Here is a 72,089-nt window from a genome sequence, read left to right as displayed (position 1 = left end):
CTATTTTTGCGATTAGAGTGTGGCATCGAAAAGGAAAAAAAACAAAAAATGATAAAGAAAAAAAGGAAAAATGGAGAGTTGGTTGAATGAAAGTCGATCCATGGTTAGATTAAGCTAAAATTTTGTCTACAGGTTCATGATTCAGTGTTTTATATTATGAACTGTGTTCTGTACTCTGAACTATGAAAATTGAGTTTGAAGCTCTCTAGGAACAAATTCAATGTGTATTTATTGAGTCACCTATTTGGTGAGATTTTTTCAATTGTCTCTCTAGTTATTGATCAGTTCTAGTTTTAGCTAGATGAGAACTTTATAAAGCCCTACAAATAAAAGTGGAGGCTGCATTCTATTTTTGCAATTAGAGTGTGGCATCGAAAAGGAAAAAAAACCAAAAATGATAAAGAAAAAAAGGAAAAATGGAGAGTTGGTTGAATGAAAGTTGATCCATGGTTAGATTAAGCTAAAATTTTGTCTACAGGTTCATGATTCAGTGTTCTATATTATGAACTGTGTTCTATACTCTGAACTATGAAAATTGAGTTTGAAGCTCTCTAGGAACAAATTCAATGTGTATTTATTGAGTCACCTATTTGGTGAGATTTTTTCAATTGTCTCTCTAGTTATTGATCAGTTCTAGTTTTAGCTAGATGAGAACTTTGTATATCCATTATTTGATAGTAATAATTTTTTTGGTGGTCCGTGATTTTTCTCATCTACACTGAAGGATTTTTTACGTAAATCTTGGTGTGTTTTATTTTCCTATTTTGTTAATCGTTGTCTATTTGCTATAGGTTTTATTATGATATATTACTTTTGCGTTGTTGTGTTTGTTGCTTTTGGTCAAACATATTGGACACCCAACAATTGATATCAAAGCTAAAATGTTCGACTTGGATGTAACAAGTATATGATAAGATGCAGTGGTGGATCTTGACATCTAATCTTGGAGGGGCCAATTAAAATTATATATATTTTTATTTGTTATGTTATTTAAATTCGAGAATTAGTGTTAAATACAATATGTGTTCAATAAAAATATATTAATTTTTTTTAAGTTTTTTGTTATTTTTAGATTGCATGTCCAATCTATATTCACATTTATTATATATGTATGTCAAACACAAATAATTAAAAAATATATTCTGATAAATTAATATAATTTATTTGAAGTTTTATCAAATAAAAAATGAAAAATGTCATAAAAATATAAAAAGAGAAGTATTGGCTAATATATATACACACACACACACACACTAGCTTGCTATCCTTGCAATACATGGATTATTTTTATTTTATTTAAATTTAAATTTAAATATAAATAAAAATATAAATTAATATTATTGAATTATGTACATATTCAAAATATATGTAGCATATAAATAATATAATTAAAATATCAAATCATAATAAAATAAAATTTTCTTTTTAAATTCTGCTAAAAGCTATAAGGAATTCTTTGTTTCATAATTGCAGAGTTATTATAAGATTCATATATTATTTTTTAGAAATCTTAGTGAAATCTTCTATGGTTCTGAGGTTTTTTTAAGTTAAGATATAAACAAACTTGAAATTAATATTATTAATGAGACTATCCCTAAATTATTTCTTTTTAATTTTATTTTTTTATGAAAAATAATATCCTGATTTGAAATTATGTTACATGGTTCACAATGAAGATATGAGTTAAGAAATTATTCCTTATTTGAATGTACAATTGGCACATAAGTTTCTATCTAGGGCATATATTTCTATTATATCAATTAATTAGAGCATCATTTTTATTTTATACGAATGAAGAATATTGAATAAATAATTAGTTAAAACATAAAATATATTATTTGATTGAATGAAGAATTTGTAAAAAAACAAAAGGTCTGCAAATAATGTCGGTTAGAATATAAGAACATATGTGTTTTTATAGTTTTTGTAATTTTTTTTAAAAAATATTATAGTTAAAAAACATATTACAATTGATTTGAAAAAAAAATCCTACCTGTTAGAATGAATAGTATGTTTAGTGAAATAGTACTTCATACCTGATTGAGTGAATAGTATGTTTAATGAAATAGTACTTCATACCTGATCGAGTGAATAATATGTTTAATGAAATAATACATATCATAAAAAAATGTTACTTCTTATAGCAAGAATAGATTAATAAAAAGAAAAAGTAAATTAATAATAAGGAAAAATATATTTAGCTTAGTAGGACATTAAGAAAGCTATATAATTAAGAATTACCAACATTTAGGGCTTCCTGAAGTTGTTCTAGTATTTATATATATATATATATTTTCACATTTCCTTTGTGAAATATATGTAAAAAGCTGAAGATAATACAAGAATTATTTATAAAAAAATATTAAAGATATTAAATAATATTTTTAAAAGTTGTTATAAATTTAAATACTCATATTAACTGCAAATAAATTAGAAAAGATAAATTACTTTAAAATTGATTTTAAATTAAGATGAAGTAATATATAGGAGAAACTTTATGTATACGAAAAATTTTCCTGAAGTTGTTTTAGTGTATATATATATTTTTTCATATTTTCTTTGTGAAATATATTTAAAAGCTGAAGATAATATAAAGATTATTTACAAAAAAATATTAAAGACATTAAATAATATTTTTAAAAATTATGATAAATTTAAATACTTATGTTAACTGCAGATATATTGAAAAAGATAAATTACTTTAAAATTAATTTTAAATTAAGATGAGGTGATGTATAAAGAAACTTTCTTGACATTGTTTTGGTATTTATATATTTTTTTCACATTTTTTGTGAAATATATTTAAAAGCTAAAGATAATGCAAAAATTATTTATCAAAAATATTAAAGATATTAAATAATATTTTTAAAAGTTGTGATAAATTTAAATATTCTTGTTAACTCCAGATAAATTGAAAAAATTAAATTACTTTAAAATTAGTTTTAAATTGAATTAAGATGATGTGATGTATAGGAGGAAGAAATTTCATTAAAATTTATATTGGTTTTTTATTAAATTTTAAAATTTTAGATAATTTAATCATTTTTAAAATATACTTTTTATAAATAATTTAAAATTGATAAATATCTTATGTATCATTATAATGAAAAATTTTAAAAATGATCTTACATGTAAAAAAAAAAACTATAAACATAAACATCTACATCAACAATTGCTATTGATAATTATATATGTTATAATATAATTAATATATATATATATATATGTATGTATATGATTTGCTATTTGGTTGAAAAGTTATAATCTTGTCGAGAACAACAAAAACTAAAAAGTTAATTTTTTTCTTTTGAACTTTGCATGAATGTGATTTAATATTTATTATAAATCTATTATTTTTAAGAGTTTATGAATAATGATTATGGATATAATAAATAGACAAATAATAATGTAATTTTAATTTCTCATAAATTACAATTATTAAACTTAAATTAAAAATAAAACATAAAATTAACAAATAATGATTTTAATGTGAGAGTTAATTAAATTAAATTTAAATATATAAAATAATTATAATATATATAATATAATATATATTAAAGGATTGAAGAGCACTAGAAACAATTGTTTATGTAATTACCTTTCAACACGTACTGATATAAAGAAGCACATTATGCTCTCGTATGAAAAAGTGATAAATACTAGGATCAGTGTCCTTTTTTTTTATAATAATAAATTACGAACTTTTTAAAAGTTAAGAAAGTTAAAATTTTATTACCAACAATTGGTTTTATAAGCCGCCAGTTTTTTAAGCTATGATAATTAGGTTCGTTAATAGAAAAAATTGTCTAAATAGCTCCTTATTTGAGATTTGATTATCCCTTAACATTAAAGATTTTACAAAATTTGGGGATGCCAAGGCTCCTTCAGGCTCCAATGAGGCTCGCAAAAATGGAAGTGATGTATTGAGTTAATTAGAGTGTAAATTTGAGGGATAACAAGATAATTTAAATAGTAAAATTGAGTATTATAATCGAGTTTAAAATGTATTAAAAATATTTAAATTTATTTATATTCAAAAATGTGTTATTTGATTTAAAAAAAGATATTAATAAAATTTACTTATATTCAAAATCGAAACTTGATCCAAACTTGAACAACGAAAATTGTTGAAATAAATTCACATAAAAATAAAAAATTTTATATCACTAAAAAATTAAAATTGAGATGTTTATATATATATATATATATATATAAATATATAAAGAATCTAATAACTCAGTAACTTAAAATTTTCAACTGAAATGATGTTCAATGTGTTATAGCTCCGAATCTGACGCATCTCCCCGACGAAGAACCTCCAAACCCGTTAAAAATCAAAATCATCTGTCTACTGTTAAACCTAGAAACGACAAATAAAAATACCGAAAAGAGAGATTAAAATATCACCTATGTTTCATTCTCTGTGTTATTGAAAAGGATGGCAGACGCGGAGGTAGGATCTGGTAAAGGGGGGTCTGAAGAGATGTCATTGAAGGATAAAGGAGATGAATTTTTCAAGGCTGGGAACTACCTCAAAACTGCTGGTCTTTACACTCAGGCCATTAAGCGAGACCTTTCTAATCCTACTCTTTATAGGTAAATTTAATGACTTCAGGTTTGATTAGTTGAGGTTTTGAGACTTTTATCTAAGTTCAATCGGGGGTTGGTTGTAAACTGCTCCCTTACTGTTTGAGTCTTGTTAAATGCTATCCAGGATTAATGTTAAAACCTGCTAACTTATTAGTTAAAGTGGGTTTTCTTCTATTTGCTGGCTGCCCATTGTGTTCCACTTGAAGTTGTTTGATTTTTCTTTTTAGTCTTTCTGTGGTTCAAACGTCATGTCCTTAATATAATTGTTGAGAATCTTGACAATTAAGACATTTATTTTTGTTTTGAAACATATGGTGTTAATCTCGCTTTATTAACCATTTGTTGTGCTATGATAAACTGTGGAAGAAAGCATTTTTTTTTTCCGCGGGGGGTGGGGTGGGGTGGTGTTGGTGGCATGGCCTATGGAGATTGCATTTAGTTAGTCATCAAATTTTAATTATTTAATTTGTGTTTTTGGTATATGTTTAGGGATATTTTCGAAAAGGATGCATATTAGAGGCCATGGAACGATATGATGAAAGTTCCTAGCTCCTTCCTCCAAACCTTGATAAAGAGACAATGGTATTTGTTTTATGCTGCTCATATTTCTAATATTCATTTATTATAAGCTTTAGCTGCCTTCCAAATAGCTTTGCAATGCAACTGACAAAGTGCAGAAGTATCAAGAAAAATTAAGAGGCTTTCCCAGCTTGCAAAAGATAAAAAGTGAGCTCAAGAAGTGCAAAACTTGCTATCCAATGTAGATATGGCAAAAAGCTTGGAAACGCTGAAATCTGAAATGGTGAGTTCATTGAGCCAAGTGTTATGATTTCCACACAATATGCGTGTGTGTGTAATTTACTTGTTTACTTTTTCCTTTATTTTTATGATTATGTATTGCTTGTCCATGTTTGCAATATATTCTATCAAACTAATCTACTCTAACATTTGATCTTGGTTTGATTATGGGTTCAGTTTTCTTTTCTTGATTCTGAATGGTTGTCAGCTAAGATGATTCCAGTAAAATTCTCACCTACTGGTGTAGAGTTTTGATATCATAAGTAGGATTCTTTTCAGTATACCTCTTGACAAAAAAATTGGCCTCTCTTTTTGCAATCTGAAAAGTATGGAGCTGAAGAATGTCAGAACGACATGTTTTCTTTTCTTGTTGAGAAAATGGAAACAGCTGTAAAATCATGGCATGAGACTTCGAAAGTGGATACTAGAGTCTACTTCCTCCTTGATAAGGAGAGGACCCAGACTGAAAAATGTGCTCCAGTTTTCAACATTGGCAAGGTATAAGACTTTTGAAACTACTTAATAAATATTACAACCAAGTCCTAGAAATTGGAATTAAATAGCTATCTATTGTATATTATAACAAAATTAAAAGAAAAAAGGTTCCCAACCATATATAATGAAAATTTGTATCTTCCCTCTTTTGCCAGGCATTTGAATCACCCCACACACACAGCAGTTGTTTTTCATTTCTTAGGCAATATGCTGAAGATTCTTTTGCTGGAGCAGCTTGCTTAGTTGCACCCAAAAATATCATAGCTTATCCACAGGTAACTTTTTCATAATTTTTATAAATTGCTATAGAGACCTAGCTTGTGGACAACCATCGCATGCGGTTGGGTACTCTCAAATGCTACTTTAATTTGCAAAATCTGTCTTTGTTGTTCACCTTTTTCCATTTTCTCCAGCACAAGGAATGTAATGATGGTATAGTAATTTTTCTAAAGGTTGTATAATAATTTAGATAAACTAACAAATTTTAAGTCGGTACAGTTGGTTGAAGACTTGAAGTGCTGGAGATCTTGGCTATCTATCTATCTATAATGAAAAGAAAAAGAGTAATAGTTCTGATTATTATTCATTGCAGTTTATAATCTTTAAAAATTATGGCTAATTGTTCAAGCTAAGTATATGTCTTTTTTTTTACATTATGTTTCATCTTCTATTTGTTCTTCATGGAATAGATTAGTGCTTCTTGATTTTGTGAAGTTTTAGTCATTTCTTTTAACAGTAGTGAGGCAGCTTAGGGCTGATTCACAATTTATTGCTCAGTTAACAAATCCTAACCTTTGATCTACCAACTGATCTAAGTTATGCTTGAAGGATCTAATCACATAAGTTTATTTAATGGTTTATTCGGTGCATGGTACAAGATTCAGGGCTAGAAGCACCTTTGATTCAATGCCATCTTTGCTGGTTTACAAGGGTCTTGGGTCAAGGGTCGAGGGTCAAGGCTCAAGGAAGTGGAGACATGGGCAACATGATGGGTTTTTTTGTTCAATTTGAGTCACCACTCTTATGAAAACTATGGTTTATTTCAAGTTCCAATGAGGTGGGGAAGACGTTATGCAGGTTCTTTCTCTCTCTGTCTCTCTCTCTTTATGCATGCGTACAATCTCATTCATAATAAAGGTATGGCTGATCAATGCAACTTTAGAATTTTAAATTGCTAAAATTACCATTACAGTTGAAATATGTCTTGTTACTTGTGGTATGAGCATGTTCCCCTGAAATTGTGGTGGGAGAATTCGTTCTCTCCAATATCTGCCAATCTGTTAAAAGAAGAGACAGTACATTAGCTGGCTTGTCAATTTTCATGCATTTTGCTTCCCTGGCAGCATGTTATTTGAACAATTTGCTCCCTTATGGAACTTTTACATTGATTCTGCACTATATTTTGCATACCCCATGAGTTAGGGATGGGCAAAGAGATGTTCTATGGTGGTAGATAAATTTAAAAACTCATGTATTTGCATAAATAGGTTTATTTTTATCTGACGAAATGGTAGAGAGTGATTGTATTGGTTTCCTTTTACATCAGTCTTAATCTTTTAGTTTGGATTGCTACTTTTCAAAAGTCTCAAATGGAAAATCAGTGTGCTTGATCTGTTCTATTTGATCCTAATGCTTCAACAATATATTAGATATGATTTGGTAAAAATTTATTATATGAAAGTGATTACTCCTTTACTGAAATTTTACTTATTTGTAAACAATTTGAGCCTGAACGCCTTCGTATATTCCAGGGATCCAGAGGTTCTAGATATAGGTGCACATGAAGTGCTTCCATGCCTATTCAAAGAAAAGCTGTCCCATTCTTCAAGAGTTTGTCTTTGGCTGAAGGAATTAGCATAGCTAGTGGACTTGATTGGAAGGTTCACATATTCAGAAAAGAACTGACAGCATAGTGTGCTTCTTTGTTGCTTTGAGCTGGATATGAATTTCTTTTTAGGTGTGAAAATTTGCAACTAGGTGCTTTTCAAAGTCACATAGCATTCATATTCTTGATTTTGAAAATTTTTAAAGAAGTTTACAGGTCTCTTTGACTCAATGCATTTTATGGGTGAAATTGTGTTATAATATTTGGTTTTCAACAGTTACAGCGCTTGGGCAGTTTTATGCTTGATTCTGGTTCCATACTCCTGGTACATGTTGGAATAACAACAAAGCTAGTTGGTGTAGATCATATTATTTTGTGTAGTAATTATATCTAGGAGGTGATCAAGAAGGGCTACTGTAGTTTTGACTCGTTTCCTACTGATTTACGCATCAATTTCTTTAGCTCATTTATCTCCTGCTGCTTACCTTTTACATTGCATTATTATTGTAAACTATAATAATCCATTTACGCTTGTATGTTCTGTTGTCAACTTCTTTAGCTTTTAATCTTGTTTCTGAGGTCTGGCCTGGTCGTAAACCTGCTTGAACCATATATGAAGGTGATCTATGAATCTGTATGTTCATGATTGTTAGGACCATAGTAGTTTGTGCATAATGTCAGATGCGTAGGAGTTGAGTGAGAACAGGAACAATGATATGATATCTTGTTCTAGCACAAGATGAGAATTTACTCCTGTTTTCCAAATTTAACTGTTTAAGTGTTATTGCTTTGATTCCAGTAGTAAACATTAGTTAAGCAGAGAAGGATCGCACTAGGATCTTGGTTTTGGTGAGAATTACATATCATATTTCATGTATAATATTACAAAGCTTATGCTCAAGCACTTCTTCAAAAATTTCTTCTCTTTTCCTCTTCTTCATCAACCAAAAAAGGTGGATGATAGCAGCAAAGATCTGTTTAGTTAGCATTGAGAAGTTCATTCTTCTAATTGATTAAATATTAGACATTGTTATCTAGTGCATTATAGTCAACTGCAACAGGATTCGACTTGCATGTGTGTAGCATGAAATTACAAGCTGCAACAGCCTCTCCTACTGTCAGGTAGATCCATTCTTGACCGATCTTGTCGATGAGTTTGGACTTGTCTAGCTTCTTTATCACCTCACTTTGTGGATTGGCTAATGCAAGCTGAAATCAATGACAATACATGTCATTTAAGCTAACAAACTTATAAGTGAGAAGAACTCTAAAACTGAAATTTGTTGCAGAAAAAAGTTTACACCTTTAAGTCTCTTCTATCAACATTCTTCTTGACTTCTTCAAGCATGCTGATCCCACTCGTATCAATGCTTGCTACGGCTGTAAAATTTTTTGCTTGATTGTTAGAAGTAATAGTTATATGTAAGTTCTTGTTTTTCTTATGTTTTTGTGACTTCACTTACCACTCAAATCTAATATGACACAGTGTAAGCTTGTTTCTCCTGCAGATTTTAACCTGTCTTCCTCTTCATAAATCAATCTCGAGATCCTGAAAAAAGGATAGTGGCAAGATGAATTATATAGAAAATAATTACAGGTGTTAGGATTTAAATATTAAATTTATTGGATCTTTTTAAGAATAAGTGTATAAATCGAGTTAAGTTGTGTTCATAATCATCTTACCTTCCTAACCACGCTAGGTAGCTTATGAAAGTTTTTGCTTACCTTTCTCTTAGATAGCTTGCATTGGCAAAGTAAACAGGCGCATCTATCTGAAGTATGAGAATCCCTGGAACATTGTTCGCAATCGGGTATTGATCCATACTTCTAAAGATACCAGAGTTTGGAAGATTGCCTAGAACAATTGTTTTAGGCCTCGCCACAAATAGAAGAATCCGTAGCAAGGAAACGGTGATCTGCAGTGGTAATAGAAGTTGCATAAATGATTTTATGTAACTTATAATTGCTGATATATGCATGGTTTGGTTTTAAAATTGCAATATTTAACTATACTTACCGCAATGACTAAACCAGTCTCAACACTGCCAAGGACAACGCCAAGATATGCCCCCCAGCAGATGAAAAAGTCAAATTTGTCAATTTTCCAAAGGTGGAGAGCAGCTTCATAGTCAAGAAGGCCAAGCATGGCAGTTGTAATTATGGAGGAAAGCACCACAAGAGGAGTGTAACGGAACAATGGTGTTAGAAATAACAATGTGAACATCACTGCTGTTGCCATGACAATGTTGGAGACTGCACTTTTGCTTCCCGCATTGAAGTTCACTGCGGTTCTAGAAAATGGTCCTGAAACAACAGATCAAAATTTTATGCAAAAGTACTTATGGGTATTTGTAGTACTAGGAGCATTTTTTCATGGGTCAAAGGGGTTAAGGGGATCAGGCCTTGTTTTAGATTTTTAAATGGCTAAACCTCGTTTAGCCCAATTTAAAGTCAAACAGGGCATGATCAGTACCTGCATTCAAGAAACAAGAAGCGCAAGAGCCAGCAATGTTCATCATCCCAAAGGCTATCATCTCCTTATTTCCATCAATGTGGTAGTTCTTGAACATGGCAAAGGTTCTCCCCACTGCAATTCCTTCCTGTATAACATTTATCACAACCAACCTCAAAATTAACACTCGAATTTGAACATTTTTATCCAACTGTTATGAACAAAATTACTTGTTATTTTCGAAGTTATAGGATTAGGTGTATGACACAATAATATCTTCACAAAGCCAAACATTTGGACCCCGCTAAATAAAAATAATTGACATATCTTTAGATAAGTCAATCTAATATATATTATATAACAATATACATAAAGAAGTTTGCAACATATATATTTACGTAGACAACTCTCTTAAATGACACATAGGATAGCTTTTTTAAAAAAATGAGATAGTTTTTTATAATTACAAATTAGATAATTTTAAATTTATTCAAATTATAATTGAAAATCAAATCAATTTAGAGATTTATATTCTAAAATTAAAAATATGAAATATGGATTTTAATTTTTTAATAAATAATTTTAGTTGTTTACCAAATAACTTTATTTAATTATCAAAATCTTTCAAATATGTTTAAAAATTACAAAGATTAAGTTTAACCAAATCTTTCAACCATCTTTTTCATCTTGATTTAAAAATTTTGATTTAAAAAATTATCTTTTTAAAAAAATTATGTAAGACATTAAAAATTCAAGTAATTTTATGTAAGATTTCGAAAATTCAAAAAATTTTCATCTTAAATCTTTAAATAATAAGATAATCAAAATGATTATATCCAATTGAATTTCAATTATCAAATTTCTATTTCAAATAAATGCAAAAAATTTAATATTATCTTTATCACTTATTATATTCATTTTAAATTTTAAAAATGATCTATTTAATCTTTATTGCCACTAAAGAATTCTCTTATAAATTTAAGACTACAAATGTAATGTGTTATATAACAATTTTTTTTATTTTTTCAGTAACTTTTTTTAATGTATATTCTATTACAATTGCAATTTTTTTTTGTTTTTAAATTTTTTCTAAGATATATTTTATTGTTATTATAGATTCATTCTTATGAAAAATAATATTTTTCAATTTATTTTTTCTTTTTTCATATATTTTCTAACATTTTTCATATTTTTGTATAATAATTTAGTCAAGATTACTCAAGTGAAAAATGTGTTAATACTTCTTTTATTATTTAATTTAATTTATCATTCAATAATATATATTTTTATTTTTTTAAAAAAAGACATAATTTATTTTTATTTGATATAATTTTACAAGTGTATAAATATTATTATAAACAAAAATATACAAAGGAAAGACATAATTTTTTTTTGTTGTTTTCAAAAAATTTATTTTTTAATGATAAGTCAATATATATAAATTTTATATATGTTATGAGTTTTAAATATTTAAATATAATTTTGAAAAGAAACCAATATATATATATATATATTCATATTAAATAAATAAAATTATTTCGTGTATTATTGTAATCTACTTATTTCATAATTTGATATTTAAATTTTAATATTTATAATTATTTTTCCTTGATTTTTGAAGTGAAGTAAATGATGACGAGCCCTTGTCAAGTTGGAATGTAGGGAAGCATAATGTTAGTGACAAAACTGAGGTGTTAAAAAAGGTTGAGGATGAAGCTGACAGTGATGAGGTTTATTGGCAGGATATTTAATTTTTAATTTCAATAATTAATTTTTAATTTTTGATAAGTTTAAATACATAAAAAAGTAGGATGATGAGATTACTCACAGCAAGTCCAATGACACCAATGACGATTCCTGTTTTGGTTGCTGCCATCAAATGGGGTGACCCAAACGCTAGCTCTGACAGAGACGGTGGATTCAACCCTTTCTTCAGATGCCCAATCTAAAGAGAAAACCGACAAAAATTTCATAAATATGATTTATCATATCATAAAAACCCATCTCATCAGCCTGCAGAGATTTCCTGCAGCTACATAATTTTCTGTGGCAAGAGATTTTGATTTTTGCTTGACAATTTGTAGTCGAGTTCAAAACTCTTAGGTTTTTTCATGGAATTTAGTTGATAACTACTCTTTCCAGTGTTGCTGTGATGATGAAAAGAGTAGCACGCATTAAAAAATAGATGAAAATGGGCTTTTTAACTTTTATTAGATATTTGGGACCAATATACATAATTAAGCATTTAAAAATATTAATCTAGAGAGGGAAAAAGACAAAGAGAGTACTGACCACTTGAACGCCATGTTTTTCTGCATGCGTCAGATAAACAAGAAGGCTTCCCAGAATAACAGAAATGAGCGGTGCTATGGCGTTTATCCAAAAGAATGCTGGCTTTCTCTTGCTCTACATGGAATCCAACGTTTATGTATAAATTTTTTAATCCCAAAATGAAAACAACTAATAAAAATTGATAGAATTTTATATATACACTACAAGAAAGAAGGGACGAAATTTTTGGCTAATAAAACCTTTGATTTCGTCCATAATTTTTCGTTGCCGAAAACTTGTTTTCCTGTAATTATATATATTATATTTATCATTTTATAAATATGTAAATAAGTATATACTCTTGATATTATATGTCTATGATATAAATAAAAGAGGGTAATGATTAACTCACAAAGTATCTTGTCAAGAGAAGGAAGAAAAGGAAACAACAGCCTAGAACAGCACTCTCCCATCTCCACTGCAACCACCACAAATACAATTAACACCTTAACTATTTCAATATTTACAGTAACATATACACAACTAATATTAAAAAAAAGGTCATTAGGCAAAAATCAAGGAAATGGTTGTAAACCTGGTGAATTTGGCCGAAAACTGAGCGCATGACGGATACAAGATCAGTCTTATGAGTGAAATGGACTAAACCAAGCATCCCTTTCAATTGCTGTAAACACACAATCGTGGCTGCTCCACCCATAAATCCCACTATGGTTGCATGTGATAGAAAATCCACTATAAATCCAAGTCTACAATATTTTAACAAGCAAGAAATTTATCAGCTTGTTTTGGAAAACTATTTACCTATTTTTTTTCAGTTTTTTTTTTTCTTTTCTTTTTACATAGGAAGCCATAACCTAGAGACAGGAGAAAGAGTTGCAGGTACTTTGATTTGAACCCCTGGATGTCATTTTTAATGTTAGCTGCATGAAACTGAGCCAAACTTTGGATTCTTTTTTCTTCGGTCTTTGTCCTTAACTAACCGTTTAATTAAAATTTAGGCAAAAAGACAAATTGTAAACTCTTTTACCTTAAGATGCCAAGGGCAGCTTGGAACACTCCAGCAAAGAAAGTAGCCGTGAAGACTAGCTGAACATATTGCTTGGGGTTCTCAGTAGGGCTAACCTCCTTGCCAAGCATTGAAGATACTAGAAGTGATGCCACAGCTATAGTCCCCACTGCCAAATCTTTAGAGCTCCCCAACATGGCATAGATCAGCGGCGGAACAAAGCTTGAATCTGCTTTCCAGGTTCATGATTTCAGATTTTAAGCTAGATAAAGTAAATGATTATTCATTAACAAAGAAAAAAAAGGAAAAAAATGAACTTACAAAGTCCAATAATGGGTGGTATGCTAGCCAAACTTGCGTAGCTTATCCCTTGAGGAACTGCAAGACTGGCAATAGTGATACCAGCAATCAAATCAGCCTTAAAGAAATCGAAAGTGTAACGAGGAGCCCATTCCAGGATTGGTACAAAGTATTGAAATCCTAGCAAAAACTTCCTGGAAGTAGGCTGATTCTTGAACTGTCTAAAAGGGTCATCAGGGAAGAAAGTCTCCTTGAGACTTGTTTGTAAAGACTTGAGAAATGGTTTCGAAGGAGGAACCGGCACCCGACGTGGGCACTGGCCATAATCTCCGGTTGTTTCCATTTCAATAAAACTAAGTTGGTATTGCTGCAAATCAGAGCGGCTTTGGAGATATTAATGTCAGACTTACGAGTTGTTGCAACCTAGAATGCTAGTTCTGGTTTGTTGTAATGAAACTGACCAGGGACAGCATTTTATAAGGTGGTGGAGTGATATCTAAGTGCTTTAAGGGACCCACACGTCAATGACACATGGCATGGTGTAAAAATTCTTGACCGTCTTAAATCTTTTAAAGATTTGCTTAGGATACTGTATCGTAGTTTATTTATTTTATGATTAATACATATAAAATATAAAATTTATTATATCATAATTTGTATAACATATCAAATATAAAATATATATTTTAATTTTTATCAAATTTAAATAATTTTTATTAAAATTTTAAATTATCTAACTTTTATATTTCTTTAATATAAAATATAAAAATTATATATTATAATTTATATGACACATCAAATATAAAATATATTTTTTATTTTCATCAAAGTTATAAAATTTTATTAAAATTTTAAATTATTAAAATTTTTTTATTTATATCGTATTATCGAATCCAACAAGACCTAATTGCCAAATCTTGACAGCTTCAAGGCATGGTTCATTCTGATGCGATGCAGGTTTCGCCCACCACACGTGGTGGTTCAATGATGGAGTGGGACAATGCGACCGAAGAATTTCAGGAAGATGCGCGAAATTTTGCGTTATTAGCACTTTTTTAGTTAGAACTAAATAAAATATTGGTGTTCCACAATGATATTATTGAGGGTCATATGGCCCCCAATTTCTTCAATGGGATTAATAGCTGGTTGCTTCTGCAAAGCAGTAGCATTCTAAATTCCTTAGTTTTGTAACAAACAACACCTAATATGTTGTCTATTTCTTGTGATAATTGAGATCTTGGAAATACTAAAAATCCATTTCACATGGACACGTTTCAAAATTATCACCAACGAAAAGTCAAGCACATTTAAAATTTAATTAAATTAGTTTATACAATTAAAAGATTATATTTAATAAGCTTAATTTGAATTCAAATGAAAAAAAATTATATATTAATTATTGAATCAAATATTTAAATATTTTTCATTTAATTAATAACTTTACATTATATATTTTATCATAAGATTGTACTATTCATTATTTATAATAAATCATAATAATTATTTTATGATAACTTGTCATTTTTGTTTAAATTAATTCATATCACATATAATAAGATGTTAATCTTGTATTAAGATATTGTGAAAATTTATTATAACATATGTATATAAAAATTTAAATTTAAATTTATGAGATTTTTATAAAAAAAAATCATAAAGCGAATAATATTATAAAATTGGATGCCAATATTATCCGTACAGATAAAAGAAAATCTTTGTTGTTCTTAAGAGTGCCAACAGCATTTGACGATTTGATGAGTACTGCAGTTGACGTACAGTCTCAATCAAACGTTTTATTTTCCCTAAAGATGGAAACGTTGGCCGCATCGTTAAAGTTATCGCACGTGCCGGCAAAATAATAGGCTAAAACTGACAAAAAATAGAGAATATCTCTCCTTGGTGTCGTCTCATTTTCTTTACTACCTCGTCAAAATAATGCTCGAACCATTAAAATCACATGCTTCTAATTACTACTTCTAATGACTAAGCATCCACCACTATTTTACAAGGATATCAATATATCGAAAATTTAATTTTTTATTTGAATAAAAAAATGAGTATTAAAATTTGAAATTAAAGATATGAATAAGTATAATTTTAAAATTTTTATTAGAGATAAAACGAGTAATATAATATTTGTTTTGTACTTGAATTTATATCTTATATATTTATATATATTTAGTAAATATATTTTTTATTAAATAATACATATTTTTATTTTAAATTAATTAGAATTAATATTTTTATTTAAAATATATATTTATAAAAAACTATATAAATGTGTAAAATTAAAATAAAAACTAAAAAAATATTTTTATTTTTATTTTTTTAAAAAACTATATGTATAGAGATTATCTGTACTCATTAAATATTTTCAGGATAAAGATAAAAAATGAATTTAAAATACTTATTCAATATGAGTAAAGGGATGTGTATAATATAAAAATTCCAGAATGAAATAGAGAATATTTTACCCATCTCATACAATACCTACTAACATCTATGTTATTTTTCCTTTAATCACGAATTTAAAATTTTTTTAGAATGTTTATTTATAATACATATAAAAAATTATCGATAAATTTATCATTTTTATTGATAAAACATATATTCATAAAAAAAATTTGTGACTGTCCAAAGGTTTTTTTTTTAAAATTTTTTAAGATGTTCATGAATACCATATTAGGGATGCTAATGGGTAAGGTATGAGGTGAGTAAGTCATTCCATATCCCCATCCCTATTCCCAAATTTTTATATTATCCCTATTTTGTACCTATATCCAATGAGTATTTTAAATCTATCTCAATTGTTATGTTCGTGGATATTTAATGAGTATACGTAATCATTATATCCTTAGTTTTTATAAAAAATAAAAATAAAAATATATTTTTTAGTTTTTTTTTTATTTTTACCTTTCATAGTTATGAAATTTTATAAATAAATATATATTAATCTCCATTTTAAATAGAAATATATTAGTTCTAATTAATTTTAAATAATAATTTATATTATTTAATAAAAAATCTATTTACTAAATATATATAGTTATATATATAATATGAGTACATATATAGAACGGTTACCATATTATTCATCTTCATTTTTATATCTAATAAAAAATTTAAAATTATATGTATATCTATTTTCATAAATATAATACCCATCTTATTCTCATTTGAATAAAAAATTAGATTCTCCATTAAATATATAAAATTGACATTCTTAACCCTATCCAATAACATCACTTAATGGCAACAAGAAATTTCGGGAGGAGGATAATGTATTAACTACAAAACTCCATTTGGTAAGAAGTCTTGGGTCGAACATCCGTGGTTCCTCATTCAACCTACTCAAATTGTAAACCCTTTGGCAAGGGGAGACGAGAAACTGGATATCTACACCTCGACCTAGAGCTAGAGGCTCTTGAATATATATTTTTTTTATGTGCCAAAAAAATATACCAATACTTTTCAACTTATTTAGGGCTTATTTCGATAGGAGTTTGACAAAATTTTTAAAGTTTGGATCCGGTGCGAGATGAAATATTCTTTAATTAATAAAAATTATTTTTAATTTTATTTTAATATATATATTTAAAAACATTAAAATATTAATATAATATTTTAATATTTTAATTTTTTGAATAGTATCATATTTATTTGATTCTATCAAATGAGGTCGGGCCAAAAGTAAAAATTATGAGACATCGAGTCATGAATACCTTTAATTTAATCAACTACATATTTACTTTTGAATTTGGAAAAGTTACTATATCTCCATTAGGTTTAATTTTAATTTGACTCATGAATACTTTTAATTTAATCAACTACATATTAGGTTTAATCAAATGATTTATCAAGAATTATTTCCACAGGTCGTAAAAGTTGACAATTAGTTTTGGAGTCATTAAAGAAAGGACATTAAGTGTTTGGCTAGACTAAATTTATTAGTGCATTTGGCTTGTTGCTGTGCCTTATTTAGACTAATCAAAACTTTTATCTCCATCAATAATGGTTGCCTGTAAATCAGCAAAATAGATAGTAATTATAGTTATTAGAAATTAACTGTATATACCATCGATAATTTTATGTACATCTGATGAATTTCTGTTTGAAGACAATGGTAGGAATAAATCATTAAAACAAAAGGAGTCTTTATAACATAACAAGAATTGAAAATCAAAACTCTTTACTGGAGAATACTTTTTTTTGTTTCCTATTCAAAAACCCCCTTAAAACTACTCAAGCAGTACAAACTCTGGGCCATGTCAAGTTAGGTGATAAAAAAAATTGGAAACAGACAAAGAGACTCTTGAATTCGAATACAAGAGACTTGTGAATTCGAATACAAAGTTTCAAAAATATCTCATAATTTATTTTGGTATATAAACTATTGGAAAAGAGTAAAACTTTTAAAAAGTGACATACAATACATTTAAAATTTAAATTCCAACTTTTATAATCCTTTTTTTCTTTATTTTTTTATTCTCAGAATGTTATCCTCCCTTTTATAAAAAATTAAGACCAATTAAATGAAAAAACAAGTTTTCATCAATGGTTCCATATCAATTCCCACTTTCCTGACCAAGGAAAAAAATTTTATGTGGAGAATTGTTACTGCAGAGAGAGTAGCCTTTTTTGGAATATTTCTCTCTCTCTCTCTCTCTCTCTCTCCATGCGCAGTCAAAATGCTGTAAGTCAAAGGCTAGCAGCAAGCTCCGAGTGTGTTTCATGTGGGCAAAGATGATGGCAAAGCAGGAATTTTATGGTTGGCATTTGGCTAAAGTAACTCATGGCTTTTTAAAAGGAGGCAAAGGGTAAGTATAACTAGTCAGATACTTCCATCCCCTTTCTTTCCATTATCTTTTCTTCTAGACAATCATTAAAGGGTGTGATGATTTCAAATTCCAATGACCATTTCATTGCTCCTTGTCTTTTCCCACTTTAACCTAAGTTGCATTTATAGTGCTCGTTGTCCTTGGATCTGTTATTGAAATTAACACGTGAAAGTTACAAATTTAAAATAATCTATATACATAATATTTTTTCTAAACATGTAAGTATAAAGGTATGAGAATTTAAGAGTATATTAAAATTTTTTTTAAAAAATAAGTAAATAATGTAACATGGTAATGCCAATTATTGGTTTTTTGTCATGATTAAAATGTCATTTTCTCCCTTTTTTATTTTTCAAAACCAAATTTATTAAGTCCATAAAATCAAGTTTCTATGGGACCCCAATTCAACGCTATATATGCATTAGAGATACTCATAACGAAATCTTTTAGCCACTACTCATGGAATCATATGTAGTATAAATTGGATCCCAATATTTTATTATAGCCAAGGTATTCATCTAGTGAATTCCACTATTAAAGTGGTTCAATTGGTTTTAAGTTTTATATTTAATATGATATTGGAGTCATATTTTTTTTCTGTTACCCTTTTCAAATTTATATCGTGATAAGCTTCTTTCATCTCTGCTTATACATGATAATGGCTTGTTAAAAGAGATTATCTTATAACTAATAAATTTTTAATTTTTCAAAAATATATAATCAAGTTAGACCCATGTACTTACAGTTAATTGATTTTAAGTTAGATACTTAACACTTGTATCTTACTTTTTTTCATATTTTTTTTCTTATTTTAACATTTCAAGGGTCTATTTGGTGCCAACCTTAGTGTGATAAAGTGGGGAATTCTTTCGTCCTCACTGCTCTTCCTACTTTTCACTAGATTCATGCGTCACACCGTTGTGCCAAATAGTACCTAAGTCTATATTCTTGATAGATTATTTAACAAAAATACATTTTCGTATTCTTGATATATATTTTGTATTTAAGATTGTAAGAACTTGACTATTAATTAAGGAAATTCGTGTAAAAAATACAAAGAGTATTGTGTGAAGAAAGATATATAAATTTAATTTATTAATTTCAAACAAATTCACCAATGAACGAAAAATGAAGTCCTTTTCTGACTATACCAAAGCTCTCTCCCCAACTACACCTAAGCTATGTTGAAGTGGTACAATTGTAAAATCCAATTAATTAATTTGTAAGGACATATTGGTATTTGCTTGATATTCTATGAAAGGATTTTTGTCTAAATCTAATGATTATCCGGTGTTCGTTTTTCAACATACCTTGACAACGCTAATAAAATCTTGAATTAGTGGCAAGGAGGAGATCCTAAAATTCTTAAATTCTAGGTTTAAGCATATTGTGTGTGGTTTGATTTAATTTTATGTTGAATTTGTCTAATTAAGTTTTAATTTGTTGATTGGATTATTTATTTGATTATTGAATAATATTATACTTGGTTATGATTATAACTTCTTTGATACTTATAATTTTAAAAAAAAAAAACACACACACTCACTCACACACACACATTGCCAACAAATACTGGTGAAAATACCTTAACAAATTGATATTGTAATAGTTTGAATCCCCCTCCCCTAGTCCCCTTCCCCCAAAAAATAAAATAATTAAAACATTATTGTTGGACTGTGCCCTGTCCTATAATGCAAATAGATATAATTAATTGATTCTTCATTCTTTTTGGATGAAAGCTAATATAAAATTAAGACTATAATATAGCTAAATCTTGATTATGGAAACCAACAATGATACCCGCAAAGAAATTATTACCTCAATTATTTACATAAAATGGTTTCTTACAAACTTAATTAAGAGTTAGATAAGCCTGATAATTTGACTAATTTAAAGAAATAATGTATTGAACAAAACTCAAAAACCCTTTGTCGCTTAAAAAAAGTTTAATTAAGAGTTTAAAGATGTATATGATACAAAAAGATTCATGATCCTTAGAAATGCTTAAAAAGTAGGTTTATTTCTTAAATAGAAAGAAATCTGCATTTTCAGCTCATGTTTGAAAAAAAGATGCTCGTGACAATTTTGAAAAACAATTGAAAGCTAAGATAGTAAAGGGAGTTTAGCTCATTTTCATTAAATTTTTCAATAAATAATTAGGGTTGAAAATCATATCATGGTAATGATTAAATTCCCTATGGCAATACGGATTTGGGAATTGTGAGTCCCAAAAGATGGCATAAGGTAAAGCTGCCTCAGTTGAAACCTTCAACTCCATTCCTTTTCTTATTTTTCTTCTTCCACTACATTTCCACTACGATTCATATGGGAAAGTGTCTTATTTTTATAATAATTTATGATAATAGTAAACGATAGTGATAACCATATCTCAATCCAAATTCCAAATATATGGAAAAATTGATTATTTAGTACAATAAAGTAGTATTGGTATCATTTTTAAAATTATCATGGTAATTTAATCATCAAGATAATTTTATTATTACGGTGATTTTATCACTCATGATTTAAAATTATCTTATTTGATTAATAATTATTAATTTTTAAAAATTAAAGATTATTGCTTGTGATGTTACAAAAAACCAAACATATTTTGTTTGAAAATATTAAAATAATCATATAGTAATAGTTACGCAACTTAATAATTTAAACGTTGTTTAATATAACAATTTGCAAATTAAAAAAACAATTTGTAAAATATTAATAATATTTTAATAATTTCATAATAAGATACAATTAAATTATTAAATTAACAAATATATTTATTAATAAGTAAACTAACTTTTATAAAATAAATTATGTAAAAAAATCAAAAGTAGAAAATAAAACTAAATCTATTAAAATTAATAAAAGAAAAATAAAAATGATATTATATATAATATTTAAAAAGCAAAAAAATGCAGCAAATATTTGAAATTGGTACAATGAATATTATTTGAAAAAGGTAAAAAATTATAATATTAAATAATTACAACTTTGAGAAGAAACAAAATTTTTAAGTTACACATTAAATAAATAATATTGACTATAATTAATTTTACAATAAACTTCATTTCTTTAATAAAAGTTTCTTACCTTTTTAGATGAGAATTAAATTATCTTCCAACACAGTTATCTTAAATCACCGCCATATAAAATGACCAAATTCTTATCAAATATGATGATCTAATTATTAAGTGTAAATCACCATAATTTTTAAAGTGCTGATTTCATACCAAACATCACCTAAAACAAAGAATAGCACTAATTACTAAATACTAATTATGATTGGTATTGTTTTTTTAAAGGAATGAAAGGCTATATAAAATAATCTTCTTTTACAAAAAAAATTTATAATGTTATCTTCCAAACAATTTAATTCCTAATAATCACATTTCACTACAAGAAATGTGACATATAGTGATGCTAAAAAAAATTTCGGTAAAACCTAAAAATCCATCAATATAGCATTATAAACCCTATACCTATGGTTAAAAAGTGTATTCTGGTGAATTTTTAACCATCGGTATATCCCTTGTTGGTATAAACATATAATGACGGTTTTTAAGGTATCAAAATAGCTTACAAATATATACTAATGGTTCAAGACCTTCAGTAAATGTATATCTATTGGTATAGCATCTGTTTGTGTTCTACCGTTATATCTTTTAGCGACGGTTAATAATCATTAGTATAGACTTATGTTTTAATTTTTCTTACCAATACCAATGATTAATGTTCGTCAGCATAGACTTTCCTTATATTAACGCTTAATGCCTGTTAGTATAGATTTGTAGGTTTTAATTTTCTCACCTATATCGACGGCTGTGCCCATTAGTATAGACTTATATGTTTTGGTTTTTTTGACCTTTACCAACGGTTAACGCCTGTCAGTATAGACTTATAATTTTTCTTACCTATACTGATACTTAGCATCCGTCAGTATAGATTTGTATTTTTTAATTTTCTTACCTTTATTGATTGTTAGAGATTGTCAATATAGAATTGTATGCTTTAATTTTTTTACCTTTATCGATGGTTTGAGATTGTCAGTGTAGATTATATGTATTAATTTTTTTATTATATTTTGGTTACTGTTAATATCGCCTAAAATATTCCAACGATCAAGTGTGTCAGTATAAATGTTAAGACATTGGTAAAATTTTTTAAAAATTATATTTTCAATTTTTAACATTAATTTATTTATAATCATAATATGATATGTTTTCATATAAATGAAAAAAAAAGTAAAAGATATTTAATAACATTAAAGCTATAATTAAATTATTTATAATCCACAAACTTAGTATAGGTGAAAAACTAAAGTCATTGTACCAAGTTTGATAAAACAAACATAGATAAAACAAACATAGATCAAGAGTGACACCATTTTACCCTAAAAAATACAATCATAAGTTTACACCACCAGATACCTAAAGACCTTTTGATCACCTTAAAACTTCAATAGAACTCTAAGCAAGATAATATTAAAAAAATATGTAAACAAACAAACAATTGCAAAACCATCTCAATATGAAAAAACATACATGCACCTATAATAAGCTCTTTCCAAAACCAAAATATTTTAATTCATATAAAATATCACAAGTCCTGAAAAAGTCAACAAGTGTATCTACATCATATAACTAACAAGCTCAATAAACCCAGCTCACTAATAGTATTCATTATACCAATCAAGCATCACAAAACACAATATCCTTATTTCAACAAAGTGCATAACATCTAAAACAAAAACCAAATACCCCTACAAACAAATCGCTTCGAGTAAATAAGCAACTTCTTCAAATAAATGATCCCATCATAGATTTCTACAAAGAAGCATTTGTGTAATATAAAAAAAATCCAATTAAAATTATGGTAAATTATCTTATATATACAAAAGGTAAAAAAGTAATCATCCATTCATATACCAATAAAAATAATTTTATAAACATCTTATTCATTCATATATATAGAAGGTAATCATTCATTTATATACCAGCAAAAATAATTTTATGAACATTCTATTCATTAGTGTAATGCATGAGTGAACAAGAAATAACTTAATTTGCATGTGTAATCTCCTTATTATTTTAGTTTAATTCAAAATAATAACTTTATGAAATCAACCTAAGATTATTTTAGTCAATAGAACTATCATTAAACAAATATTTTCACTATAACATTGAAGTCTACAACTATAAAGCATGCTTACATCATAAGAAAGTCTTTTCAAAGGAAAAAAAAAAAGCAAGAAAGCTTTCTCAAGGGAAAAAGAGCAGGCTTTAAATCATAGTGTAATTTAATAATTATGGCAATAACGATGGGGAATGTTTCAATAACACAATTACATGATTCAAAACCTAGATTCAAAACTGATTTTTGCATTCTATCTAAGAAACAATTATTAGGCAAAGCATTTTCACATATATATCACTTGATGATGAGTTTACCATTTTCATTTTCATTAGGTTGATGACTTGAATTTGAAGAACAATAGTTTTCACGTGGGATTTCTGGAGCACTACTAGCATTAGGAACCTACAATTAATTCAAAAGAAATTTCAATAAGGTTCAAGATTTATAAGCAATATGACAATTTTAATATATATATATATATATAAACTCATATATATAAACTAAAATAGATGTTATATATACCTCTTTATTCACCATGTGAGTAACAATATTCAAGATATCCATACTTTCATTAGGAAATTATCTTTTAAGTATCGATAAGATAGTATTTAAAGTTTCTTTCAAATCTTTAATTTTAGCTTTCAACTTTTGTACTTTTTCCTTATGTTGAAGTAATTTAGAATATGAAGGACATATTATTTAGATGAAGTAGATACTGTACCCATGCAATAAACATGCCTTTTTCTCTCTGATCTTTTAACTTTTGAATAAACATTATCTTTCCATGAACTCCCTTTACAATTTTGAGCACTAGTTTCGCTCAAACCTTATTTTATAAGTTCCTAAAATTGTAAACAAACATTTTAGTATAAAGAAAGTAAACATAAGTAAAAACAAGTAATAACTAAATTAAATACCACAATTTCAGTAGCCTTGTCATTCACAACACTTTCATCTTTATGTGTACAAAAAAAAATATACACCTTAGCACACGATGGTGGAATTCCATTAGCTTCTTGTTTCTACAAAGGTATAATATTTATTATTGTAATGACAAAATCAAACATATAAAAAGTAAACTTCATATTCATTTTAACTGAGTGCGATAAAAAAAATTGATATATGTACTAAGGTTTGAATGATTTTTGAGAATGATTTTGTTTCCTGTGCGATGAGGCTTATCTAATTTTGAGCTGTTTGTTTTGTTTGTCTCACTTTATTCCTTTAAATAAATGATAAGAAAAATATATTATAATAACTTTGTAATTATTATTGTAGCATTCAAACAAAGTAAATAACATATTTTGTAAATATTTACCTTGGCTTTATTAGTCAACTAATGTGCAGCAAGAAACACAAATTGACTTTTGTCTACTCAAGAATCATCAATCTCTATAGTCATTTCCTTCAGTGTCTTGTTTCATCATAAAATTTAGACTTCAATTCATTTTTTCATAGCCTCCACTTAGTACCCATGTTTATTAATGCCCAAGACTTAATTTTTTAAAATATTTCTTCATCAACGAGCTCATCAGAATCAGATTTGTGAAATTCAAACTTTGACTATAATTTGAAAGAGGTAATTGGAAAGAAAATATCAATATATATTTTATGAATTGCTACTATTAACTAGAAACTAAAAGATTATTGTCATAGCTTTAGCTAGCAACTAAAACATTATCGTATTTATACCTCTAATGTTTTTCACATTTCTTTTTTCTTAGCATCGAACATTTCATGACAATTTATATAATTAATTGGTGCAAAGCTAGGCATTCTCACCATGCTACCAATGAATCAAGTTAAAGAGCAAGATTCATTATCGATAGATGTAATATCATTATTGACGTTAACTACAACATGTTCCCCTTCTTCAAAATCTCAAATATCAGCCATACATGTAAGACCTCGAGCTTTTTTATGTTGAACATTTCTTACATAGAAAAATTACATGTAAAGAAAGCAATTAAATTCATTAAAAATTTAAACAAGTACAATATTTATAACACATAAAGAATTGTACTAATAGAATATAGTGTTTTTATGCATGAATTATGTTCAACTTGTTCATCTTGATCTTCACTATTTGTCGATTGAGAAATTGATTCTTGAGATTCTTGCAAAAGATCATGTTGTGAAGCTTCTGGATCTATAGGCACATGTTGTTCTTTAGATTGTGTTTGCAGTTGAAAAGTAGAAGCATGATTTGCCATAGTGATATTCAATCATTTATGCTTTGCCATCTCAAGTCTAATAATACAAAAAATATAATAAGTACAAAATAATAGAGAATTTTATAGTGGCAAACCATATAAAGCATAAAGTACAATTTAATATATTACATGATCACACAAAATTAAGTAATTCAAGCTAGTTACACAAAAACAAAATATTAGTGAACTATGTCTTACATTGCAAAACCTTAGCAACAATTTCAACTATTACATAGAATTAAAAAATGTCCTCCCCATTATGTTCATCTATAGGATCTTTTTCTGCATACTCTTTTTTCATCTCTGATGTGATATTCATTCCTTCATCATCAACTTCACTTCTAACCCAACTTGAAGTACCTTATGTGTCATCAAATTCAAAATAGATTTCTTCATTTTTTGCTCTTATATAAGGATGATTCATCACTCATATCAAATACATCTCTAAGATTTACATTCTTGACAGTAACCCAACCATTATGTTTTTCATCCTTCATATAGAAAACTTTCTTAGCTTGTGATGCCAAGATAAAAAGATGATGAACCAAATTAGTTCCACTATGAGCTAAATATGAATAATTCACAAGAGTGAAACCAAATTTATCCTTCTTGCAACCTCTATTTATATCAATCCAATCACATTTATATAACATAACTTTCATTCTACGAATACAATTCAACTGAATGATGTCTTTTAAAATCCCATAATAGTTAACTTCCACCTGAATAGGTTGTGCATCTTTTATACTTGCATAACTTATTATTTTGGTTGTTACAACAATCCCATTATTTTGAGTTTTCAAGTATCTCTCACATACCTTGGTATGAAATCTAAAACTATTAACTATATAACCAGTGTATTTCTTAACATTATTAGTTGGATCACGAGCAAGCCATCTAAGTTAATCTGTGATATTTCCATCTTCTAATTGATCCATATTAGCAGCCTATCCAAGTTCATATTTAGTTAAAATATTAATCTAACTATAAAAACTTTAATTATATATTCCAAACCATGATGTGCGACTTACATGATCATGAAATCAATCATGAAAAGTTTCATTTTGTAACTTTTGTATCTCATATGGCATAAGTCGAAGAGACCGATTATACCTCTTAAGAAATTGCTTATGTTTTCTACATAAAAAAATTCTTAAAAGACTATACAATATACTACAAAAGAAAATTATCAAGTTTAATATGCATGTAGATAAGTGATTTTACTTTATAAAAAGAGCAAACTCAGCAGAATTAAATAGCACATATTGATGTGCTTGAACCAAAGTTATAGCATCAAGTACAATTTGTGAGATTCTTTTACACTAGTTAACATTAAAACCTTTATGTTTAAATGTTCCCAATGGTCTTTCTATATTAGAAAGAATGGATATTTCTTCATTTACAAATGGATTCTTGTCTTCATTTCAGATGGGTCGATTAAAAATAGTTTTCATCCAATTAAAGTATCGTGAACAAAAAGTTATGCATTCATTTGTTAAGTACCCTTCCACAATTGAATCTTTAAGACAAGCTCTATTGCGCATATATGATTTAAGAGTAGGAAGAAACCTATATAAATGGAAGTTCAATAGAAAAGATCATTAGCAAACATCCTAGTTGAATTTTATGTAAAAAAATCTATAACACTTTAATATATATCTCTCAATAGGTTACATTCATTGATAAATGACTGGACCGATAATTTTTACTTTATTTGCCAAATAGATAACTAAATGTACCATTATTATGAAAAAAGATGAAGAGAAAATCTTCTCCATTTCATATAAAATTGATATAGCCCGAGACTCAAATAATTTAAGCTTATGTTCTTCAAGAACTTTAGAACAAAGTTCTTTAAAAAAGGTACATAAATCAATAAGAACCAAGCACACCTTATTAGGTAAAGACCATCATATTGTTATATGAATGAACTTTTACATTAAAAGATAACAATTGTAACTTTTGAGCCCAATTACCTTCCATTGTTTAAGTTACACACAACGTGGGATATTTGAAGAGTACTCATCTGAAGTTTTCATTTCCTGAAGAATCTTTAAACAAATTTTTTTTTCAATTAAGCTTATTTGACATGAAGCTTGAGGCAAGTATTAGGTGTTAGTGCTAGGACAAGTCTTTGGATGAAAAACACTCTTTATACCTTTTTCTACAAGGTTAAGTCGCACTTTGTAGTTATCTTTTGACTTCTTTTCTTGCCTAATCAATGTACCAAGAATGTTATCACATTCTTTTCTAAATGCATCACATTAAGATTGAGACGTAATAGAAGATGTTCCCAATAAGATAATATGAATAAAATGCTCTTTTTTTTCCATGGCCCATATTTATTATCATTCCATTATTTTAACTATCTTGACACTTCACTCTCAGATGGTGGTGAAAGAGCACTTTTAAAATTTTGAATCCCATCAAATGAGTTTTTATCATTCTAAAACCTATGATTAGGTTGCAACTGCCTACAATGGCACATGTAATAATACTTTTTTCCATGTTGCAACCACTTAGATGTAGTATAAAATTTATAGCAAAGACATGTATACTCTCCCTTAGTACTCCATCCAGACAAATTGGCAGATACAAGGAAATCGTTAATAGTCCAAATTAATGCTACACGCAGTTGAAAGTTTTGATTTTTTGAGGCATTAAAAGTTTGAACACCAACTTTCTAAAGTTCTTGCAACTCTTCTACCAAAGTTGCAAGTACATATCTATATTGTTTCCAAGACTTTTTGGACTAGGAATAAGTAGAGAACGAATAAAGTTTGGTTATTTCATGCACATCCATAAAGGTAAGTTATAGGGTATCAATATAATAAGCCAAGTGCTATATGTCACACTCATAGTTTTGAAAGAGTTAAAGCCATCAGAAGCTAATCCTAAGAGAATATTACTAGAGTCAAAAGAAAACTTAGGATATCAAGAATCTAATTCTTTCCAAGCTAGAGAATTTGCAGGATGTCTTATACGTCCATCCTTAGTATGCTCATATTCATGCCAAGTCATCAAGGAAACAATTTTTGAAAATATGAATAACCTTTATAGTCTTGGAATTCACAAAATCTTAACAACTTTTTTTTTTTACACTATATCTTAGGAATCATTTTTTGCATCATTCAAGTTATTTTTCCACCTAGAAGTGCCATATTTTGAACATATTTCTTCATTTGCCATATTTTTCCAAAATAACATGCAATCATTAGAACAAGCATGGATTTGTTCATATCCCAAACTTAAGGTAAGAATCATGTTTTTCAATTCTTGATAAGACCCTAACAATGTATTACCTTTTGGCAAAGCAAGTTTTAAAACCTTTAACAATGTATTGAAAGATTTATTTGTCCAACCATTAAAACACTCAATGTGGAACAAATAGATTACAAAGGAAAACTTTGTGAAGTTTTTACAATTTGGATATAGTTTTTACAATTTGGATATAGTTTCTTCTCTGCATATTTAAATAAATCATAAAAGCTATCACTATCAATTCTATGATCATGGTGTTGCTCTCCACTAGTTTCTCCAGCTTGTATGTTGCCCACATTAACATTCGTAGCTCTTTTGGCCATCATATCATGTAATAAATTCTAAATGTTAGGACTTGCCCTTTTTTTTCATCATTAGTTATTCTAGTAGGTAAACATGTATCCAAGACCTCCCCGTAAAATACATATCGAACATATCCTTTAAGAAAACCATGACATATTATGTGATCAAATGCATCTCTTTTGTCATAACATATAGATCTGTAAATCTATAGCTAGACTTAATAGATTACATGTGAGGAAGGTTATAGCACCTTTATATGCCCATATAAAGGATGGTACCATTTTATTTTAAATTTATCCTTAGGTCTTGAGTCTAATGGTTTCAAATTTTTATGTTGAATATTGGAAATAATTTATAAGATTCTTCCATCAATCGAAAAGAATTCTTAAAAATATTTTATCACCTCAAGAGTATTCAAGGATCAATTTGTTTCCTTGAAAAGACTCCGTCATTAAAAAAAAGTTTATTTATTATTCTTTTTTGTTGAAAATATATCTAATTATTCTACTATTTGGGCCAAATTAGAAATATTTTATTTTTTTTAATTTTTAAATTTTCCACCATTTGAGCCTATTTAGAAATTCTCTCTTTTTTTATTGGATTTCTAAATTTTTCACCACTTGGGTCAATTTAAAAATATTTTCTTTTTTTGAAAATTTAAAAATTTCCACCATTTGGGCCTATTTAGAAATTCTCTCTTTTTTTGTTGGATTTCTAAGTTTTCCACTATTTGGGTTAATTTAAAAATATTTTCTTTTTATTTATTTTTTTTCTTTGAAAGAAAAATAATATGACAATTATTTTTTATTGAAATTTCATTTAAATTCTTCCACCATTTGGGACAAATTTAAAAAAATTTCTCACCTGGAGATTTCTTAAGAATTTACCATTTGAAATTTCTAACAATTTCATCATTGGATAATTATCAAATATTGTCAACCAAATTTGGAAAAGAATACAATTACTTTTATTGAAATTTCATCTAAATTATTTCACCATTTGGGACAAATTTAGAGAAAATTTCTCACTTAGAGATTTTTTAAAAATTTACCATTTGAAATTTTTAAGAATCTCATCTTTGGGTAATTTATACTTAATTTTAAAATTTTTTATCAATATTTTTTTTTATTTTTCTTTTTTTATTTTGAAAATACATATTAATTATTGTTATTAAAACTTTTATCTAAATTATTTCACCATTTGGGATAAATTTAGATAAATTTCTCACCTAAAAATTTGATAGAAATTTACCATTTAAAATTTCTATAAATTTTATCATTAGATAATTAATATTTATTCCCAAAATTTATTTTATTTTTTACCTTTTTTATTTTTATTTTTTTAAAAATTTAATCATGCAAAAATACTCAAAAAAATAAAAAAATAAAGTCAAAAAATACTTAAAACGTGAGGCGGCTTGACTCTAATGGCTATAGCAATACTCAGCTACAGGAAGAAAAGCTGGAATGGTTTAAAATGTGGCTTTGCTTGGCTTAGCTTGAGACAAAGACTGAAAAAAGTTATCGAAATCTAGAAATTTTCCATATTTTTTTTACAAAAAATTTTAAAACCCTAAAAAATCTTTGAAAAAATTTATTGACTGCTCTTTCAAATTTTTTCCTCTCTCCTTAATTTTTTTTCTGTGTTTGTGTGATCTGTGTGGGCATGTATTTATAAGGTTCTAAATTTAAAAACTCTAATCCAAAAAGAAATCCTAATTTCCTTTGAATTCCAACCTTAAACCCAACTCCAGCTTTACAAACCAGTTCTAACAATTTTACATAAACTCGACTACCTATTTTTTATTTTTTTATTTTTTATTAACAAAATTAACCCAAGTAGAACCTCAGACAGATTGGGATGTCTACAGCTACCGCTATTTGCATATTTTTTATGAAACAAAAATTATGCAAAGATGTAGACAACCCAACTAGGAATCAACACATTTTTTTTTCTTTTTGAAAAAAAAAAAATAAGGCTCCTCTAAGCAGAGGCTCAACGACTTTGGAAAAATAAATAATGTTCCTCGAAACAGAGACTCAATGACTTTGGAAAATAAATAATGCTCTTCTAAACAGAGGCTCAACAATTTTGAAAAATAAAGGCTCCTCTAAGCAGAGACTCAACAACTTTAAAAAATAAAAGGCTCCTCTAAACAGAGGTACAATAACTTTTGAAAAATAAAAGGCTCTTTGATAATCCTGTCCAGAGGATTCAGATTAGGTTTGATGGAAACTTAAAGATTCACAATTTGAGTTCGAAATTCAAAGGTTTATATTCACAAAAACCATTTAGCTTCACAAGAATTAACTGAAATTTGATTCTCAAAATTTCAATTTCACAAGAATTTAATTCACAAAATTACAAATATGCAAGAATTCAAATTTGCAAGATTTCAAGATTTGTATTTGCAAATTGCATGACTCACATCCAACATTTAAATATTCTCATTCGAGTTTTGTTGATTCTCATCCAAAAGTTTGAAGCTTTTCATTTGAGTTCAAAGGTTTACCTAAATTTGGGATTTACATCTAAAAAATTTAAAGCTTTTCGTTTGAATTTTGGAGATTCACATCTAAAAGTTCAAAACTTTTCATTCTAGTTTGAAGATTCACATTTGATGATTTTTAGGCTTTCACATCTAAAAAATTCTTATTTGAAACTTGAAGGTTATCATTTGAAGACTCAAAGATTCTTATTTGAAAACTTAAAGATTCTTATTTGAAACTAAAAAATTCTCATTTGAAAATTCAAAGATTCTCATTTGAAACTCAAAGATTCACATTTAAGGATTTCTTAAATATTCTAATTTAAGACTCAAAGATTTTCATTTGAAAACTTAAAGATTCTCATTTGAAACTCAATGATTCTCATTTAAAACTCAAATATTCTCATTTAAAAACTCAAAGATTCTTATTATGACTCAAAGATTCTCATTTGAAGATTTGTTAAAGATTCTCATTTAAGACTCAAAGATTCTCATTTAAAACTCAAAGATTTTCATTTATGACTCAAAGATTCTCATTTAAGACTCAAAACTTCATTAAAACTCAAAATCATTTTTTTAGATGAACTTCAAACTTTTACCAAAGTCAAAATTTTGTATGTATTGAATGTCATGATCAATAATGTAAATGCTTTCTTAATGATGCAAATGCAACAATCTAGATTCTCACAATGTCATATTCTCAACCATGATTCAAATATTTACTGCATAATGCAAATGCATAGCTAAACCAAAGTTTCAAATATTCTCCAAACAATAATGCAAATGCAATGCATGTAATGTGGATGTCCATGTCATGAAATTATAATTAATTGTGGTAATATGGTTCTCAAGACTCCATTATCTCTCTCATCTTTCTTTTCCAACATCTCAGCACTAACCATTTAGAACAAGTTCCATCAATTGATACTTGATCGCAATTTATAAGCTTTTCAATACTAGTAATTTCAAAACAAATTTTGTCTATTGATCAATGCCATTTAATCACAACTCACAGGCTTCTTAGCACTAGCCATTTCAGAATGAACTTTATCTTCTATCACTTGGTCACTATTCATAAGCTTCTTAGCACTAGCTATTTTAGAATAAATTTTGCCCATTGATCCATATTATTTTCATCGTTTGATCACTATTCACAGGCTTTTTAGCACTAGCCATTCCAAAACAAGTTCATCCATTGCCCCACATCATTTTCATCATTTGACCACTTCTCATAAATTATGTCAACCAATCCATCACCATTTCATTATTTGTCACACTTTGTGTCTTGTCAAATCATCTTTTTAAGTTTTTGCCATTTTTTCATCATTTTTTTTTTACCCCTTATCATCCTAGATTTTGTTTCAAAGGAATGCAAGACTCTTTTATGCACATTGTCATTCATTTATCATCATTTCAATTTTTGACAATTATAATGCAATCAGACATTTTCTCAATTTATTTTAGAGATGCAACAATAAGAGAGTACAAGGTAAATTAAGGGAAAGGTAATCATCAATGAGTGAGTCTAGTATAAAAATGATTAGGCAAAATAGCAAATTCAAAATATGTCCTTAGGAATGGTATTGAACAAATGGAGTAACAACATCCAAACAATGAATACTTAGATAATTTTGAACATTAATCCAAGATTTTTTTTAAAAAACTCATTCCATTACTATCAAAATTATTTTTGAACTCATTAAACTTTGTCCCAGCTTTGAGATCTTTAGATGTCTCTGATTTTTCATCTATATGAACTATTTATCCAACTTTTAACTTAGAGACTTACCCAAATCGGCTTTTTGAATTTTCAATTTGAGTCTTTTTTTTTTCTCTTTTTTTTTCATTTTTTTCATTTATTTTATCTTTTTCTATTTTTTCCTTCATCCACATCAATCTCTAAAGCAACGAACATAATTCTATTGTTTCGTTATGAGCATGCCTTAGCCCAACATATGATCATTCAATTTAAGCATTCACATTTGATCCAAATAAACTTTTAAAGGTTGTAATGCAGGCAATGGTGAGGGGTCATGAAAGAAATGGATAAAATAGGCTCAAAACATGTGTTTAAAGGGTTTAAAACTAAAGGATCATTTTTCATCATTTGATGCAACTTAGCATTTTGCCCCATTCCACTTCATTTCACTACTTTTTCCTTTTTCATCTCATTATTCACAAAAAGACTTTCATTATTTTGCCCCAAATCATGTGTAGCATTTATTTTTTTTCTTTCTATTTGAGACCACTTACGATCTTTTACCCCTTTTCTTTTTCAAAAATTACCCCCAGTGTGGAGGGTGATCATTAGTTGAGGTTCTTTTAAAAAAAAAATCATAATAAGCTCAAAAGGATAGCAATGAATGGTTTTTCAATGATAAAAGAAATATGACCATTTTTCATCTCAAATATGAAAGTTTTCCTTGAACATCATCTATTGAGCAAAACAAGCTCATGGATCTGTATAAAAGACTGCACATCTTCAAGACATATCTATTTCACCTTTACCAATAATTTTTTTTTTGCTCAAATGCTCTTCATAGATCAATATGAATGAGTTCTCAAAATTAAATCCCAGAATTATTGCTATCATCATCTAAACATTCATCATTTAAAATTTGAGAATGGGAACAAAAGGACATGGAAAAAAAAAACATGGAATAGTAATTGGGTGAAAGAGAAAATGTAATAAAATGCATCATCCTTGCCTTTTATTGAAATGATAACAAATGAAGTCTTATGGCATGAAAGAATTGCTAGCAATACTATAAAAAAAAAATCTAGAATGACAAGTAGCTTCCAACTAGCCTTAACATCATTTTCAAAATTATGCCTCTATACAATCAGGTGAAGGATTTTTATTGACATCTTGCCCTCTTGATTCGTCGAAGCTCACTGAGTCTTTCTGGATCAAACTTTGCACTTTATGTTTGAAAGCAAGATAGGTTTTAATAGAATGACCCACATTTCCATTATGATAAGTGTACGTCACATTATCGTCGTACCATTTTGGATAAGAAGGCTTTAACGGTTCTAGAATAATTAGAGATACTAAGTTATTTTGACCAATTCTGGGAATAACTCAATATAGGTCATAGGGATAGGGTCAATATGTTCCCTTTCTTGGTTATCTCGAGATCTCTTTAAACCCCTTGCTTGGTTATTAGGCTTTAAAGATGATGCAGGTACTCAAAAGGCTAATTGTGGGTAAGCTGGTTGTGGATATAGTTGGTAAAGGTAATGTGAGATATTATTCATAGTAGGATAGTATGGATAGTAACTTTGTGATGGATAGGGTTGATATCCCCTGAATTGTTTGTCAAAGTTCACGATTGAAGCTTCGATCTTTTTCTTCTTTAACGCCTTCTTAATATTCCCTCATTTCAACTTACCATTTTTAATGGCATTCTCAATGATTTCACCTGAGATCACCATATCAATAAAATTTTTTGTTGTATTCTCTATCATCTTTTCATAATAGAAAGATTTAAAAGTGCTGACAAACAACACAGTGGTCTCTTTTTTAGTCAAAGTGGGCTGCATCTGAAAAGTAATATCTCTCCACTTATGAGTATATTTCTTGAATGATTTAGTCACTTTCTTTTTCATATTCTGTAAAGAAAGACAATCAGGGGCCAAGTTTATAATATACTAGTACTGATTAATGAAGTCATAGATCATATCACTCCAAGAACGAATGCGGGTCCTGTCCAACTGGATATACTACCTAGTAGTAGAGCCTGTGAGGTTATCTTGGAACACATGCATTAATAGTTTCTTATTATTAGTATGGGCAGCCATTTTTTGACAGTACATAGTAATGTGAGTCTTTGGATATTTTGTACCATCATACTTTTCAAACTTTGAAACCTTAAATTTTGAAAGAATAACCATATATGGGACTAAACAAAGCCCAGCAGCATCTACTGAACCATAAAACCCAACTCTTTCCATTGCTCGTAGCTTTTTCTCTAATAAGTTCATCTTCTGTTAAGCTTTTGAGGGTTTTAAAGTCTCATTTTCCTTAGGCCTCAACTTTTTTTTCTCTTCTGGATTATCTAAATTAAGATTAGTATTGGTTATACTGTGTTCTTGGTAAAGATAGGATTTACATAACTCTGATATTGCCCTGAATTTGAAACTGATGGCATTTCAGGGTATATATATCCTATAGGATAGGTGAACTGTTGTAGTGGTGGATCTTGTGTAGGTTGGGCTTGATATGGCCCAAAGCTAGGTGGGTGCAGTGGGTCATCCACCTCTTGTGAGGGATGGTTTTGTTGGCTAGTACTTTCTTCTATACCTTTTCCTTTGTTTAATTTGTTCAAAGCTTCCAAAATCTTATTCAACTCTCCTTCTAGCTTCTCTTAATCTTTCTCTATCCTCTCAAGACGATTGGAATTTTTTTGTTCCATCTATTTGGCTTGAGCTCTTGTATTATATTGGTGAGTGGGGTTCTTGGTTGGTGAAGCTATCTTGAACCTTGAACACCATAATTATGATCAAAAATGCTATGCTTTATGCATGATATGTTGAAGCATGAATGAAATGTACATTTTTATGAATAAAATAAAATTAATGCTGATGTAAAATGTTACATATGATAATAAAAATGATGTATGATATGGTAATACAAATACATAAAGTCAAACAAACAAAATAGTTAGATCACAAACTGTTCCTTATTGTGTCATAACTTTACGTTACATCTATCATTAGGTAAGAAGGGCTCTATCTTAGGTTTGGACTCTTAGATGTTGATTATATACAGGGTTAAGTGACTTTGACCACTAAAGATTTTCAAATTGTTCCTTACATCATTGTTCATCATAGACTAGTAAGGCAATCCAATTTTCACCCATCATAAGCTACCAATGGAAAGGATTTAATTTGAGTGGGAGTATTTCGCTAGCCATTACGGAGATTATCATCTCATAAGGGTGTAGGTACTTTACTCCCTTCTAAAAGGGACAGAGCCTTGGTATAGAGCTTATATAATGCAAATGCAAGTGATAGTGTGTAAAGGAACATATAGTTATCATGCCAAAAAAAAAATCAAATAAAAGAAAAAAAATGAAAATATTAGTAAACACAAATCATTAAAACCATTAGACCAAAGGATAAGATAAATTAAAAAATTATGGCTTGACTCTCTATGGCTGTCCCCAATGGAGTCACCAAACTGTCATAACATATAAATCCGTAAATCTATCGCTAGACTTAACAAATTAATGGAGTCACCACCAATCTTTATTAACTAAGTGTGATTGGCCACCTAAGGAATCTATCCTTTTAAAGAGCTCCTAAGCTTGACTAAAGGTTTTTAAAATAATAAGTTCAGGTCTACAAACTAGAACATGGTTTGAGAGTATGGTTACATTTAGGGAAGATTATAGCACCCATACATGCCCATCCAAAGAATGGTACTATTTTATTTTAAATTTATTCTTAGCTCTTCAGTCTAATGGTTTCAAATTTTTATGTTGAAATATTAAAAATAATTTATAAGATTCTTCCATTAATTTGGTAGAATTTTTAAAAATATTTTCTTACCTTAAGAGTATTTAAGGATTTTATTTGTTTCCTTAAAGAGACTCCATCATTGAAAAAAAGTTTATTTATTATTCTTTTTTGTTGAAAATATATCTAATTATTCCACAATTTGGGCCAAATTAGAAATATATATATTTTTTAATTTTTGAATTTTTCACCATTTAGGCCTATTTAGAAATTCCCTTTTTTTTGTTGGATTTCTAAAATTTTCACCATTTGGGTCAATTTAGAAATATTTTCGCTTTATTTATTTTTTTGTCTTCGGAGGAAAAATAATATGACAATTATTTTTTATTGAAATTTCGTTTAAATTCTTCCATTATTTAGGACAAATTTTAAGAAATTTCTCACCTAAAGATTTCTTAAGAATTTTTCATTTGAAATTTCTAAGAATCTCATCATTAGATAATTATCAAATATTTTCAACCAAATTTGGAAAAGAATACAATTACTTTTATTGAAATTTTATCTAAATTATTCCACCATTTGGGACAAATTTAGAGAAAATTTCTCACCTAGAGATTTCTTAGAAATTTATCATTTGAAATTTTTAAGAATCACATCTTTAGGTAATTTGTACTTAATTCCAAAAATTTTTATCAATACTTTTTATTTTTTATTTTTATTTTTTTTGTTTTGAAAATAAATATTAATTATTGTTATTAAAAGTTTATCTAAATTATTCCACCATTTGGGATAAATTTAGACAAAAATTTTCACCTATGAATTTTATAAAAATTTACCATTTGAAATTCCTATAAATTCCATCATTGGATAATTAATATTTATTCCCAAAATTTATTTTATTTTTTACTTTTTCTATTTTTATTTTTTTCTAAAATTCAATCACGCAAAAAAAGTAAAAAAAATAATAAATAAAGTAAAAAACATACCCAAAACAGGAAGCAGCTCGACTCTAATGGTTACAGCATGCTAGATTACAGGAAGAAAAGTTGTAATGGCTTAAAAAATGGCTTTGCTTGGCTCGGCTTGAGATAGACTGGAAAAAGTTGTCGGAATCTATGAATTTTTCATATTTTTTGATAAAAATTTTAAAACCCCAAAATATCTTTGAAAAATGTTCTTGATTGCTTTCTCTGATTTTTGCTTCTCTCCCTAATTTTTTTTGTGTGTTTGTGTGATTTGTGTGGACATGTATTTATAGGGTTTTGAATTTGAAAACTCCAATACAAAAAGGAATCTTAATTTTCTTTGAATTTCAACCTTAAACCTAACTTTAACTTTACAAACCAGTTCTAACAATTTCACATAAACTCAACTATCTATTTTTCATTTTTTTACTTTTTTTATTTTTTATTTTTTATTTTTTATTTTTTTATTAACAAAATAAACCCAAGTAGAACTTCAGACAGATTGGGGTGTCTACATCTCCTACAAACTCTAAATTTGTTGACACATTTAACACAAAGATTCCAAAATTTTCCATTTTCAGATGATATTGCAAAGGCAAAGTCTAAAAAACTAGTGACTCCTTTTATTTATTCTTAACTGGCTCTCTACGTCAAATATATCTATGGCTTATCCATAGAATGTAAGATGATTTGCCCTAGTAATAAAATTATACTTAATTTAAAAACTTAAATTAAAACAATATAAAACAATAGCATTTAATTTAAACACTAAATAAAATTTGACTATGTAAGCATAATATAACATTTTTATTAAGAATAATATTTCAGATGTACCTTTATAATTAAACTTATGTATTTTCAGAAGAAGCACAACCAAAATCAATTTCAATTGAATAACCAAGAAAGAGGCAGAGGATAGAAGAAAAGTAACTCATAATTGTAAAAGGACAAAATCTGAGCAGTGTGTAAAAACTATATAGAAATGAGAGATTTGTGCAAGGAAAACAAAGTTTTAAAGCTTGAAAATTTAAACAAGGATTTTGGCTACAAAGTTAAAAAGATCAAAGGTGAGGGAGAGTGAGACAAGATAAGCTTCAGGCAAGGTAAAGACTAAAAGGCAAGGTAAGGATAGTGGGAACAAAATTTTCACTACTTTTGCTTTAATAAGTTTTTATTTTTTTTAAAAGGTTTTCAATCCTAAGATGAGGGAGTATAAAGTAAGAACAATGGATTATTAAAGATGTTTTTGGTTAGAAAATACCTTGAATAATCTCTAGATAGGGGATTATTTCCTCTAATTTTTTATGAAAGATTATTTGAGGTGTTTTCGAGAATAATCCCTTATATTTTTTAGGTGAGGATTAATTAAGGCGTTTAAGCTTGAAAAATGTCTTGAATAATCTTTTTATAAAAAATTGAATAGGGTTATTAAAGGCGTTTCTGGCCAGAAACACATTGAATAATCCCTTTAGATTTTTTATGAGTGGATTAGTGAAAGTATTTTTTTTGTCAAAAATGCCTTCAATATTTCCCTCAATTTTTTAAAATGACATTATTTAAGGCGTTTTTAGCCAGAAAGCGCCTTAAATAATCCTTGCAAAATATTGAATGGGGTTATGGAAGGTATTTTTAGGTAAAGACACCTTATATAACCTATGAATTATTCATTCATTGGAGATTATTGTAGGCATTTTTTTTTATCAAAAACACCTTCAATAATTTAAGCATTTTTTTGGCATATTCAAGGCTTTTTTGCGCAGAAAACACAGTGAATAATCCCTTTCAATTTTATGATGGGATTATTAAAGGTGTTTTTAGTCAGAAAATACCTTAAATAATCCCTTATAAAATATTAAATGGGGTTATTGAAGGTATTTCTGGCTAAAAATGCCTTGAAAAATTCATAAATTATTCAAGGTATATTTAGCTAAAAACGCCTTCTATAACCCACAAATTATTCATTTAGAGGGGATTATTAAAGGCATTTTTTGTCAAAAATGCCTTCAATAATCCCAACGTTTTTTTTTGAAATATTCAAGTCGTTTTTACTCAGAAAATGCCTTGAATAATCCTCTTTAATTTTTATGATGGGATTATTGAAGGCATTTTAGCTAAAAAACTCCTTGAATAATCCCTTACAAAATATTGAATGGGGTTATTGAATGTGTTTTTGGTCAAAAAAGCCTTGAATAAGTTATTATTGAAGGTGTTTTATCGTCAAAAATACCTTCAATAACCTATGAATTGTTCATTTAGAGGGGATTATTCAAGGTGTTTATAGCAAAAAATGCCTTCAATAATCTCCATCAATTTTTATTGAATAGGGTTATTAAAGGCATTTTTATTCAGAAAACACCTTGTATAATCCGTAAAAAAGAATTGAATAGGGTTATTGAAGATGTTTCTGACAAAAAATGCTTTTAATAATTTCCTCTAATTTTTTAGTACAGATTATTAAAGGCATTTTCTATTAAAAATGCCTTCAATAATTCAGAATTTTTATTTTGAGATTATTCAATGTGTTTTTGCCCAAAAAATACTTTGAATATTCCATTAAAAAATTGAAGGCATTTTTTTGGTAAAATGCTTTCACTGATCATTTTTTAAATTCATTCCCCTATCTTGAACTTTGTAATCCCAAATTGCTATTACAAAGAATGATTGAAAGCTATATTGCAACCAACCAAAACCCCTAAACCCATTTAGTTTGTCTTTTGGTTTCTTCATCTCTTTCGTCATCATCGACCTTCAACAACTCAACATCGTGCACCTTTCTTTTTACCAATATATCATTATTTTATTTGTTTTTTGTATTATTTATATTCTTTGATATAGGTATTTTTTTTGTTCTTTACTATATATATATATTTGATTTTATTCATTCCACCGTCACCTTAGTCGTCTAATCACCTTTCATTGCATATATGGTGTTCCTATGTAGTTTGGTTTAAATATTATGGTTTGCTGAATAGTATTGTGGAAATTGTATGTATTTTTTTACTGATTATTTGTTTTGCATGGAACTTTTATTTAAGGTGGGAATCACAGTATGGCTTGTACTCATAAAATATTATTGGTTTGAGGATGTTTTACGAATATTAGAGTAGTAACTATAGTATGATATTGGTTGTATTTTGTTACGTATTGTGTCAAATTTAGAGAGCCAAGTTGGTGTATTTCATATAATTATAATCAAAATTGCAGGTATTATAGAATATGAAAAACATACTTCTTATACTACTAAACATGAAGAAGAAACACCTGTTGTAAAAAAAAGAAAAGTAAGGGGACGAAATAAACAAATTAAAGTGACTAACATGAAAATTCACATCGAATTCAATCAAAGTAGGTAGCCTGTGTCTGATGGAGTTGCATAAGTTGGCTAGTCATATTGGAGCGGTCATCCATAGTACCATTTTTATTATGTACCATAATTGGCGACGAGCTCCTAATGATCTAAAGGATTATATATAGGAGTCAATTATGGTATGTTTATTCAACTATTTCATAAAATTTGTTAAATGTTCATTTAATTAAAATTCAATGTGTTCATACTAATTGTGTTAAATATTTTAGGAACGGTTTGATGTCCCAATTGAGTGTAAAAAGCTTGTGTTGTAATCGGCTAAGAAAGCATTCAGAGACTTTAAAAGTAGATTGACAACCAAATATATTATACCTTTCACTGACCATAGTGATGTGTTGGCTATTTCACCTTTATCATATAAAGATGTTATAAGTTATCATAAGTAGATGATTTTTGTTCGAGATCGACTATAAGAAGATTTCTCATACGTATACCTATTATAAAAAATTGTTTATAAGATTTTATGTAATATATTCAATATCTTAATATGTGATTTGCATAATTTCTTTCTTTTTTAGGAAATCAATGAACAACAAAAAAACATTTGGGCTAAACAAGTATATCACCATCGGACATTAATAAAAGGTTATACAAATGTCAAGTATGAGCTTATAAGTATTCATACACTTGTTTTATACTCATAAATGAATATTTATGCACATTCATTTAATAGATTATGATTCTTATATTATCATAATTTATTAGGAATCAGCTAGCTCTAGCACTCAAGTTTCTAGATAAGATGTGTGAAAACAAGGACATCTACAGAAGGAAGGATCATTTACAAATGATGCAACCGAAGAAATGGCTAAAAAATTATACATATAACTGCTTATTATATCACATATAATTGGTTTTGTGCTTGTATGCATACTATATACTTGTATAGATTTGTTATGACCCATCTTATTATTGTCTTTTAGAATGATTATGCTAGTAAATTTAAATCCGTTGAATTGGCAACCCACTATGGCGAGGATCCCTTTTCTTTAGCATTAGGAGTGAAAGAAAGATATGTTCGAGTTTGTGGGGTTGGTTGGAAAATTTGTGTTGCCATCAAAGTTCTTCAGTAATCAACCTAAAACCCCTCAAATGATGAATGCATAATATGAAGCAATCATTAAGCAACAATAGCAAATACTTGAAGATCAAGAGCAATGCCTAAATGAGCAATAGCAATGACTCACAGCTTTGAGTTGATGTTGGCAATAATGCAACCTAGCATGCTTGTAGGCTAGTCGGATAGCATCATCTAGCAAGACAAGCTTCCATTGTAAGTCAAGTATTTATTGGTTTGGTTTTAATACTTATATTTCATTATATATTGTAGCAGGATGTTAGGACTTAGAGTATGACTCTTGCTTAGGTTGCCATTGATGGGTTATCTAATTATTCACTTGATCATTTATCCAGAGGAAACTACATTACCATTGAGTCCAAAGATGGGTTATTTGATCATCCATTAGTTCTTACATTGGTGGGGATGAGATTATGGATTTTGTAAATTGGATGAAATATCAACTGCTGATATTGTTGATTATATGAGGTTAGCTTATAAATTTAAATATACAAAGTCAATATGTATTAATCTATATTATAGTGTATTACTAACTAGTACTGTTAATTATTATTGTGCAGTTTCCTATATAAAGAGATCAAGGCGAGACAAATGACTCATAGATTTAGATTCGTTGACCTGAATTTTATTAGTGAGTAGAGTGGCATATCATTTTTCATGATCGTATAATTTCATTAGTGAGCAGAGTGAGTAGATTCGTTGACCTGAATTTCCCTTGTCTTTACATTCATGTGACTCAATGCATGAAAAAACGAGTTTATTATTTTTTGCTCCCGTATAATGCTACGTAAGTAACATTCATACAAATAATTATTCCAACCTTACCCGAATCTAATATGATGCCTAATTTGAATATATCATTCTTATTATTTTTTAGTCATCATCGGTAGCTTATTGTGATTGATACCAATTCCTTTACACCATACTTATTTAATTTTGCTCAACCAATGGTGATGCCTAACCTCGATATTCAAAATTTTATAAAGAGGTATTACATGTTATTATATTATCTTTTATTTCTTCATAATTACTTTTATTTTTGTATTAACTAATTTGTTTCTTTTCAATTTAGGGGAATGTCTGCAGTTGATAAGAAAGCAAAGATAAAATGGGTGTCATTACCAGTAAATATGAAATTTATTCTTTTATGCTAAGTTTGTTTAAATAAATGTTTCCTAAACCCACTAAATTTATTTTTCATGTACCTCGTCAACCAGGATATACTGAATATGGATATTATATACTTTGTTTTATGAGAGAGATAATTTTATATGATTTTATGACCACACCATTTAAGGTTAGTATTAATTTCACAAAATAGTTATATTTAAAAAAAAAAAAAAGCTAAATTATGTTCTTATTTATTAACATTTATTTTTTTTTTTTAGTGGGAGAGTAAAGGAAGCTTCATGATAGACGAATTTGATGAAGTCCATAAAGAGTGGTGTGAGTATGTATTATTATTTGCTAAACCTTGAGGTTAGAGATTGTTGGTTGGGTGTAAATATATGTATTTTATTTTTTATAATGTTTTTAACATGCCATGTTGAATGGCTAATTTAAGTTTCTAGATTGGGATATTGGATTAATATTATTGGTATATATTTGTTTTATATCAATTGACAGCTTATATGAATACACTTATATTGAGTACGATTATTTGAAAAAAGTATATTTATATGACAATGTTATCAATTTTAAATTTGGATATGTGGTCAATTTATTGAAGTACTACAATGTTCGTAATGTAAATTTCAAAATGTAATTTGTAGCATCACATATATAAACCAAATATTTTATGGGCATAAACCTACAACTAACTTCCATAAATGCTTTCAATAATCACCTTCCATTTTTTTTGAGATTATTCAAGATGTTTTTGTTAGAAAATGCCTTGAATAATCCCTTAGGAAAAAAATGAATATTTATATGAATATTTTATGAATATATTTACATGAACATAGAAAAATATTTATATGAATATAAATACTACTATATATGTAGATTATTTATAATTTGACTTTCGATCTAAAATGATTTTAAAAATCTATTAAACCATATTAAAATTGAAATATTAATTGAAGGCGTTTATGGCCAAAATGCCTTGAGTAATCCCTTTCAATTTTTTTGATAGGAGTACTGAAGGCATTTTTAGCTAGAAAACACTTTGAATAATCCCTTACAAAATATTGAATGGGGTTATTGAATGTGTTTTTGGCTAAAAATGTCTTGAATAATTTGTGGTTAAGGTATTTTTGGCCAAAAATGCCTTCAATAATCTCTTCCAAAATTTTTTGTATGGATTATTGAAGGCATTTTTGATCGAAAATGCCTTCAATAATCCCCTCAATAAATTTTTATAAAAGATTATTGAATGTGTTTTTGGTCAAAAAGGCCTTTAATAATCCCTTCAAATTTTTTTTTATGGATTATTGTAAGTGTTTTTTGTCAAAAATGCCTTCAATAATCCCTCTCCAAAATTTTTTGAATAAATTATTAAAGGCGTTTTCAATCAAAAACACCTTCAATAAATACCATGCAATTTTTTGTTAGCCAATAGCTTTTTTGTTTTGAGCTTATACTGATGATTACATTAACAATCGTTAGTATATAACACATTTATACTGACAATTATGTAAATAACCATCAATATATAATATATTTATACTGACGGATAGTAATATACTGTCAAAAAAAGTTTATTATACCAATGATTAAATAAAGTGTTGGAATAAGTATGATATATCCTGATGGTATAAAAATCCATCAATAAAAGTCTCTTTTACTAACGAAATTTAATCGTTGGTAAATAATCCATACAAAAAATTTTATGTGTGGATTATTGAAGGCATTTTTGGTCAAAAATGTCTTCGGTAATCCCTCCCTAAAATTTTTTGAATGGATTATTGAACACATTTTGGTCAAAAACGTCTTCAATAATCGCATTCAATTTTTTGTAAGCCAATATTTTTTTTGTTTTGAATCTATACTAACGGTTAGATTATTAACCGTTAATATATAACATATTTATACTGATGGATAGTAATATACCATTAGAAAAAGTTTATTTATATCAATAGTTAAATAAAGTATCAGTATAAGTATGATATATTTTGATGGTATTAAAAATCCATCAGTAAAAGTCTCTTTTATTGACAGAATTTGATAATCAGTATAACCAAGCATCAGTAATGAAAAATTTTTTGTAGTGTTTCCTTAAAATCATGGCAGGGGAAAGCAACAAAAGCAAATTTTAACTTCTATAAGTAGATGTAGAATAGAAATGCAGATATTTCACATGGACACATGCCTGCTATATTGCATTTGGAATCAAATCAATCAAAATTTCCTCTATTTACTGTTTGATCAGAATGTTATGGTCTTAAACTTGATAATGAAATCCTTCTATTTGCAGCACCTTTCAACAAGACTATTTTGAAACCTAAATGATGTTGAAACTGGTTTCAATAACAGTAAGAGAGTCAACAAATAAAGCAAACATTGATGTCCACAACTGCGCTCGCAGACCATGATGGAATTACCCTTCAATCTTCATCTAATAATGGGGAGCACTGTTTTTCAGCATTCCCGCCCATAAGTTCATTTTGATAATAAAAAGATTATACTAATGGATTTTAAAATTATGACCATTTGAAAGTTGAAACTTAAAAATCCTCAAGTGCGATGAAAGCCCTTTGGGAATATATCTTGTTGATGTTTGTTCTTTTTTGATGGACAACTTCAAATGAAAGAGAACCAAGCGAATATTTGAGGTGGTTGATCGACCGCGTAATTGCAACAGATTAAGAATGGGGCACAAACAGCCAATTACTGTAGTCTGGGTGGAACAGAGATTTGTGGACTATCAGGTGGTTTAATTTAAATTAAACCATTGATGTTAATGTTTCGTATGCCTGCTGAAGAATCTGTGTTATTTCAACATTTAGTATTTCATGTATCTACATCCAATTATATCCGATTGACATGACTATGGAAATCCAATCTTTCAAATATATGTGAAAACATTTAAGAAGAATTGAACATACTCATGTCTTGCATATCTTGTATCTTGACACTCACTTTTGAAGTCCGAGTACGATAGGCAAGAATCAACCAGTATTCAATAGTTTTTCAAGTACTATCATCCATAAATTGCTGGTCTAATGGCCAGTGATACTCTTGCCTTTACAGTGATAATGGACTTGAGTCTCGAGTCTTGACACCCAAAAACAGAAGATTTTGTACTGGAAAATGATCCCAGTCAATTTCTCATATTCTGTGGTGTTGTCGTTTGGTTTTATTAAAGACCTCAAATTTAAAGTCCTCAAATGGAATATGGGATATGTATCTGTCCTAATTCCGTAGTGGATCAAGGTTATTAGAATAATTGAGCATTTGATAATGTGTTAACTCTATATGGTCCAAACAATCGTTGATTGTATATATAATTTGATACCCACTATTGACAGTGTCATGTTCTTAGCCGCTATGTATAGTATAGACAAAATGAATTCTTCTACCTATTCTTTTACTACCTCTCTATATTATGCATATTTGGTCTACCATTATTGATAAGTTTTTTTTTTTTTTTCCTATGCCAATTTATTCTTAGAGATTACCACAGTTCTAATATCATTTTTGAAAAATTAATACACACATACAACATCCACACACAAAATGATAAGTTCAAATAAAAAATAAAAACATATAAATATATTTATTTGGGTTCAACTTAAAATAATCTACTTTAAATCCAATCTACTGACAAATAAATTTTTATAATTGTGAGACTTTTAAAATTAAAAGAATCACAAAAAACTCTTTACTTAAAGCTTAACCAAAAATTTAATTACATCATTTTAATAACTTACTCATTTAGTTATTTTTTTGATGTCTAACTATCTAAAATTATTAAATTAAAACTAAAATATTTTATTTATAAATATAAAACTTTTTATATATTTACTAAACTCTCTGTACGAGATATAAAACAAATTCAAACTCTTATAATTTCAATTAATTTTTGATATGAAATTATGAGATTTAATATAAACCCTTATATTTTTTTAGGATTCTTTGTGGAAGAGTTGGTCATGGAATGACAAAAGAAAGCACTCTAGTAATTCATGGAGAATCTTCATAATTCTGCATATGCGATACCACTTTTAAAGAGAGGTTAATATTACAAATGATTTTGAAGTATATTAAAATATTTAATATAATATATAGTTGAATTTTAAAAATTTTTAATATAATATTTGAATTATAAATTTATTAATTAATATAATATGTGATATATAAATAAATAATAATAAATTCATAATTTATATATTATAGTAAAAATATTTAAAGTTTGCATATCAAATTGAATATGTTTTTCGGCTGATTAAAACTACTAAAAAGAGAGAACAATGTTTTGGGGGGAAAAAGGCCAAAAGAAAATATTGGTCCAAGAAGAACAGTGCGTGGATGAAATTAATCTCTGGCGAAAAAAGCAAAGCAAAAGAAAAGTGAAGGGCATTGCACCAATAAAAAAATGGGAGACTTTCACATTCTAATGAAATTTCTCTATCTCTATCATTGTCAACTGGCCGGCCATCCCATTAGCTCTTCGCTTGCGTAATATCTTATCTTCCTTCTCCTCCAAAAATCAAAATATTCCTTTATACTCTTTATTATGGCTTCTTTTTCATATTTTTAATAAATGAAATTTTTATTCAAAATCCAAAAATCAGATGTCAGTCTACCACATTAAAAAAAAAAAAAAAAAGAGAGATAAAACGACAACAAATCTAATTTTGTTGGCTGATATTCCGATTTTTACCAAAAAAAACTATTTATACATCACACCCTCTCCGGCTTTTTTTTTTTTTTTTTTAAGATTTTGTGCATTTCAAAATCTATCACAACCTGAATTAGTGTTTGTGGCTAATTAAAGTTGCAGCTGCCTGTTCTTCTTCCTTTAGAAATGTGTCTGCAGACATCATTATTTTGCTAACCACCCATGGCCATGGCCATGCCGCATTTTATATTACAAAATGGTATGTTAATTTGATAATAGGTAGCAGTGGTGTATGTATCACAGAGGAACAACTAAACCAGAGTAAGTGAGTAACGCATGTTCTGATACAATGTTAAATTTTAAAATAATAACAAATTGAAGAGGAAACATCATAAATTGTATAATCACTTTCATAGATATATCATAAAACAAATAATATTTTTTCAGTAATTAGCACATATGACTAAATTTAAAGTGAAAATCTGGCAATTTTATTAAAAAGTTAAAAAAATTAAAAATTTCAAAATGAGTAATTCTTATATGCACATGCAAAGCATCTTTTTAATTTGGGGAATGTTAATAAACATGGAGCATACAATATAATGTCCAAAAGGCAAGAGGAATCTCTTTTACTCTTTTTCTTTCATCCCCTCTCTAAGTCTATTTTGCACCATGCACATATATATATATATATATAAATATATAAACTAAAGTAATTAATAGTTATAATATAAAATATTTTTCATAATTCATTTTTAAAATATATAAACCATTTAGAGTGTCTTCAATATGCATTAAACAATTAGATGAATAAAACAAATTTCTTCTAATGTTTTTCATGATTTATTATATTTTTCTTCTCATATTCTTTTTTGAAAGGGAGCTACGACGGTTGAATGGATTCATATATTAATTTTTGTGGTTTAAATTAATTTAAACATCAAATATATCCTTCTTTATCATGATCTAATGCATCAAATTTCAGTCATAAAGTTTTCTTATAACTTATGATTATGGATATTTATTGATATTGTAACAAATTGAATTGATAAATTATTCCTGAAAAGATAACTGTGAAATTAGAGAAAGAGATAGAAAATGAGAGGGATGGACATGCAGGATTGCAAAGTGACCATGTGGTTGACTTCTCTTGCAATAATTGAAGAGGAAGTGGATTTTGCAATGGAATTAAATCTGACTTTCCTTCAAATAATTGAAGGGGAAGTGATATGGATTTGAATATGACTACATAATTCAAGTGCTTCCTTCCATTTTCTTCTTATTGGTTTAGACAAAAAAATGGGTTGGAATGGAAACCTCAGCTATCTAGGACTCATGAACAGCTCCTAAGATCGTATAATATAAAGTTTCAATTTCAATTTATTAACAAAATTTTCACGACCACACACTATAGGGGGAATAGGCCTTTAATGACATTTTTTTTTTATGTTTAGCGACGTTTATAAATGCTATTATACAAATTGCAACATTTGTAAAAAACGTAGCTAAAAGTGCTGTCTATACCTGCGTTAGGGAAAATAACGGTATTTTAGAAAAAAATACCACTAACTTAGAGGTGTTTGTAGACACAAACGCCACTAACTTTTACAAACACCGTTAAATTTAGCAACATTTTTATACGAAAAATGCCACTAAGTTTCCTAATTTGACAGCGTTTGTATCCAGAAACACTGCTAATTTAGTACCATTTTTTTGAAAAGGTCTCGAGTCTCGAATCTTGACACCCAAAAATAGAAGACTTTGTACTTGAAAATGAACCCAGTCAATTTGTCATATTCTATGGTGTTGTTGCTTGCATTATAAGAAATCTGACATATAGTGATGCTAAAAAAATATCAGTAAAACTTAAAAATCTATCAATATAACACCGTAAACCTTATACTGATGATCAAAATATGTATTCTGATGAATTTTTAACCGTCAATATATCTCTTGTCAATATAGACCTATATTGACAGTTTTTAAGGTGTTAGAATAGCTTACAAAAATATACTTACGGTTCAAGACCATCAGTAAATGTATATCTATTAGTATAGCATCTGTTATGTGTTCCCTCATTATATCTTTTACCGACGATTAACACCCGTCAGTATAGACTTGTATGTTTTAATTTTTCTTACCTATACCAACAGTTAATGCTTGTCAGTACAAACTCGTATGTTTTAATTTTTTTTGTCTATATCGATAGTCTGTAATGACTATTAGTATAGCCTGAAATATTTCAATGGTAAAATGCATCGGTATAAATTTTAAAGCATCAGTAAAAACTTTTTTTAATTATATTTTCAGTTATTAATATTAATTTATTTATAATAATAATATGATATAATTTCATATAAACTAAAAATACACAAAAAAGTAAAAATATTTAATAACATTTGAAATAAAACAACAATCAAATTATTTTATAATCCACAAATTTAAAATAAGTCAAAAACTAACATTATTGTACCAAATCCAGAAAAAAAAAAGAATATTAATATCTATGATTGAATATCTACAAACATGGTGCTCGAAGTTTGCATCAAAGAATCCTTCTGGTGCTATTACTAATGGCTGAACCTCAAATCCTCTATATATATTCTGAACAGTGTTTATAAGAATTTTACATCAGATGCATATTGATCTATTGCTACTCTTATTTCAATGTGGAGCCACACGATTCATTGTTTGATCAACCAAATTGTTATTTAAAAAAATCCTATAAAAGCGAAGTAGGCATTAAAATTTCATAAAAAAGATTTTTTTTGTGTGATGTTTTTATTCAAGAGGCAAGGATAAGCTACTTACTAGATTAAGAAGAGAAACTCCTCCTCAACTACATGTTCCATAGTTACATTATCAATAGGCCACTAATCCATAGTAGAACTATCACAATGTATAAATCCATGGACCTACCGCTAAACTTGGAATGAAAAGGAGTCACTACCAATCTTTTTTGGTTAGGTGTGATTGGTCACCTGATTAAAGCTGATCTGTAAAACAGAGGTTCGATTCGGAAGTCGATTACGCCTGGAGAAGGTTGTAGCACCCCCATAACGCCCATCCAAGAATGATACCAGTTTCGATTTCAAATTATCCAAGCCTTGTTCATTTTTATAATATACCAAATAGTAAATTTTATAATTTTTTTTTATTTTTTTTTATGGAAGAAGTCTCTTTTTTCTTAAGAAATGACAAAATAATTTTTTTTTTATTTTTTTGTTCTTTTTCTTTAAAAAGAAATAAAATATGGATAAAAATAAATTAATTAAAATAGAAATCAAAAAATAAAAAGAAAATAGAAAAAAAAAACCTACGACCGGGTTTGGTCGGGATGTAGGTCAATGTGTGGATCCTGGCTTAGTAAAATGGCGTCATTCTGTAGCGCTATGAAAGGACCTTTTTAGCATTTTTCTCACAAACCTTTGAACATTTCTCTCACTAACCTTTAAAATCCTTGACCTCTCTCTAAAAATCCATTAAAAAGTTCCACTGAAAACTGAAAATCCCATCGAGTTTTGGAAACTTCACCTAAAAATTCAATCAAAAATTGAAGAACCCATCAGTTTCTGGAAAGCCTGCCAGATTTTGGAAATCTCACCAGAATCTCGTCAAAAAATTCAACCGAAAAATTCATCCCAAACTAAAAAAAATTTAGAACAATTCCAAAAAAAATCCTGAAAAATTTTAAAAAATCCATAGGTTATCCTAAACCTCTTCAAAACCTTTTACTACTTTAAAATCACTTCCAAAAACCCAAAATCCCTCTAGAACTCCAAATCAAAACCAAAGTCCCAATTTTCAAATCCCAAAAGCCTCTTCTGCCAGAATTTCCTCAGAACTTCTCTAGTAATTTTTTTTTTGCTTTCTCTTTATTTTTGTATGTTTCTCTATGTTAGAATCAGTCCAATTTATAGGCAGCTTAGGATTAAATTCAAAAAATGGATAGAATCAATCTCAGGCTTGATTCTTGGGATTGCATTCTGTCTAGATGAGATTTTAGGTCCAAAATTTCAGTTGTATTAATTTGATTATGTGTTGACCCAAAAATATGGTGATTCTGATCCCCATTCACATGCAAATTAAGCAAAAAAAAAGAAATAGAAAAATAAAAATAAAAATATAATAATAATAATAATAATAATAATAATAATAATAATAATAATAATAATAATAATAATAATAATAATAATAATGGTAACAAAATCCAATTAGGCCAAAATGGGCCTAATCGAGTTTAACCGAAATGGGCCCAATTGGGCTCAGACCAAGATGGGCCCAATTAAGCCCAGACCAGAATGGATCCAACTGGGCTTGGACCAGAACGGGTCTAACTGAGCTTGAATAAGAATGGGCTTGATTAGGCCCGGACTAAAATGAGTGTCTACAATTGTCTCTCTTTGCTCATCTTTGTTAGACAAGGATGTGACAAAGACCTAGACACCCCACTTTAGGCGTGATTTCGAAAAAAAATGACCTGGATTGAGCAAAGATCAGGAGATCAGATTAAATCAAGAGTCAAATGAAGCGACCAAGACCAAGTCAAAGTAAAAAATGATGATTAGGACGAAACCATGAATCATGTGACTGGGATGAAACTACGAGTCGAAATAAAGCGACCAAGACTAAGTCGAGGTTAAAAATAAATGATCGGGGTAAAACCATGAATCATGTGATCAAGAGGAAACCACGAGTCAAAATAAAGCGATCAGGATCGAGTCAAGGTAAAAAATGAATGATCGGGATGAAACCATGAATCATGTGATCAGGACGAAACCACGAGTCGAAATAAAGCAAGTAAGACTGAGTCGAGGTCAAAATAAATGATCGAGATGAAACCATGAATCATATGACCAAGATGAAATCACAAGTCACAATAAAAAGACCAAGATTAAGTCGAGATAAAAAATGGATGATTGAGACAAAACCACAAAGCATAAAGAATGATCTGGACTGAGCTAAGATTAAGTGAGTGAGATAATGCAAATGTATGCCTTATCTAGGATGCAAACGAATCATTAATCGTGGTGCTAAGGTTTTTGTATTCTCGTTTCTGTGCTCATTTACTAGAGAAGCCATCAGACATCATCATGTATGTTCACCTTCATTATGTACTCTGACAGAGAAATTTCCCTTCGTATTTGGTAAATAAGCTATTTTTCATCAACCTGAAGGTACATTTTGGCAAAGAAACCATCTTTCATTAGCCTAAAATCATGTAGAGGAACCATCAACCTAAAGACATATTTTCTATTAAAGAAGTCTTTTTACCTGTCTGTTGAAGAAAGCTATGGAAGTTAAATATATATTTTTTTTTATGGTTCAAACCACCTTTTCAGGTTTTCAATTTGACTTTTTTTTCTTTTAAAATCAAGCAAAATACTTATTTACTATGTCAGAGTTGACAAGACTAGGGAGTTCATCTCCATCCATCTCTGACAAGATCAAGGCTTCTCCGAAAAAAGCTCTTTTTACCACATAAGGCCCTTTCTAATTTGGAGTCCATTTTTTTTTATGGTTATGATGATTTGGAAGGATCCTTTTCAACACCAATTATCCCTCTCAAAATTGCCAAGATTTGACTTTTTTATCATGAGCTCTTATCATTCTTTTTTGGTATAATTGGCTATGGCATAAGGCTGTTAATATCTTCTCCTCAATAAAGTTCAATTGCTCATAGCGTTCTCGAATCCATTCAGCTTCTTCTAGTTTTATTTTTCTTAGGACCCTCAGAGATGAGATTTTTACTTCTACTGGTAATACAACTTCTATCCTATAAATCAAGGAAAAAAGAGTTACTCCTATAGAGGTATGCATAGAAGTTTGATACGCATGTAAGGCAAAATGTAACTTTTCGTGCTAGTTTTTTTATGTTTCAGTCATCCTTTCTAGAATCTTTTTGATGTTTTTATTTGCGGCTTCCACTGCACCATTCATTTTTAGGTGATATGGGATCGAATTATGATGTTTGATTTTGAATTGAACACATACTTTCTGCATTATCTTGCCATTCAGATTCTTGGTATTATCTTATATAATTCTTTCTAAGAGCCTATATATGTAAATTATTTCTCTTTTAATGAATTTACAGACCACTGATCTAGTTACTATCGTGAAAGGGGTAACCTCGACCCATTTGGTGAAGTAGTCAATCATCACAAAAATAAATCTATTCCTATTTGAAGCCTTTGGTATGATCAGGCCAATATAAAAAATGGCCAAGATGGTGCTATAACATACAAAGCACTGGGTAGAACATAAATCTTATCAACATAAATCTGACATTTATGGCACCTTCGAGCATAATCGATGTAATTTTTTTCCATTGTCAACCAATAATATCTAGCTCGCATAACTTGTCTTACCATCATATGCCTATTTGCATGTGCCCCATATACACCATTGTGCACCTCTTCAAGAATTTTTTTGGCTTTAGATATATTTACACAATGGAGTAACACTTGGTCTTTGCCTCTTTTGTACAAAGTTTTCCCATTTAGAAAAAATCCCATGGCCAATCTTCGTAAGACTGTTTTATCATTTTTCGTTGCTTGATCCGAGTACTATTGATTTTTTAAATACTGTATGATATCATGATACCAGGGGCGGCCACGCTCCTCTTCTTCCAAATTGGCACAATGTACTGGCATATCTTTGATGTCCAATTTGATTGGTCGAATTTCAACGGTATCACCAATTTGTACCATGATGGCCAAGGTAGCCAAGGCATCCGTAATATGATTTTTTCCCAAAGCAATTGTTCAAACCAAATTGTTTTAAACTATTTGCATAGCTCTAAAATGTATTTATGATAAGGGATAAGTTTTGAATCCCTTGTCTCCCATTCACTTTTCAATTGATAAATGACTAGAGCTGAGTCTCTGAACACTTTTAATATTTCAATCTTTCTATCTAAAGCTACATGCAACCCCATGACACAAGCTTTATATTCAGCGATATTATTGGTGCAATTAAAATTTAATCTTGCTGTGATAGGATAGTAGTGCTCCATTGGAAATATCAAAATTGCTCTGATTTCATGCCCCATGGCATTAGCGGCTTCATCAAAATACATCTGCCATGCTTCTTCTTCATCATCATCTTCTTTTAATTCTAGAATGACCATCAATTCCTCATATAAAAAATTAAACTTTATGGGTTCATAATCTTCGATAGCCTTATCTATCAAAAATTTAGCAATGACATTTCCTTTGATTACTTTTTGACTTACATATGTTATGTCATATACAGAAAACAACACTTGTCATCTTGTAATCCTTCATGATAGTGAAGGCTTCTCGAAGATATATTTGATGGGATCTAATTTAGCTATGAGCAAAGTGGTACTGTACAATATTTACTACCTAAGCTTTTTAGCCATCCAAGCCAAAGCAGAACATATTTTCTCCAGTGATGAATACTTAGACCCATATTCTATGAATTTTTTACTTAAATAATAAATAGCTTTTTCTTTCTTGCTGGATTCATCTTGTTGGCCCAACACACATCCCATTGAGTCTTCTTGTACTACTAAGTATAAAATTAATGGTTTTTCCAGGATAGGGGGTGCTAATATTAGAGGGTTTGATAAGTACCGCTTGATCTTATCAAAAGCTTCTTGACATTGTTCATTATATTTCCCATGATTATTCTTTCGAAAGAGTTTGAAAATGGGGTCACATTTGGGAGTGAGTTGAGAAATGAATCAGGAAATATAATTCAATCTACCCAAGAACTCGTGAACCTCTTTTTATGTACTTGGTCGGGATAAATTTTGAATGGCCTGAATTTTGTTTGGATCTACTTCTATCCCTATTTCGCTCACCATAATCCTAGCAACTTTCTTGATTTGGCTCCGAATATACATTTAGTTGGATTCGTCTTGAGTTGGAACTTTTTTAGTCCTTCAAATAAACTTTTGAAGGTTGATTACATGATCTTTTCCTTTCTGGGACTTGGTAATCATGTCGTCCACATATACCTCAATCTCTTTATGCATTATATCATCGAAGAGTGTCACCATAGCCCTTTGATGAGTTGCCTCAACATTTTTAGCTCAAAAGGCATAACTTTGTAGCAAAAACTCCCTTACATAGTGATAAAAGTAGTCTTTTTCATGTCATCCAGTGCCATTTTTATCTTATTGTACCTAAAAAATCCATCCATGAAATAGAATACTGAATGTTGGGCATATTATCCATCAAAGTGTCGATGTGAGGTAAGAAAAAATTATCTTTAGGGCTAGCCTTGTTTAAATCTCTATACACATTTGCACCTTACCATCTTTTTTGGGAACAGGTACAATATTAGCTACTCGTTTGGGATACCTGGCCACTTGCAAGAAGCTTACGTCAAATTACTTTTTAACTTCCTCTTTGATTTTCAACAACATCTTTGGTTTCATTCTTTTTAGCTTTTGCTGTATCGATTTGCATCTTGGCTTTAATGGTAACTTATGTTTTACTATTTCAGTGCCAAGTCTAGGCATATCTTGGTAAGACCAAGCGAAGACATCCACAAATTTTGGAAGCAAATTCTCTAACCATTGTCGGTTAACAATTGAAAGTGAAGTGCCAATCTTAACTTCTTTCTTATTTTTGAGATCACCCAAATTGACCAATTTGACTACTTCTTGATGAGGCTCAATGGATTTATCTTCCTATTTAATCATCCTCATTAAATCTGGTGATAAATTATAATTTTCAGAATTTTCTTCAGTATTAAGGTCATCGGTATTAATTGAGTTCTCAAAGTTAAACCCCAGATTGTTGTCATGATTATCTTCGCATTTATTTGGCGACCTGAAAGTTAATAGAATAGGAAATATTCGCAAGAGATCTTGATGGTGGAATGAATGGAATGAAAGAAATGAACAAAATGCATGCTCCTACTTTTATTGAAGTAATGAAAAATAAAAGGCCTAAACATAAGATTTCATCCTAATGCTCTTGAGCATAAGCGATCAGGAGATATGATTACATTAAAGGAAAATCAGGGATAATAGGCATTTGGATGATCTTCAAATTTCATAATTCATATCCTGGTGGGCAAGGGTAAACCATGGTATCCTCATGTTGGCTTTCATCATCCACCATGTGAATAAATAGCTTGGCAAAATCTTTCTCCCACTCTAATTCCTTTTCTACATCCTCTTCAGTTTTTAGAAACATGTATCCTCCAGGAATAAAAATCTCATTTAAGTGAGAAACAATCATCAACTCATTCCTTGCCCTTTTGTGAAGGCCTGGTACTTCCTCTATCTCATAACCTAATCCTACTTTGCCAATTCCTTAAGCTTTGAGAATTCTCTCATCCCTTGAAGGTTTTTACCTAAACCAAACCCAATACTCCAACCTTTGTTAACCATCTAGTTAATCATGATTCGATGGAATTTGAGCCCTTCATCCACTGCATTGAGTAATTTAAAGAAACTGTATGAGCACTCTAATGATTCTTTTGTCGCTTTTACATATAGAGCATTTATGGGTTAGGCTACCAACAAATCTTCCTCCTCGGCCACAATCACCAATTGCCCTTTTACATTGAACTTGATTTTTTGGTGCAATGAAGAAGGAACAACGCTTGCCTTATGGACCATGGTATTCCTAATAAGTAGCTATATAATGGAGAGATATCCATAACTTGAAATTTTATACTAAAAACAAATGGACCGATCTATATAGGTAGCTCGACATCTCTTAAAACTTCTCGCCTTGTCCCATCGAATGCTTGGACCACCATTTGATTGTCCTGGATATGAGACATATCAAAGGGTAATTTTTTCATAGTGGACATAGGCATAACATTAATGGCTGACCCATTGTCAACAAGGACCATGGCTACTATATGGCTTTTACATTTGACAGTGATATACAATGCCTTGGTGCTTCTTCTGCCTGCTGGTGGGATCTCATCATCACTAAAAGAGATATGATGTGGCACTACCAAATTGCCTGCCAAATGATTCACATACTCCACGGAAACATTATGGGCCACATAAGCTTGATTCAACAGCTTTAACAAGGCATTACAATGTGGTTCAGAGTTCAAAAGAAGTGACAACAAAGAAATTTTGGCTAGCATCTTATTCAATTGCTCTACCACAGAGTACTCACTATGTTTGACTAGCTTCAGGAACTCACAAGCTTCTTTTTTAGGCACAAGTTTTGATTTATCTCAAGCTGCCTATTCTTCTTCCTTTAGAAATGTGTCTATAGACATCATTATTTTGCTAACCACCCATGGCCATGGCCATGCCGCATTTTATATTACAAAATGGTATGTTAATTTGATAATAGGTAGGAGTGGTGTATGTATCACAGAGGAACAACTAAACTAGAGTAAGTGAGTAACGCATGTTCTGATACAATGTTAAATTTTAAAATAATAACAAATTGAAGAGGAAACATCATAAATTGTATAATCACTTTCATAGATATATCATAAAGCAAATAATATTTTTCAGTAATTAGCACATATGACTAAATTTAAAGTGAGAATCTAGCAATTTTATTAAAAAGTTTAAAAAATAAAAATTTCAAAATGAGTAATTCTTATATGGCACATTCAAATCATCTTTTTAATTTGGGGAATGTTAATAAACATGGAGCATGCATTATAATGTCCAAAAGGCAAGAGGAATCTCTTTTACTCTTTTTCTTTCATCCCCTCTCTAAGTCTATTTTGCACCATGCACATATATATATATAAATTAAAATAATTAATAGTTATAATATAAAATATTTTTCATAATTCATTTTTAAAATATATAAACCATTTAAAGTGTCTTCAATATGCATTAAACAATTAGATGAATAAAACAAATTTCTTGTAATGTTTTTCATAATTTATTATATTTTTCTTCTCATATTCTTTTTTGAAAGGAAGCTACAACGGTTGAATGGATTCATATATTAATTTTTGTGGTTCAAATTAATTTAAATATCAAATATATCCTCCTTTATCATGATCTAATGCATCAAATTTCAGTCATAAAGTTTTCTTATAACTTATGATTATGGATATATATTGATATTGTTACAAATTGAATTGATAAATTATTCCTTAAAAGATAACTGTGAAATTAGAGAAAGAGATAGAAAATGAAAGAGAGGGATGGGCATGCAGGATTGCAAAGTGACCATGTGGTTGACTTCTCTTCCAATAATTGAAGAGGAAGTGGATTTTGTAATGGAATTAAATCTGACTTTCCTTCAAATAATTGAAGGGGAAGTGGACTTTGAAATGGATTTGAATATGACTATATAATTCAAGTGCTTTCTTCCATTTTCTTCTTAATTGTTTAGGAAAAAAAAAAGATTGGAATGGAAACCTCAGCTATCTAGGACAAATGAATAGCTCCATAGATTGTATAATACAAAGTTTCAAATACAATTTATCAACAAAATTTTCACGACCACAATTCCATTCAGGACCATTTCCTTTGGGATTAACATGTAGAACATCCAACAATTACTGATGTTTATAAAAAAAAAAAAGGAGATGGCTACGTTTCCAAAGAGTCTATAAATAGAAAAACTTTATCTTAAATAGAGTACTTCAATGATCATTATTTAATCCGTATTAACTTCAAATATTACAAGAAAAAATCAGTTAGCAAAATGATAATTATTTTTGTTATAATTTTATAAAGCTTTTTTTAGGAAACAATCATTATTTTTTACTAAAAAATTGAAGAAAAAACAAAAAAAATTAATTTTTGCTATGGCCTGATTGACCATTGAAAATTTTCATTGCTTTGAAAATGGAAATTTTTAACACTTTAATTTTTTCAATGCGTTTGATAACACGTTTTAAAATTCACTTAAAAAATTTTTTTTAACAAAAAAGTGTTAAATAAGGGTTCATTTAGCATTGCATTTGGATTTTAAAACACAGTTTTTGAAAGCAATAGTAATGCTAAACACATTATAATTTATATTAAAAGTATTTTTTAATCATTAAAAGTGAACCAATCATAAAAGCTAATTGGAAGGTGCATGTTATTTGAAATTTATGATGTGAAGACAAAATAACCAAATATCCATCCAATTATTTATTTTTAACAAAAATAACCTATTTTTTTTCTTTCCAACATCATGTTCAATTTAGATGTTTTAATTTTTCATATTAATGCTAAATATTAAGAAATCTTAAACCATAGTTTTTTATAGCAATTTTTTACAAAACTTTTCAAATACACTTTTTTTTTAATCGAGTTTTTCCCAACTGTAACAGCAATGTTAAACTATGTCTGTTACTATTTTCATTAGTAATTTACCAACATTCCCAACAGGTGTGTTACTATTTTCATTGATAATTTACCAAATGAAGCGAGTGGGAAATGGTTAAGGAGGATATGTGAAAGATTCGGTAGGGTAGTGGATGTATTCATACCTCAGAAAATGAGTAAACCGGGGAGAAGGATTGGTTTTGTTCGATATGCGTTGATGGACGAAGCAAGAAGAGCAGTTTGGAATCTGAATGGAGTTTGGTTTTTGGATAAGAAAATCGTAGCAAATCTGGCAAGGTTTAAGCCAAGAGGGACATATTGGAGAAAGATAGAACTGACAAGAGGAGGAGTAGAAATCCATAATACAGGGGATGGGTTAGAGAACAGGAAAGAGTATAGGGCCCAGAGAAGGAATAGAGGTATTAGGAATAATGTAGTTGGGTAGCAACCTTAGGAAGCTGGAGTTGAAAGGGTTAGGCAAAGATCTTATCTTCAAGCATTGGTGGAAGTGAATAGAACGGAAGGGAACCACGATGAAGGGGTAATTCAAACGTGCAAGTCTCAAATCCAGGAAATAAATGGTGAAGAGAGGTGTAAAGGAAGTGTTGATAACGAAAATTTGCATTGGTTGGAAAGAAGTGTTATTGCTAAAATCAGGTCGTTATTAGAAACGGTAGATACAGAAGATTTTCCTAGTGATGAAGAGTTAGAAGGTCTAAGCATTAGATGAATGCCTGCACAATCATATTTGATAATAGCTGATAATAAGAATAGATTTGATGATACCCTATTAGTCTTCGACCCTTTGCAGCCAAATCCTTGTGTGATTTTTTTTTTTTGTTTTATTTTCAGAACTCAAACTTCATTCAAAAGTCTATTAACTTCATTATTATTGCAATTTTCCTTCAATGCAGTAGTTTTTTTCCTCGACTCTTTGTTCTCTTGTAGCAATTTGTCCTTTTCAAATATGAATTTCTCTTTTTGATTTGCATTGTCATTGTCCAACGAATGCTCAAATTTAACTCATTGAAAAAAATCACAATTCACGCCCTACAAAATGTTAACAGAAACAAATTCAATTTTATCTATCAACACAAAACCAGCTCTACATAAACCAACAAATGTGAAGAATACCTATTTGAACTTTCTATACCCTTAACAGTTTCTTCTTGGATTCTTCAATGTTGTCAACTTACGAATTGGAGTCATTACTTCACAATAACAATTGATTGAAGTCCAATGATTTCTTGTTCTCGAGCTACAGCTTAATCGTGACTGCTCAGAATGTCTATTTCTCTTCAATGAATCTTCACCAGAACATTCATTTCTTCTTTCACCCCCTTGCTTTCTTCGTTTGTAGTTAATTTCATGAAGGTTGTAGCTTCAATTTCACAAGCTTTTTGCTAGACCCTTCACAACCCAGATTTTGGTGACTTTTTTCAGAATCTGATGAAGATTCAACTGGAGTTCTTCGACTTCTAGAGAGAAAAGGAAAGAAAAAAAGGGGAAGAGAGAGAGGGAAAAGAAGGATTCTGCTGAAAAGGCTAAGAATTAGCCTTATATACCCATTGAAAACGATGTTGTTTTGGCCTTACTAATTGCGTGTTTTCAAGTAGGCGACCCGATCCCTAGCTCGACCCGAACCAGCAACCCGCGTCCCTGCCTGGGTTCCAACCGAACCCAACCACAAACCGAGCTGTCGAGCCGAGCTTTTGGAGCCATTTTCTTCTTGGAGCCGTACCATTTTTCAGCTAAGTCGAGTCGCTTAAAGGTTTTTTTTTTTTTTTCTTCATTTATTTATTTATTTATTATTATTATTATTTCTGATTATTTATTTATTGATTAAATTAGAATTATTTGATATTTCTTTTTTAATTTTAATTTTAATTTATTAATTTTTAATGATTTCCCTAAAATAAAATTCTCAAAAAAATATTTTTGAGAAAAAGTTGAAAGTATCAATTTTCTTTGAAAATAAAATTAAAAAAATATATTTTTGAAGGAAAGTTAATGTATCAATTTCCTTTGAACACAAAAATAAAAAAAGTATATTTGGGGGGAAGTTAAAAGTATCAATTTTTCTTGAAATTAAAATTTTAGAAAAAAAAAATTTGAGGAAAAGTTGAAAGTACCAATTTTTCTTAAAAATAAAAATTATCGAGAAAAATATTTTTTTTAAGAAAAAGTTGAAAGTATCAATTTTTCTTGTACAAAAGCAATGAGTTTTTTAAAATGAAAATAAAAGGATTTATATCAAAAGTTGAATCATTATTCCTCTTTTAATATTTTATTTGGTTTTTTTTTCTTTCTTTTCTTGAAAAATTTTTAATATTAAATAATCCGACGATGGAGCATCTGCAAGTGAAACAGTAGTTTTCTTACATATTATTAAGGTGAAGGAATTTTTTAATTTTCTGCTAAAAGTACTAGAGTTAATTAAGAATAATTTTCAATAATTAATTACTTAGTAAAAATTTTAAGGCTTATCAGATAACAAAAATTGAGCTAGTACCATTTTCAGTGGACGTTATGAGGGTGCTATAACCTTCCTCACTCGTAACCGAACTTCGAATCCTGTTCTGGTTAGTAGACCCATACCTATTCTTTTAGGGACCTTTAAGCTTAGGTGTTCTTTGAAATGATAGATTCCTTGGGTGGCTAATCGCACCTAAATAAAAAAGATTGGTGGTGACTCCTTAAGTCAATGTCTAGCAATAGGTCCCCATATCTAAATGTTATGACAATTTGACGACTCCACTGGAGAAAAGCTGAGAGTTAGACCAGCAAATAAATTTGTGTTATCCAAAAGCCTAATAAAATTGAATTTTTTAAAAGATTTTTATGCATTTATTTTGTTTATTTGTTTGATAATTATGTCATTAATATACATGTTCATGACATGAGTTCTATACCCGAACTCCATCCTTCTAGGAGAGAGTAAAGTATGTATGCTTTCGTGAGGTTTTAATACCTCCGCAGTGGCTAGCAAAAATACTCCCACTCAAATTGAACATTTTTCGCTTGCATAGGTGAGGATTAGGGTGCCTTACTAGTATGTGACCGACAATGATGTAAAGAGCAATTTAGGAACCTTTAGACTTTAGCCTTGAACCACATATAGTGAACCTTAGAAGTGCCTAACCCTAAAATAAAGCCCTTCCTACCTAATGATAGATATACATAAAAAAGAATAAATTATGTTGATCTAATCATTTTAATTGTTTGACTTTGTGCATTTGCCTTATCATGTCATGCATCATTTTTATTGTCATATGTAACATTGTGCATCTGCATCATTTTCATATTAGATTTCATTCATGAAAATGTACATTTCATTCATGCATCAACATATCATACATAAAGCATAGTATAGCATTTCTAATCATAATTGTGGTGCCAAAGGTTCAAAGATAGCTCCACCAAGCAACCTCACTCACCAATACAATACAAGAGCTCAAGCTAGATAGATGGAACAAGAAAATTTTAATCATCTTGAGAGGATAGAGAAAGCCCAATAAAAGCTAGAAGGGGAGTTGAATAGGATTTTGAAGGCTTTGAACAAATTAAACAAGGGGAAAGGTATAGAAAAAAGCACTAGTCAACAAGACCATCTATTACAAGAGGTGGATGACCCATTGTACCTTTCTAGTTTTGGGCCACATCAAGCCCAACCCACATAAGGTCCATCACCCCAGCAGTTTATATATCTTATAGAGTACACATACCTAAGAATGCCATCAGTTTCAAATCCACCACAATACCAAAGCTACATAAATCCTATCTTTACTAAAAAAGTAGTATAACCAATACCAATCCCTAATTTTGATGATCCAGAAGAAAAAAAAATGCTAAGGCCCAAAGAGAATGAGACTTTAGAAGCCTCAAAAGCTGAACATAAGATAAACTTGTTAGAGGAGAGGTTACGAGTCATAAAAGGCATTGGTTTTTATGGTTCAGTGGATGTTGTTAGGCTGTATTTGATCCCGGATGTGGTAATTCTTCCAAAATTTAAAGTGCTAAAATTTAAGAAATATGATGGTACAAAATATTCATAGACCCACATTAACATGTATTGTCAAAAAATGGCTACCCATGCTAATAATGATAAGCTATTAATGCATGTGTTTCAAGATAATCTCACGGGCTCTGCTGCTAGGTGGTATGTCTAGTTGAACAGGACTCGTATTCATTCTTGAAGCAATATGACCCATGCTTTCATTAATCAGTATTGACATATTATAGACTTGGCCCCTAATCGTCTTTTTTTGTAGAATATGGAGAAGAAAGCAACTGAATTATTTAAAGAATATGCTTAGAGATGCAGAGACATAGCCTCCCAAGTGCAGCCTCCTCTAACTGAAAAAGAGATCATGATGTTGTTTATCAGCACTTTAAAATTTTTCTATTATGAAAAGATGATAGGGAATGCAACAAAAAATTTCTTCGATATGGTAATCTTAGGTGAAATCATTGAGAATGCTATTAAAAATGGCAAGTTGAAAGGAGGATAAACCAAAAAGATGCCAGAAAAGAAAAACCCTGAAGCTCAAGCCATGAACCTTGATAGACAGTTTAGGGAATATCAATCCTATCCACCATAAGGTTATCCCCCATTCTATCCTACTAGGAACAATATCTCACCTTACCTATATCAACCATATCCACAACCAACTTACTCACCAATTTACCAATTAGCCTTTCAAGTACCCGTATATGATTCTAGTCATATCATTGCATCAGCTTCAAAGCCTAACAACCAAGTAAATAGTTTAAGAAGATCTTGGGATAACCAAGAAAGAGCACAAATTGACCATATCCCTATGACCTATACTGAGTTATTCTTAGAACTCATCAAGAACAACTTGGTTTCTCTAGTTATTCTAGAACCATTGAAGCCATCCTATCCAAAGTGGTAGATGCTAGTGCAACATGCAATTATCACAATGGGAAATGTAGGTCATTCTATTGAAACCTGCCCTACTTTTAAACACAAAGTGCAAAGTTTGATCCAAAAAGACTTAGTGAGCTTTGACGAATCAGGGGGGCAAGATGTCAATAAAAATATTTTGCCTAATTACATAGGGGCATAATTTTGAAATGGTTGTTAAGGCTGTTGGAAGCTGTTTGTCATTTTAAGATTTCTTTCATAGTAATGTTAGGAATTCTTTTTTGCAATATGACTTCACTTGTTATCATTTCAATAAAAGGCAAGTTAATGCATTTCATTACATTTTCTTTTTCATTCAACTATTGTTCCATGCTCTGTCACCTTTCATAACTTTTTGTTCCTATTTTTGAATTCCAAACGATGAATGTTTAGACAATGATAGCAATAATTTTGAGATTTAATTTTGAGAGTTCATTCACATTGATTTAGGAAGATTATTTGAGCAAAAGAAGTTAACTACTAGCAGATGTGAAATTAATATAACTTGAAGGGTGCAATCTCTTATAAAGATTCATGTGCTTGTTTTTGTTCAACAGATGATGTTTAAAGAAAGCGTTCACATTTGAGATGAAAAATGGCCATCTTTCTTTTACCATTTGAAAAACCATTCATTTTTACCCCTTTGAGCCTATTATGATTCTCATTAAAAAACCCCAACCAATGATCACCTTCCACACTAGAGGGTAATATTTAAAAAAAAAAAAAGGTAAAAGATCACAAAAAGATCTCAAAGATGAAAAAAGAAACAAAAGAAAAAGAAAAAATACCATACATGATTTGGGGTAAAGTAAAGGGAATCTTTTTGTGAAGAATGAGATCGATGAAAAAGAAAAAAGTATGAAATAAGGTATGGGGCAAAATGTCAAGTTACATCAAATAATAAATGATCCTTTAGTTTTGAACCCTTTAAACACATATATTGAGTCTATTTTATCCATTTCTTTCATGATCCCTCACCATAGCCTATATTACAACCTTGAAAAGTTCATTTGGATCAAGTGTGAATGTTCGAATTGAATGATCATATGTTAGGCAAATGCATGCTCATGATGGAACAATGAAATCATGCTACATTGCTCTAGAGATTAATGTGTGAGAAATATCAACAACGGATGAAAGATGAGAAAAAAAGAATGAAAAAAAATGAGAAAAATGAAAAAGAGGAAGAAAAAATGAAAAAAAAAAGAGAAAAAAATGAGAGAAAAAATGAAAAAATAGAAAAAATAGAAAAAAAAGATAAAAATAAAAGAAAAAGAAGACTCAAATTGAAAACCTAAAAAGGTGATTTGGGTAGAAAATATCTGAGTTAAGCATTGGATAAACAGTTCACATGTATAAAAGATCAAGGACATTTAAAGATCCATCAAAGCTAGGGCAAAGTTCAATGAACTTAATGATTTCGATAGTCAATGGGATGAGTTTTTGAAAAAGAATCTTGAATTAATGTTCAAAATTGTCTGAATATTCATTTGTCCCAATGACATACATCCAACTTCTTTCTTTTCGTCATTTGCTTTTGTACCAAAATATACTATTCATTGATTACTTTTCTCCTAGTGCACCTTGTGCTCTTTTATTCTCACATCCCTAGAATGAATTGAGGAAATGTATGATTGCTTTATGTTTGTCAAGAATTAAAATGATAATGAATGATTGAATATGTGTTTAAAAGGTTCTTGCATTCCTTTGAAAAGAAATCCAAAATGATCAGAGGCAAAAATGATGAAGAGATAGCAGAAACTTGAAAAATGACACATGGGATGGCTAAATGTTGAACATGGTGATGGATTGCTCAATAAGATCTAAAAAGATGATGTGATCAAGAGATGAATATAGTGATAGATTGGTTGACATAACTTGTGCATTGTGATTAAATGATGGGAATCAATGGACAAAATTTATTCTAAAATGGCTAGTGCTGAGAAACCTGTGATGGTGATCAAGCAATGAAAATAATATGGATCAATAAATAGAATTTATTTTGAAATAGTTATTATTGAGAAGCCTATGAATGGTGCTCAAGTGATGAAAATAATAGAGATCAGTTGATGAAACTCATGAAATATAAAATGGTGGAATTTTGAGAACCATATCACTATAATTATTTAAGATTTCATTACATTATTAACATTTGCATTCTATGCATTATGTTAGCATTATTGTTTGAACAGTACATGCACATAATTTGATAGATTAAAACTTTGTTTGGACATGCATCAGCTAGCAAGCATTTGAATTATGACTTGAAATAGGGCATTGGGAGAATCTAGATTGTTGCATTTGCATCATTTAGAAAGCATTTGCATCATTGATCATGTCATTCAGTACATACATAATTTTAACTTTGGTAAAAATTTAAAGCCCATTTAGAAAAGAAACTTTGAATATTTTGATGAAGTCCTACATTTTCACATGAGAATCTTCGTTTCTTAAATGAAAATCTTTAAGACGTTTCTTAAATGAAAATCTTTAAAATGTTTTCAAATGAGAATCTTTGAGTCTTAAATGAGAATCTTTAAGACATTTCCAAAAAAGAATCTTTGAGTCTCAAATGAGAATCTTTAAGATGTTTCTTAAATGAGAAGCTTTAAGACATTTTCAAATGAGAATCTTTGAGTCTTAAATGAGAATCTTTAAGATGTTTTTTAAATGATAATCTTTAAGATGTTTTCAAATGAGAATTTTTTACTCTTAAATGAGAATCTTTAAGACATTTTCAAATAAGAATCTTTGAGTCTTAAATGAAAATCTTTAAGACGTTTCTTAAATGAGAAGCTTTAAGATATTTTCAAATAAGAATCTTTGAGTCTTAAATGAGAATCTTTAAGACATTTTCAAAAAAAAATCTTTAAGTCTTAAATCAAAATCTTTAAGACATTTCTTAAATGAGAATCTTTAAGACATTTTCAAATGAGAATCTTTGAGTCTTAAATGAGAATCTTTAAGATATTTTCAAAAAAAAATCTTTGAGTCTCAAATGAGAATCTTTAAGACGTTTTTTAAATGAGAATCTTTAAAACGTTTTCAAATGAAAATCTTTTAGTCCTAAATGAAAATCTTTAAGACATTTTCAAATGAGAAATTTTTAGTTTCAAATGAGAATCTTTTAAGTGTGAAACCCAAAATTGTCAAATGTGAATCTTCGAATTTAAATGAGAATATTTGAATTTCAAATAAGAATCTTTGAAATGTGAAACCTTAAAATTTATTAGGTGTGAATCTTCGAACTAATGAAAAGTTTTGAACTCTTGGATGTGAATCTCCAAATTCAAATGAAAAGCTTTGAACTCAACTTTTGGATACGAATCTTTAAATTTTTGAGTGAGAACCTTTGAACTTAGATGTGAAACTCTAAGATTTCTTGAATGTGAACCTTTGAACTCGAACAAAAAGCTTTGAACTTTTGGATGTGAATCTCTAAAATTCAAATGAGAATATTTAAATGTTGGATACAAATCTTGTAATTTGCAAATGCGAATCGTGAGATCTTACAAATTTGAATTCTTATGAAACTGAAGTTTTGAGAATCAAATTTCAGTGAATTCTTGCGAATCTGAACCTTTGACTATCTTTGAGTTCCCATTATAAATTTCATCATATCTAATCTACGTTTCCTTTGGACATCCTTATCGAGGAGCATTTTATTTTCTAAAATTATGGTGTCTCTATTTAGAAGAGCATTTATTTTTTGAAGTCGTGGTTGCCTCTATTTAGAAGAGCAATTTATTTTTTGAAGTCGTGGTTGCCTCTGTATAGAAGAGCTTTATTTATTTTTTAAAAGTCATTGAGCCTCTGATTAAATGAGCTTTTGTTTATTTTTCCAAAGTTGTTGAGCCTCTATTTAAAAAAACTTTGTTTATTCTCCAAAAGTTGTGAACCTCTACTTAAGGTGTTTCAAGTGTTTTGTTTTTTACTTTTTTTAGAAAAAAGTGAATGTGTCGGTATATGTGGGGTATCTACGTCTTTGCATAATTCTTGTTGTATAGGAAATGCGCAAAGAGTAGCAACTATAGAGACCCAATTTGTTCAAGGTCTTTTTTTGGTTTTGTTAATTAATAAAAAAATAATAATAATGAAAAAATGGAAAAAAGTTGTTGAATTGGTGTAAAACTGGGTTGAGAAATTTGAGATAAACTGGAAGAAATTGAATAGGACTAAAAGTCCAAAGGAAATTGAGATTCCTATTCAACTTTGGGGTCTATAGTTTTAAAGCTTATAAATAGATCCATAGATCAAAGGCAGAGACACACACAAAAAATAGAGAACGAAACAGGAGGAAAAACATAGAGAAGAAAAATTAGAAATAGAAGCCAATCACAGAAGAAATACAGAAACACGGTAAGCAGAGAAAAAAAAATGTTGAGCCTTTTGAAAAAAATAAAAAAAATTTCTAGAAATTTTTTAGAAAATTTTCAGATTTCAACGAAATTTTTTGACGTTAATTGAATTTTTCGATGAGTTTTTTTACGCCGATTGAACTTTTCGACATGTTACCCAGAATCTAGCATAGATTCCAACATCGGTTGAATTTTTTGATGAACTTTCGATGAACCAACCCAGATTTTGGTGACTTTTTTCAGAATCCGACGAAGATTTAATCGAAGTTCTTCAACTTTTAGGGAAAGAAAGAGAGAAAATAAGGGAAGAGAGAGAAGGGAAAGAAGGATTCTGTTGAAGAGGCTAAGAATTAGCCTTATATACCTATTGAAAACGATGTTGTTTTGGCCTTACTAATCTCAGAGGATCCGTGCATTTTCAAGTTGGCGACCCGACCCATAGTGCGACCCGAACCAGTAACTCGCATCCTTGCTTGGGTTTCAGCCTAGCCAAGCCGCAAATCGAGCTGTCAAGCTGAGCTTCTAAAGCCATTTTCTTCCTAAAGTCGTACCATTTTCTAGTCGAGACGAGTAACGTAAAAGTTTTTTTTTCTTCTCTTCATTTATTTATTAATTTATTATTATTATTATTATTATTATTTCTGGTTATTTATTTATTAATTAAATTAAAATTATTTGGTATTCCTTAATTTTTTTTAATTTTAATTTATTATTTTTTTATGATTTTCCTAAAATAAAATTTTCAAAAAAATATTTTTGACAAAAAATTAAAAGTATCAATTTTTCTTGAAAATAAAATTAAAAAAAATATTTTTGAAGGAAAGTTGAATATATCAATTTTCTTTGAACACAAAAATAAAAAAATATATTTTTTTGGGGGGAAAAAATTGAAAGTATCAAATTTTCTTGAAATTAAAATTTAAAAAAAAAATATTTTGGGAAAAAGTTGGAAGTACCAATTTTTCTTAAAATAAAAACCTTTAAATGCTTTGAGAAAAAGTTGAAAGTATCAATTTTTCTTATACAAAAGCAATGAATTTTTTTAAATGAAAAGAAAATTCATTTATTCCTTTTTTGATATTTTATTTGGTTTTTTTTTTCTTTTCTTGAAAATTTTTTAATATTAAATAATCCAACGATGGAGCGTCTATAAGTAAAACAGTAGTTTTCTTGCATACTCTTGAAGTAAAAAAAAATTTTTAATTTTCTGTCAAAAGTATTGAAGTTAATTAAGAATAGTTTTCAATAATTAATTACTTGATAAATTTTTAAGGCTTATTGGATAACATAAAATTAAACTGGTACCATTTTTCGATAGACATTGTGAGGGTGCTATTGTCACGGGTCGAGACTTAGGCTCCGAACCCGCACGGCTCCGAGACTCGAGCATTCACCCTTCCGGTATCTCAGATCAACCTGACCTGCCACAGTTCACACCCTTGTGAGGTATTGTCCGCTTTGGCCCCCCTGGCCTCATGGTTTTGTCCTACAAAAGGTGCCTCACAAAACGGAGATGGTGTGAACCCTTTTATACCCCAGTGACCCTCCTATTATGTTCAATGTGAGATTCAGGACTCCCCCTTAGGTCCGTGACATTCTACCGCACCCAACCTCGTGACGCCCCGTCACGGAGGCTGGCCATCCTGTCTACCTCCCTCAAGGTGCTTGGCATGGATCGAACGGTTTAGGGCTGGCTCTGATACCACTTGTCATGAGTCGAGACTTAAGCTTCGAATCCGTGCGGCTCCGAGACCCTGGCATTCACCCTTTCGGTGTCTCGAATCAGCCTAACCGCCACGGTTCACACCCTTGTGAGGTATTGTCCGCTCTGGCTCCCCCTAGCCTCACGGTTTTGTCCTACAAAAGGTGCCTCACAAGGCAGAGGTGGTGTAAACCCTTTTATACCTCAATGACCCTCTT

General features: G+C 29.1%; 2 protein-coding genes, 1 long non-coding RNA gene and 1 pseudogene across 8 annotated transcripts; 2 read left to right on the top strand and 2 right to left on the bottom strand.

Annotated features, from left to right (window-relative positions):
- Positions 1 to 4,255: 4,255 nt before the first annotated feature.
- Positions 4,256 to 8,174, top strand: LOC149510864 (uncharacterized). 6 transcript variants are annotated; one of them, XM_089756212.1, is made up of 7 exons: positions 4,432 to 4,596; positions 5,080 to 5,172; positions 5,268 to 5,392; positions 5,716 to 5,886; positions 6,039 to 6,158; positions 6,762 to 6,960; positions 7,635 to 8,174. In XM_089756212.1, the coding sequence occupies exons 3-6, from the start codon at positions 5,357 to 5,359 to the stop codon at positions 6,771 to 6,773; spliced, it is 339 nt and encodes a 112-aa protein (XP_089612338.1). In that variant the 5' UTR covers positions 4,432 to 4,596; positions 5,080 to 5,172; positions 5,268 to 5,356; the 3' UTR covers positions 6,774 to 6,960; positions 7,635 to 8,174. The 6 variants fall into 6 exon arrangements, with proteins under 6 accessions (XP_089612343.1, XP_089612340.1, XP_089612341.1 ...); XM_089756216.1 differs by having other exon boundaries at positions 5,566 to 5,886; XM_089756213.1 differs by having other exon boundaries at positions 6,768 to 6,960; positions 7,635 to 7,990.
- A 299-nt stretch (positions 8,175 to 8,473) lies between these two features.
- On the bottom strand, positions 8,474 to 14,206 carry LOC111279822 (sulfate transporter 3.1-like). The gene is made up of 12 exons (XM_022866876.2): positions 13,780 to 14,206; positions 13,480 to 13,687; positions 13,027 to 13,198; positions 12,844 to 12,909; positions 12,453 to 12,566; positions 11,989 to 12,105; positions 10,182 to 10,308; positions 9,726 to 10,012; positions 9,434 to 9,624; positions 9,172 to 9,257; positions 9,012 to 9,088; positions 8,474 to 8,917 (listed from the first exon to the last, which is right to left on the bottom strand). Exons 1-12 carry the CDS (start codon positions 14,099 to 14,101, stop codon positions 8,729 to 8,731), a joined length of 1,956 nt encoding a protein of 651 aa, XP_022722611.1. The 5' UTR covers positions 14,102 to 14,206; the 3' UTR covers positions 8,474 to 8,728.
- Positions 8,995 to 9,568, top strand: LOC149510863 (uncharacterized). The gene is made up of 3 exons (XR_016334596.1): positions 8,995 to 9,130; positions 9,217 to 9,305; positions 9,445 to 9,568. It is a non-coding gene; the product is annotated as an uncharacterized LOC149510863 (long non-coding RNA).
- Positions 14,207 to 26,337: 12,131 nt separating the features above from the next.
- Positions 26,338 to 55,359, bottom strand: LOC149510862 (uncharacterized; annotated as a pseudogene).
- Between the last annotated feature and the right edge of the window lie 16,730 nt (positions 55,360 to 72,089).

Source organism: Durio zibethinus, chromosome 27 (assembly GCF_047325235.1).
Source record: "Durio zibethinus cultivar Kanyao isolate XHJ-2024 chromosome 27, ASM4732523v1, whole genome shotgun sequence".
Classification (NCBI taxonomy): Eukaryota; Viridiplantae; Streptophyta; class Magnoliopsida; order Malvales; family Malvaceae; genus Durio; species Durio zibethinus.
Note: the sequence above shows the minus strand (reverse complement) of the source record. Positions and strands in the feature narration are given on the sequence as shown.

Coding starts and splice junctions, on each gene's coding strand:
- LOC149510864 (XM_089756212.1), top strand. CDS start 5,357: ATGGCAAAAAGCTTGGAAACGCTGAAATCTGAAATG. Junction 5,393..5,715: donor AAACGCTGAAATCTGAAATG/GTGAGTTCATTG, acceptor CAATCTGAAAAG/TATGGAGCTGAAGAATGTCA. Junction 5,887..6,038: donor CAGTTTTCAACATTGGCAAG/GTATAAGACTTT, acceptor CTCTTTTGCCAG/GCATTTGAATCACCCCACAC.
- LOC111279822 (XM_022866876.2), bottom strand. CDS start 14,101: ATGGAAACAACCGGAGATTATGGCCAGTGCCCACGTCGGGTGCCGGTT. Junction 13,688..13,779: donor ACCACCCATTATTGGACTTT/GTAAGTTCATTT, acceptor CCTGGAAAGCAG/ATTCAAGCTTTGTTCCGCCG. Junction 12,910..13,026: donor TTTTCGGCCAAATTCACCAG/GTTTACAACCAT, acceptor TGGTGGTTGCAG/TGGAGATGGGAGAGTGCTGT.